Source organism: Hemicordylus capensis, chromosome 2, assembly GCF_027244095.1.
Source record: "Hemicordylus capensis ecotype Gifberg chromosome 2, rHemCap1.1.pri, whole genome shotgun sequence".
NCBI lineage: Eukaryota > Metazoa > Chordata > Lepidosauria > Squamata > Cordylidae > Hemicordylus > Hemicordylus capensis.
Genome location: NC_069658.1, coordinates 299,687,048 through 299,759,136, shown reverse-complemented (window position 1 = coordinate 299,759,136; position 72,089 = coordinate 299,687,048). Strand labels below are relative to the sequence as shown.

General features: G+C 45.5%; 1 protein-coding gene across 1 annotated transcript; it reads left to right on the top strand.

Annotated features, from left to right (window-relative positions):
- The first annotated feature begins 15,879 nt into the window (after nucleotides 1-15,879).
- LOC128342435 (uncharacterized) lies at nucleotides 15,880-69,748 on the top strand. The gene is made up of 4 exons (XM_053289716.1): nucleotides 15,880-15,910; nucleotides 32,906-33,029; nucleotides 64,148-64,281; nucleotides 66,708-69,748. The coding sequence occupies exon 4, from the start codon at nucleotides 66,767-66,769 to the stop codon at nucleotides 67,673-67,675; it is 909 nt and encodes a 302-aa protein (XP_053145691.1). The 5' UTR covers nucleotides 15,880-15,910; nucleotides 32,906-33,029; nucleotides 64,148-64,281; nucleotides 66,708-66,766; the 3' UTR covers nucleotides 67,676-69,748.
- Nucleotides 69,749-72,089: the final 2,341 nt, after the last annotated feature.

Sequence of the window (72,089 nt, the reverse complement as noted above, 5' to 3'; positions counted from 1 at the left end):
AAAAAGAAAATAAAAGAAAGAAAACTGGGGATCCATGGGTTCCTAGGGTTAGGATAGGGCAGCTACAAATCCTATGGCAGCAATATACAAAATAAAAAAAACTAAAATAAATCATTAAGTATCAACCAAGTGCACCACTGCCTTGAAATTTGGGTGGTAGGTGGCACCCATGGGGACCTACACACCATCCAAATTTGGTGCCCCTAGGACTGTTATAAGTTGTCTGAATAGATCTGAATCAAAATCTGAATTGAATCAAATCTGAATCAAATCTGAGGTGGTTCGGAGGGATAGATTCGGACACAAAACAGATCAGGGGTGATTTGATTTATGCACAAATCAAAATTTTAAAAAAATTGATTCATGCACATCCCTACACCTGGAACCTGCTTTGCTATCTTTTAGGCACCAGGCAAAGTTTGCTTGTTTCTCTTGAGTTTTTACTGGCATTTAACTGTTTTTCTGTTCTTCTAGGAACTGGAACTGAATTTTGGCCAACATCCAGACTAACATCATGCTGGTGAAAAGGTTAGGTCATTTGTACAACCAGGCAGGTGGGTTGGTGGGCAGGGAGGCTGGTTGAACTCATCTCCCCCCCAAGACAAGCTCTGATGTGTTGCATGGGAACATGCCACAGCACAGAGCTCTGGAGATCGGGATGATGTGTCCAGATGTGTCCTCCAGATATCCTGGAATGCATTTTGTGACATGCACAATGCACTGGGGGATTCCCCCAGGAGACAGGTGCTTTAGGCGCCCAGCTCTGTGTCCACTAGGGCTGAACATAGCCCCAGCAAACAAACAATCCTAGAGCCTAGGTTAAGGGCTTCAGCCCTTAACCCTTGCTAAGAGCCGGGTTTAAAAGCAGGGCTAGATGGCACTGACCCACTGAGATCAGGCCTGATACTGACAGTTCTCGTGCACAGCCTAACCCTGCCCCTCTTCAGCTCTCTGTGCCTCCCAGAAACATGTCCCTGATGGTTGTTTTCATATATTTTGCTATGTAAATATTTTGATTTTTTTTTTTGGTTGAAAAGCAGCATATAACTTTTCTTAACAACTATTTTTTCCTTGAAGTGCCTTAGACATTTGTCACAGCAGACACCTGGCCACGCCTGGCACAAGACTTTCACCATTTATACTCTAGCCATCCTTCTCCTTATTTAATCACTCCTCAAAAGATCGAGGAGATGGATGGGCTGTAGTGAGCAGGAGTGGTTATCTGGGTGCAATTGGGCCATCAGCCTGGGATGCCTCCATATTCTGGAGAGCCACGAGGGTGCTGACAGAACCATAAACTGTATCAGTCAAAAAAATTCCCTAGACAAACCAGGAAACCATCTGGAACCATCAGCCCTCCAGGATGTGGACCAGAGTCAGCATCAGGGATCAGCCAATGCGGTCCTGGCCAAGGGGCCATCGGAAGGACCCGTGACAGATTCCTGAGACCCTGGTGGAAAAAAGATGGTTGCTATCCGTGCTGCTTCTAAGGAGGCCTGTGGCAGCTTGGAGTAGTCTTCGGCAGCTGCACTGGTGCCTGCCATCCTCTTTGGCATATAATGCAATGCTCCTCTTGCTTTATCCAATAACCAAACATTAATTGGATCGTGTGTCCAGTAACACAAGATTTACATATACCACTGTATATGTAAAAAGAAATGCTATATGCCAGTGCAACGATGCTCTCTCTCTGCTACTCTCATCTGCCTCACCTTCTGCTTCTAAGGGGGCTTACAGCAGCACTTAGCTGAGGCTCCCCCATGAACCTGGGGATTACCTTAACAGATCCTTCACCCCTGTAGGGGTTAGAGGTGATCCTCTGCATTGCTGGATTTATTGTTTTATTGTTAATTTTTATACCTTTTAAGCAGTTCTGGGACTTTTTGTGAAGGTGTGGGATATAAATATTTTAAACTAGCAAACAACAATGACCAGGTAGTGATCTGTCCATGGCAAGAGAACTGTTTCTGGTTCCCTAAATAAACACTTTTCCAGCAGGCTGAATGTTGTGTACTCACAAAGCCATTACAAAGGTGCCCCCCACCCCTATCACAGAAAGATTCCTGAAGCATCAAACCCCATCCAAACACCACTTGGCTTATCTGTGTTTTTAAACCACAGTTTCACTCCTTTAGAACATCCTTTGAGCACTATGATGTGTGCCATTTATATTTTATATGTAAAAAATTATTTTTGTAACTTACCTTTCTGTTGAGAGATATATATACAAATAATACATTTTAAAAGATGTTGTGAGCTCCCCCTGGTGGACCAGAGTGTGAAAGTCACAATAATATTTTGATGGGAACTAGGTGAGCAAACCAATGAAGAGATGCTAAACAAGAGATGAAAAACCAGGGTTGTGTCTTAGTGGCTAGGGATGTGTGAATCGATTTGGGTACAAATTGATTTGTACACAAATCTAGCTGATTTGGGTGATTTGGAAACAGAACAAATCACCTCTGTGGTCCATTGTCAAGATTCAGGTACAAATCGAATCACACCAGATTCAATTCAAATCGATTCAAGATTCGGATTACTCCTGTTAATTCCCCCAAATTCCCAGCTTGCTTGCTTTCTTTCTTTCTTTCTTTCTTTCTTTCTTTCTTTCTTTCTTTCTTTCTTTCTTTTTTAAAAAAGCTAAGCTCTAGCCCTTGTAGAAGTGGGGTTATGGAGCAAAATGTGTGGTCACAATTTTTCAAGTGTTTGGATTCTTTGGTGTATAATAACTTTCCTCAATGAATCCCTATGAAGATTCATTACACACCTTCATTTCTTCTATTCATTTTGACTGTCTATGGACAGTGCCAACTGTCAATTGCCATGTGCCAACTACACCCCCCTCCCACCCACAAGGGTACTACTCAGTTTATGTTGTAGGAATTTCTTCAAGTGTTTAGACTGTTTGGTGTCTAATGACCTTTCCTCATAATGAATCTCTATGAGGATTCATTACACACCAAAGAGTCTAAAAACTTCAACAATCCCTAAAAGATAAACTGAGTACCCAGTGGCTTGCGGGTTGGGGGGTAGTTGGCACATGGGATGCCACTAATTCCCCAACAAGCAGTGGGGTCAAAATGAGCAGAAGAAATGAAGGTGTGTAATGAAGACACCAAAGAATCTAAGCACTTCAAAAACTCCTTAAAATAGTCTGTGGGGCGGGGTGGGGGTGTATCTAGTAGACACACGGCAGTTTACAGTTGTCCCTGTCCAATGGCAGTCATAATGAACAGAAGAAATGAAGACGTATAATGATTCCTCATAGGGATTCATTATGAGGAAAGGTTATTAGACACCAAAGAATAGAAACACTTCAATATTCCTAAAAAATATTCAATATTCCTAAAAAATAAGGCAGAGTACCCCACTGCCTTGCAGGTGTGTGTGTGTGAGTGGGGTGTAGTTGGCACATGGCAGTTGACAGTTACCACTGTCCAAAGACAGTCAAAATGAACACAAGAAATGAAGGTGTGCAATGAATCCTCATAGGGATTCATTATGAGGAAACACCAAAGAATCTTGAAAAATAGTGACCACACATTTTGCTCCATACTCTACTTCTACAAGGGCTAGAGCTTAGGGTTTGTTTGTTTTTTGTTTGTTTTTTGTTTTTTTAAAAATAAAGCTGTGGATCCATGTTAGGGTTAGGATAGGGCAACTCCGAATCCTCTTTATTTCCTATGATGGAAATATACAAAATCAGTAAAAACAAAAGAAAATCATTAAAAAATCAGCCGTGCCCCATATAAGTGACCTGAATCGATCCAAATCCAAATCAAGTAAAATCAAATTCAAATCGAATCTGAGGTGATTTGGGGGGACAAATTTGGACACAAAACAAAGGGTGATTTGATTTGGGCACAAAACAAATTTTAAAAAATGATTTGTGCACATCCCTATTGGTGACTAATTCATTTTAAAAAACCAACCAACCCAGGTGCTGTGTTATCATAGAAATGAAATGGACTACAGTCCATCTAGTCCAAGTTCTACCTAAGTGCTGACACATCTGTGTCAATTCCCCATATGTAAGATGGGAATAATAGTGGTGTACTAGGTTGTTATAATGTACATACAGATGACTTTGCAAAGTGGCACTAATTTGATTTAGGGCAAGTCTTTGCTTTTTGTAGGGAAGCAAGAAGACTCCCCCCCAACTTCTTCTCTGAAGTCCTAAGAAAGGTGCAGAATATCTTGGGGAATTTAGTCTTTTCAGGTTCTGTTGCCTTGGAAAAGACTGCAATTCCCAGGATAACCTGTTCGTTCTTCAGGACTGAAGAGAGAGAAGCGGGGAGGAATCCCAGATGTCATTTTAAAAGTTCAAGCCATGAAAGACATTGTTCTCTTCCTGCTGGGAGGGAAAATCCAGCCCTGTATTTCTGCCCATGCCCAGCAAGTAGTTACAAGGGTTGGATAGCAAGGCAAGGGGAGGGACTAAATACTTTTGAAGTGCTTTGACTCAATTCAACCATTTGCTTTGATTCAGACTGATCAGGCAGTCTGCTTCTTTGGATCCTAATTAAAGCTGTGGTAGTTGAATTGGGCTCAACTTCTGCCAGAATAAGTTGACCTTTGACACTTCACATAGTCCTAATAAGAATGGCAGAGAAGCAGGTTAAAATTGGTGGCAATGCTAACATTTAGGAAGTGATAATGATCTACCAGGGATCATCAGGTAGAATGGCCTACAGTGGCTTCTTGTTGCCATCTAATCACAATTCAAGTTGATGAATCTAAAAAATAGGGCTGTTATCATGAGCTAGTGTGGAGTGCCAGGATCCGTGCAGATTCCAGCATTCCCACCCAGCCTGACCCGACTCCAAAGCCTGGCTGTTAGTCAAAGTTAAGGGTACAAGTGTGCTCTGGGTGCTTGCAGCCCCCACCACACACATAGACGGGTGCATCCCTCAATGCACTGTGCTCATCATGAGGTGCATTGTAGGATACATGGAGGCCAGGACGCAGCCTCTGGAGATCCGCGCTTGTGCAACAATGCTGATTGTGTGGGAGTGCAGTCCTTGCTTCCCACCAGCTGCAGGGATCATGTAGGGGGAAGGTAAGGTTTGCACAGCCTCCCCCACCCCACCTGCCTGCCCCACCTCCAGTCATGAGAATAGCCTCAATCTGTGGTTCACAATAGCACAACCACTCCTATCTGTAGTTAGATCAAGCTGAGCTCATCCCGGGCCTCTTCTCTTCCTTTTGCTGTTGCATGTAGCATAAGCATTATCTCCTAAAATAAAGAATGATTTGTTTCATTATTGTTCATTTTAAAATGTTATTCCCTGTCTCTCCTCATTGTACCCACGATGGCTTCGATATACAAAGAAGCACTCTGACTCCACGTCATGATGGGACTGGAAGTGAATATATGAATTAAGAGCATAAGAGCAGCCTTGCTGGATAAGGCCCAAGGCTTATCTAGACCAGCATCCTGTTTCCCACTGTGGCCCACCAGATGTTTTTGGGAAGTTCAGAAGCAAAAGATCAATTATTGTATACCGTTTTTTAAAAAAAACACAAACAAACCACAACTCATCTTGTTTTGTATAGATATGAACAGAGGGAGAGAAAAACCCAGAAAAGGGTTGCTCGACTTCCATCAGTGCATGTAAAACCTTTTACTATTATCCTCACCTTCTTCTTCTTTAAAACATGTTGAGGCTATTCACAGGAGCAGCCATACCCAGGCTTGCACAGCCCTACCCGAGTAGGGCTGCTTGTGTGGAGTGCCGGGATCAGGCCTGATCCTGGTGCTGCCCTGTCAGGAAGCCTGGGTATTTTACCCGGGCTGTTACCAAGGTAGAAGGGTGTGCATGCACCCTTCTGACCCAGGACCCAGTTGTGTGGCTGCTTGGGCTGCCTGCAGTCTGAGCAGCAGCAGAGCCGGGCGGCTAGAGCACCCAGCAGCAGCGAAGTCCCCCAATGTACTGCACTCCTCATGAAGTACATTACGGGGTTTCTAGAGGCTGGGCTCCATTTCCCCAGCAACCAGATGGCCACATGGCTTCTGGCAGCACAACTCATGTGGGCATGTAAATCTCATGGCCAAAAGAAAGAACGGGATCATTTGGGGGTTTTATTGTCTTCATAAAAACAATGAAGAGCTCTTGAACACCTTACAGACCAACACGTTATGAGCGATAGCCCACTTTGTCAAGTGCATAGATTGTGCATTTCCATGAGCTTAGGGTGAGGGAGAGAAAATGCTTTAGGGGTTTCTCTGTACTCCTGTGTTAACAGGGAGGCTCCAGTTCACAAAACGTTATCCAGTTCATGCATTTCATGAGGCTCCAGTTCACAAAACGTTATCCATGATACAGCGGATAGTTGTCTAGGAGGCGAGTTTCACGGTTGTTGGGACTCACCAAAATGAGGTTTGAGGGGAGAGCAGGCTCAGCCCTTCTGCAGCCCTGGGCGGCTGGATCGGCCACCCACACAACTGCCGGCTCCGTCACATAGCCGGTGGGAACTGCGGGGATCGGGGGCCGCATGGCCCCCGGAAGTTCTAGGATGCCCTGCACAAGCACGCTGGGCATGCTGGAGAGACCCCCACGCCCCGGAGTCTGCTTGCAGCCTCCTGGCCGAAGGTCTCTTTGTGTGTTGCTGCGGCATGGAGCTGCGCCGCAGCAATACACGATCACAAAAGCTGGGTTATCGGAGCACTCACTCCACTAACCTGGGCTAAGGGGAGGAGTAGGTAAGCGGGTGACGCCTGCGAGCCTGGTGATTCCCACGATCCATGGACAGCAGGCTAAGCTCCCTTAGCACGCTTTCCACTGATTGTGAGAATCACCTCTAGGTGTTATAAGACTATTTTACTACTTCTTTTTTCTTTAGACCCATGTATGGACATATGAAGTTGACTTCTATTGAGTCAGACCATTGGGCCTTCTAGGTCAGTACTGCCTGTGTTGACTAGCAGTGGCTCTTCAGGGTTTCAGAGAAGAATTTTCCCCAGCCCTACCTGGACATGCCAAGCCTTGAACCTGGGACCCTCTGTGTACGAAGCATGTGCTCTACCCCTGAATTACAGCCCCTTCTCAATATACAAGCCAACTGAGGCTCACACGTCATGCATCTGATGAAGTTGACTCTTGTCCATGAAAGCACATGCTGCAAGATGCCAACTCACAACTATCCTTCCGGAAGTCTCTTTGTTGTTTTTCCTACAACAGACTAATACCACTTCCCTTCTGGGATTCTTTATTTGATAAGTAAATGTAATCCAGCATTGATGTTACTAGCCACAGGGGAAGAGGGGGAAGAAGCATATAATAAAACTTCAAATTCATCTCAGAGGGAGAGACAGATTTGCTGCTGTTTTCTGCATCCGTTGTTGTTGACAACATTATGACACCTGAACCTCCTTATTCCTCTGTGCTGCATGACAAGTCTAATATGATGATTCAAACAGTCCTCACTGTTTCCTCATCAGTGTTAAGTACCCTGAAGGTAATGGGCAACAGAGCCCCCTGACGCAAGCTACCAAAGGTCAAATCGTGCTGCAGTTTGGGTCTGAATATTTTCAGCCTGCTCTCCCATTCCCTTCTCTGTTTCCTGAGGCTGCTAAGATGAGGAGGTTCAGAAACCACCCCTCCCCTCCTCCGCTTTCTTTCTCTCTTCCCACTGCTCTCATTAATTTCAATTTGCTATGCTTTCAGCAATAAGGGGGAAAGGAAGAAGGCATGATTGTGTCTGCAACATTAAAAAAACCCACCAACTCTGTAGTCCATAAACTTGTTAAACTGCCATAAGATTTAAACCCATGGACCTCTTTTGACTTCCACTGAACGAATAGCCCAATCCTCCACAGAGTTAGGCATTCCTGAATCCCTTGAATCTAATGGGCTCAGGTGCATCTGCATATGATCAGACTGTAAATCAACTGAAAAAAATCAATATGCTGTGGTTGAACTGGTTTATGGACTGGATTGCTAAAGTGGACAGGCAGATGGGAAGAAGGGTGGAAAGGGGCTGTTTTAGGGTACCTTTCAGGGATGAGCAACCTGCAGGCCACCTATGGCTTCTGAAGGATGGATTCTGCAGTTGATTGAGTCTCTTGCTAGAAGCCTATGATTCAAAGCTGTTTTTAAAAGGTAAAATAGGTTCCTAGCCTTCAGGATTTAGGGGCAAATTTGAAAACACAATGGCAATACATATCAAAGTTTCAGAAACAATGAGACAAAAGAGCAGCAGATATTCTAAGCCTGTGCCAGGATTTCTGTAGGGTTGTAGCATAATACATGCAGCACAATCCCAGGATAGGCATGCCACAAAATAAACAGAAGAAGATGTCTGCCAGCATTTGGAATTCATCCTGAATATGTAAAGTATATGCAAATGCTTTATTTGCTCATTTCAGTTTTGCTCTTGAGCATGCTATTTAGTAATAAATGGAGCTGATCCAAAAAATATCCTTGAGAATTTGAAGATCAACGTGGGTTGAACTTGAACAGGTGCCTGAAGCTTTGCACAGTCCTAGTAGGTAGCATCATCCCACCTGGATAGTAACTCAAAGGAGAGTTGCACAGAGAGTTGACAGGGCTAAGTCCCTTTACCAGAAGAGGGCAGAACCTTTGTTGCCATTCTTAGATCCTTGTTGGTTGCAAGACCAGGCTCTTAGCCCACACCCCCAGAGGCAGGCAATAAAGGCATGAGGGTTCCCTAAAATTGAGCAAACATGTCTGCATCTGCAAGGATGACATGAGCAGACACCAGAGGTACTGAACTCCCAGCAGAGACAGAAGATCCCCAATGGGGAAGGGCCAGCAATCTGTCAAACAAATGGTCAATATCAGAGTAATCACCCTGAATAGGCCTGTGGAGAGTCAGCCAGAGCTAGGCAAACCAGTGTGAAGGCAAGGGCACATGCAAACAAAGAAAGAAACAAACTCATCATAGCATGACATGAAATGCAGACAATTTATTATAGATCATATCTAAATATTTAACAACACAATGCAGGACTCTAAAGCATAAGCACAAGAACCCAAGGAACGGCAATGCTCTGTCCTTGCCCAAGACAAACTTGCTCAGAGAGAGAACAGAGAGGAAATTCTTTCACGGAGGAAGCTGCAAGTTCCCAGTACTGAAAGCAGGATATTAAAGACGAGACTTGTCCATACAATTATCTGAATCTAAGTTTAATGTGAGTTACCAGCATTAAAGTGATTGTGTGACCCCATGCCAAGGTGACACCTGCTAACCTGAAAGGACAAAGAGGCAACTTTTTATGTGGTGATTCTCTTTATTTAGCAGAGGGAGAGTAACTGCCCTATCCATCCCCAGCACAGTACCTCCAGCGACTGTTGCTGGTGTCTATCTTATGTTTCTTTTTAGATTGTGAGCCCTTTGGGGACAGGGATCCATCTTATTTATTTATTATTTCTCTATGTATACTGCTTTGGAAACTTTTGTTCTGCTGTGGTTGTTATGACCTGAGATTTCCACCTTGGCATGGATTCAAACCATCACTACAATGTTGGTAGTTCACATTAAACCTAGATTTGAATGAGTGTGTGAACAAGGGCACCTGCTGCTGGGAAGGAGCTGGGAAGGTTCTCAAACCAGCTCACAGGTTAGATTGGAATGTAAACAGGTCTAGACTGGGATGTAAACATCAGCAGGGGGAGCCAGCTAGTGGGGTCTATTAGAAGTGCAATGCCAGTTCTATTTGGTTATGGAATGTGAATGATCAGTAAAGCGAGGGAGGGGAGACATGGAATAGACAACTGGGGAAAGCCAGGTGAATAGTTAGAGCACTGTGCAGTATGGAGCTTAGTTCTGAGTAAGTCTGCCCAGGATTTCTGCATTCTTTTCTTCCCCTTTCCCCATCCTCTCTTATATGTCAGGCAGAAATGCTATGCACACAAGTAGCCCACCAAGGTTAGGGAAGCCCTACCTAGGTAGGGCTGCTTGTGTGCAGCACTGGGATTGAGCCAGATCTCAGCACTGCTTCCCCTGCAAGCCAGGGTTTTGTACCCAGGCTTTTTCTGGGTTAAAGGGTGCGAGTGCACCCTTTTACCCCAGGTACGGGGGTCATGTGTATGCTTTGGCTGCACGCAGTCAGAGCATACACATATTCGGGCACCTAGAGCGCATGACTCCTGGAGGAATCCACCAATGAACCACACTATTAGCACAGTGCATTGTGGGATTCCTGGAGGCTGGCACAATGAGTCCTGGCCTCCAGAGATCCATACTGCTCCATGCAGCATGGATTGTGTGGGTGTGTGGTGGCATGCTAATGGAAACTGCAAGGATCATCAGGGGGAAGGTAGGTCCATCCCTGCCTTTCGCCTGCTTGCCTGCCTGTCCAGTCATGAGAATAGCTTTAGAGAGCAACACCCTCACACTTCATCAGCATTATCTCACACTTCTCTCAGTTGATCAATTCCAGTTGCCCATCTCCCATGTATCCCGTAATGCCCTTCACAATGAGCGCAGTACATTGGGGCATATCCCTGTGAGATGGGCGCTTTTGGCACCCATCTCTGTGTGAGCTAGGTCTGCAAGCAGCCTGAGCACATATACCATCCCTTCGCCAGGGCTAAGGGTGCACTGGTGCCTTTAACCTCAGCTAAAGGCCAGGCTTCAAAGTGGGGTTGGGTGGGTGGGTGGGTGGGCAGCACCGGGATCCACATGGATCTGGGCTGCCCTAACCTGGGTTAGGCTGATCATAACCACAGCTTTATTGTTTCAGTTATTTGCATGGGGCATGCTTCTCTATGATTCATAGAGACAAGTCTCACGATCAATGAGACTCGCCAGGAGAGGGTTTGCGGGAGAGGGTTTGCTTAGCCCACTCTCCCCACAGATGATGGCCAGACAGCCCTGGGCGGCCGGATCGGCTGCCCACACGACTGCTGGCTTTGTCACGGAGCCAGCGAGCGCTGCCGAGATCAGGGGCTGCGCGGCCCCCGGAAGTCCCAGGATGCCCCACACTAGCACGCGGGGCATCCTGCAGGAGACCACGAACCCAGGAGGCTGCTTGCAGCCTCCTAGTCGGGGATCTCCTTGTGTGTTGCAGTGGTGCACAGTCACACTGCGGCAATACACAATCAAAATGCTGAGGTAAACGGAGCACTCATTCTGTTAACCTCAGTTAAGGGGAGGGAGAATTAGTGCGGGTTGCTGCCGGGAGCCATGTGGTTCCTGTTGCAGCACACAACCTCCAAAAAGCAGGCTAGGCTCCCTTAGCCCGCTTTTTGGAGATCGTGAGAATTGCTTCATAGTGTTTGTTTGCTCCTTAGTTGTTGCCTTGAATTCAAACTGAGTGGTTCTCTCTCTCTCTCTGCATAAGAAACTGTTAATCAGTTTATTGCGGTTTTTTAAAGCCTATGTTTTAGTTAGTAATAAATATCAAACTCTTGTTCTCAGTTAAAGTTGCTTCCTGTTCAATTATGTACTCATAGAGGACAAGTGATTTCTCTGCTACACATTGAATGGTGACAGAGGGGAAAGCAACACTGGAACACATAAAGCTACCTCGTATTGATTCAAAACACTGGTATGTCAAGCCCATTTTAGTCTTCACTGTCTGGCAACAGCCCTCTGGATTTTCAGAGGCCTTTCTCTGAGACCTACTATTGGAGATTTGTTTGGGAAGACATCACAAAGATCGAAGTTGGGAACTTCTGCATACAAAGCATGTGGCTCTGCTATTGGCTCTTCAGAAAAAGGATGCCTGGACATGTGCACAGAATGGATACACACAATATGGAGCCATTCAAGTATTTGTGCGCTTTGCAGTTTTTGGTTGAAATCACTCAGTCAGTAGATGATCATCTCAAATATTAGCACTTCAGCTGCATTGTGCATCTGATTAAGCTGACTATTAGCACCCCACTTTCACAGCACTTGATGCATAAAATACATTAAGAGGTGGCTAAAAAATAGGTAGCTGAGACTGCATTTCCAGGACAAGTGTTGTGCTGTATGGCCAATTACTTCCACCGCCCCCAAATGTTTTAATTATTTATTTGCTATTTATCTGTCTTTATATTTGTGAACTACCTACAGCCATCTGGGTGAGATGGTATAAAATTCTAATAAACTAGCTGAACCCGCACAGAGCATCTGTGTGCTAGGACTTTGTTGCTCTCCTCCCCCCCACCCCCACCGCAGCCCCTGCTTTATTGCTCAGTGTCAGCTACCCACTCTGAATTGCCCACTCCCCGCCACTTTCTCACTCACTTGCCCTCTCCTTGTCTCTTGTTCACTCACTCGCCCCCTCCCCGCTGCTCACTCTCACTCACTTACCCCTCTCTGCCGCTTGCTCATCCACTCCCTGGTTGCTCACTCACCCCCTTCCCACCTCTCATTCTCTCACTCCCTGCTCATTCTCTCACTCACCACTCCCTGCCACTTGCTCGTTCACTCACCCCCTCCTTGCCGCATGCTTGCTCACTACTCCCTTCCGTGCTGTCCGCTCGCTCACTCTCCTCCTCCCCGCCTCTCACTTGTTCACCCCCTCCCCACCGCTTGTTCTCTCACTCCCTGATCACTTGCTCACTTGCCCACTGCCAGCTGCTTGCTCACTCACCTGCTCCCCACCGGCTGCTCACTCACTCACCCCCCTCCCCACCGCTCACTCACTCACCTCCTCCCTGCTGCTCACTTGTCCCCTCCCTGCTGTTCACTCACTCACTCGCCTGCTCCCAGCCTCTCACTCACTCACCCACCCGCTCCCCACTGGTCGCTCACTCACTCACCTCCTCCCTGCCGCATGCTCATTTCCCCCTCCCTGCTGCTTGCTTGCTCACTTGCCCACTCCCAGCCGCTCGCTCACTCACCTGCTCCCCACTGGTCACTCGCTCACTCCCTGCTCACTCTCACCCCTACGTGCCCATTCACTCACTCTCCCCCTCCCTGCTGCTTGCTCACACACTCACCTCTCCCTGCTGCTCACTCACTCATTCATCCCCTACCCATTCTTCTTCCCCATTTGCATATGGAATTCCCACTGCCCAATCACCACGGTGCTTCTGTGAATTACCTCTGATTGGTAAAGTGCTGTGTGGGCAGGGCTTGCCACATACAACCTTAGCTTATTATATATATAGAAGATAAAATAAATAAATGAAAGTACTGAGGACCCAATTTGGGAAAAGCTTGTCAGACCTCAACTGAGTGAAGTCAAAGAGTAAGCATTTAAAGATTATTTTGCCCCACTATTCCCAACTAAACTGTCACTTAACTATGCAAGCTTATTGTTAGCACTCCAGTTCACAACTGGCACATTAGAAATATATGAAGAAATAGTTAAGTAGGTAGGTCAGATTGAATTAGATGCTTCTATTTGTGTGAGCTGCTCTGACTGATAATAATGAGAAGGACACTTCAGAATGTAGGTTAATGGCCTGGACTGCAGCAGGTTGGCATTGTGTCATTACAGTGCTCTGGGCCATGACTGCAGAATGCTAAACTTTTTTTTTTTTTTAAGAACACTTGTCCTTGTTAAAAGGAAGTCAAGAAAGAGAATCCAGTTGCTATGGATTCATGTCCCTGAGTTCCATTTCCATGGGAATTCAATGAACAATCCATCCAATCAGCCAACTAATCACTAAGCAGGAGCTCTCAGAGAGTGATGTTTAACATATCTTGAGCTTGGGGCAAATTTGTTGTAGCCCTGAAATATCCTAAGCAGCAACAAACATGACGGAGACTGAAATACTATCAGTGACAGTTGCAACAAGAGTGAGGAGTTGACACTGGCCTCTTTCTACACTATGGCTGTATTCCATTGGCTGTTTTTCCAATGGACCCGCAGTTCTGCTCCCCATCCTCACCCCCACTCTCTTGTTCAAATTCAGACATAACGGAGAGCAGGGAACCTGCAGTCAACGAGACTGCAGAGAGGAAGGGGAACTGGTTGTGCAGGCTTACTTCTTTCATGAAGGTCAGCCTGCACAGCCAGAGAAAAAGAGGAGCTTCCTCCCTCAACTCCAATTTCAAGGAACACAGCCTGTAGTTCAGCATTCACATGTCATGCAGGCTTCCTTCAACCTCAGGCTGGGTTGGTGAAACTTATTGCAACCCAAGGGTTCAAATTCGAGAGTGGAACCTTGGGTTGCTTTCAGCACAAAACTGGAGTTTGGAAGCGGTGTCCTACATTCGGATGTACAGGTTTGGCAATCTCTGGCCCCATTAACTCTGGTTTTGTCTTACGTGCGAATTTGGCCTCTAAATGTAAACTAATTTTAAGGATTGTAATTACTGTAATGTCACTGAAGTCCACTGAGAAAGGCAGACCTATACTGAAAATTCACAGGTCGGCGTGGGGAGGGGGCACCTGAGCTACCTCACAGCACCTGAATTCCCAGAATTCCTTGGGGGAAACTCTGGCAGCTTAATAAATTAAAGTATGTTGTCCTGACATACTGAGATTTTTGCTGTTTGGTTAAGCTAGTTAATGAGTAAGGGGCAGCATTCCCAGCCATGAATGACTGTGAATCAGATAACCCCTTAAAGTTATGGTAGAAGTTAGTTGGCTATGTAAAAGGATTAGGGAGAGATCTCATAGAGCTAACTTCATTACTCTGAACCTAGAATGATAAGACTATGGGCTGGTTCACATGAGCAGCACCTGCAATGTTGTGAGCAGGACGGGGTCATGCCTGCCCTGAAGCCACTTCAGGACACCACAACATGCTGTAAGAATGTCCTTTAACTGCATAAGGTGGGCATCAATCTGAATCACCCATATACACATGATCCAAAACCCGCTTTAGACAGGATTTGGGAGCATATGTAGAGGGACAATTCAGATGACCCCGTTCTGCTCTCTTCTTCCGGCTGGCATTCATCTGTACTGACTCTTCGTTAGTCATAAAGAAGAGTTTTGCAATACTACCACCCCTGGCCAAATTACAAAGATGCTGAACACTGGAAAGAGAGGGCTGGTGTGTTACAACGGACAGACTCCGAGGCTTTTCACAGGAGCATGCAAAATGCTTAGGGAGCCCAGCCCGGTTTTGCACGCTTGTGTGAAGTGCCAGGATTGGGTGGCTACACGGTGGCAAACCCACCTGTGAAGCCTCCCTCTTAAATGAGGTTAAGGGAGTGAGTGCTTCCTTGACCTCATTTTATCAATCGTGTGTCAGCCACAGCTGCTTCCAGCTGCAGCTGGCACACTCGGAGAGGGGATTCCAATAATGCACTGTGCACTTGTGCAGTGCATTATTGGAACTCCAGGGGGTGGGCGATACGCGGTGGTGCGTCTCGGCACCCCAACTACTGGAGCTGCAGGGGAAGCCGCAGCTTATCTGGGCAGGCGATTTGCCCACACAGGGAAGAACAGGAGATGGTCTGCGGGGAAAGTAGGCTAAATCCACCTTCCCTGCAGACCACCCCGGAGCTCTTCTCACCAATCATTAGGGATGTGCAAACAGGCTCGAGTTTGAACTGGTTTGGTTTGAAGGTTCGAATTAAAACCAAACTGGGCATTACATTGGTAACGCCAGTCTGAATTCAAACCAATCGAGTCTGGTTCAGTTTGAACCAGTTCAAACTGGTTTGACGTCTGACTCTCTGGTAGGCTCTGCAGTGGTGCCACTCCTTGAGAACTGGCACCCTATTGGCCAGGGGGGAGGGCAAAAAGGAAGAGAGTTTCAAGTTTTATTTAAAGGCAAGCCTCTGGCCCTGCAACATCACTCTTGCTGCAATCTCTGGCTTGCTGAGTGCTGGCTGCTGCTTCTGCTGGTGAGAGTCTGCCTGCAGACTTGTGCTGTGTTCCCTTCAGTCCCCCTCTTCTGTTTTTCTGCTTCCTCCTCCAGCTTTTTATTTTATTTTATTCAGTGGTTATTTTAATTGCTTTGTTTTGGTGGGCAGGGAGATGGAAGGCTGCTCATTCTGCCCCCATCCCTCCTCGGCTGTGCCCGCCTGCCCACCTGCCACTGGTCAGGTAAGATTTTTTCTGGGACTGTAAAAATGTAAATTTGTAAAAATTTCAAATGTAAAGGTGTAAATATGTGCTTGTGCAGAAGTGCTGTGTGCATGTGTGGAGGTGTGTGGAGGTGTGGACACTCTAGTGAATGTCACTAGAAGTTTCTTTCTTTTGTGTAGATAGCGTTTTTGAAGCTTTGGCTTATGTAGGTAGTTGGTGTGTAAATAGCTGTATAGATGGATTTGTATATACTTGTATTTGTGAAATGTGTTTATTTAGGACCCCCTTTCTTTTCCCTCTCCAGTTTAGTTCTGACACGCATGCACTGGCAATGAGGAGTATGTGGTCTGCTGCCACTCCACTTCATGTGTGGCCTCCACTGGACCCACCTCTGAGCCGGACTTTCCTCTCCTTTTAATTTATTTAGGGGCCCCTCTCTTTCCCCTCTTCAATCTAGCATACACACGCACACACCAAATACACATGCATGTCAATGATGACATCAACCAACGGCTTGTCTGGTGGCTACTTGGGGAGGGGCCTTCTCCGTTGCTGCCCCAAGGCTTTGGAACACACTTACTGCTGAAATAAGAGCCTCCTCATCTCTTACAACATTTGAAAAGGCAGTCAAGACACATTTGTTCACCCAGGCTTTTAATTAGATATTGTTTTAATTGAGTTTTTAATAGTTTCAATGTTTAAAATTTTAACCCCTGTGCTAACTTGGCAAAGAGGCACCTTTTTAACATGGTGATTCTCTTTATTTAGCAGGGGGAGAGAAACTGGCCCTATCCACCCCCAGAACAGGACCTCCAGTGACTGTTGCTGGTGTCTATCTTATGTTTCTTTTTAGATTGTGAGCCCTTTGGAGACAGGGATCAATCTTATTTATTTGTTATTTCTCTGTGTAAACCACCTTGAGCCATTTTTGGAAGGGTGGTATAGAAATCGAATAAATAAATACATAAATAAATAGTTGTAATGTTTTAAAGTTTTTATCTGTTTTGTTTTGTTTTTTGTATTGTTTTATTGTAAACTGCCCAGAGACTTGCGTTTTGGGCAGTATACAAATGTGTTAGATAGATAGATAGATAGATAGATAGATAGATAGATAGATAGATAGATAGATTAATTATGTGGTCTGGTGCTACCACACACTTTTTGGGGCCTGTGTGGCCTCCAGCAAAGGTCTGGTGGACCTGCCACTCTGAGGCGCTTCCCCCCCGCCAGGCAAAATGCACGCACGAAGAGAAGAGTCTGCAAGCAAAGGTGCAACACTTTAAGTTATCCTTCAATGTGGTGTGTTTTTGCCTTGCCCCTCTTTCTTTGCAGTTTGCATGCTGTGTTGGTTTTACTGCCTTACTCTGTCTTGCTTGTTTGTGGCTGTTGTAGTCTGTAGTGTTTGGTTTGGTTTCCTTGGTTTTGCAGTTGTGTGGGTACAGTAGCAGGTCTGTCTCTGTGGTGTTTTTTTTGTTTTTCAGCTTGGTGTCTTTTTAGTTGTGTCACTGCCTGTTGGTATTGTGGCCTTCTAGGGGCACAAAACCAGGGTGAGTGGTAGCCACCCATGGTTGCCAGCTGCCACCCAAGCCCAAAGCAATCAGACACTCCTGTGGTTTTAGCTAATTTTAAAATAAGATATTTTGCATTTTTTGCATTTCTCCCATAGGGTACAACAATGGGGATTTGAGGCAGCCCAGTCAGCCCGTTCTCCCTTTTGGGGGTGCCTGGGCACCCCAAAGTAGGTTTGGGGGCACGGCAGGTTGTGCCACAATTCCCACCAGGGAGCCGCAAGCTGGTGGAGTTTATGTCCCCTGCCCCACCCCACCCCCAAGGAATTTTTTAGTTTCTGGCCTCTTAGTCTATCAGAGTGGATTCTTTGGTGTGAGTGTGTGTGTGTAAAGTTCTTCATATTAGGGATTCACTGAGAGAACTCATACAGCAGCAAGTCCAAATACAAATTGGATTATTGGTTGCTCTATGAGCATTATCTTTCTACACACACACCCCCTCAGAATCCACTCTGATAGACTGTTAGTGAGTTAAAGAGGCCAGATACTAAAACATTCCTGGAAAAAAACCATAAACCCCCATGGGCTTGGGGATCCTTGGGAAGAGTTGTGGCACAAACTGCCATGCCCCCAAACCTACTAGTGGAGTAATGGGGCTGCTTCAAATCCCCATTGTTCCCTATGGGAGAAATGCAAAAATTGGAAAAAAATCTTCAAAAAAATAATTAAAAGTCACAGGAGTGCTATGGGGTTCAGGTGGTATGTGGCACCTCTGGGCGTCTACCACCCATCCTGGATATTGATTGATTGGTTGATTGATTGATTGATTGATTGATTGTTGAATTTATATACTGCCTTTCATTAAAAACAACCCCAAGGCGGTTTACAAAAGTTAAAACATACAATAAAATGACAGTAAAACATTAAGCTAAAAATATAAAACAAATCTAATTTAAAAACTGTAAAATACATGCATAAAAACTATAAATGGATAAAAACACATAGAAGCAGCAATAGAAACAGTCATGTAAAAGCCTGTATAAAAAGCCAAGATTTAAGAAGCTTTCTAAAAACTGTGATGGAGTCTGAGGAGCGAATGGCCACTGGGAGAGCATTCCAAAGTCTGGGGGCAGCAACAGAGAAGGCCCTGTCCTGAGTGCACAACAGCCGAGCCTCCTTCATTGTCGGCACCCAGAGCAGAGCCCCCTCAGATGACCTTGTCAAGCGGGCAGCAACCCTTGGGAGCAGGCGGTCCCTCAAGTACCCCGGGCCTAAACTGTTAAGGGCTTTAAAGGTCAAAACCAGCACCTTGAATTGGACCCGGAAATGAATTGGCAGCCAGTGCAGCTCTTTCAGGATGGGTGTGATGTGCTCCCACTGGGCAGCTCAAGATAAAACCCTAGCTGCCGTGTTTTGCACTAGCTGCAGTTTCCGGATATTCATCAAGGGCAGCCCCACGTAGAGTTCATTACAGTAATCCAGCCGCGACGTGACTAAGGCATGGGTAGCCGTGGCCAGATCTGCCTTCTCAAGAAAGGGACGCAGCTGGCGCACCAGCCAAAGCCGTGCAAAGGCACCCCTGGCCACCGCCTCCACCTGAGCTTCCAAAAGCAGAGCTGGGTCTAGTAGTACCCCCAAGCTGCGTACTTGCTCCTTCAAGGGGAGTTCAACCCCAACCAGAACCGGCAAAATCTCCTCATCCTGATTGGCTCTCCTACTGACCAACAGTACCTCCGTCTTGTCCGGATTCAATTTCAGTTTATTAGCCCACATCCAACCCATCACGGCCTCCAGCCCCCGATTCAGGACATCCACCGCCTCCCTAGGATCAGATGACAAGGAGAGATGGAGCTGAGTGTCATCCGCATATTGCTGACAACTCAGTCCAAGTCCCCGGATTACCTCTCCCAGCGGTTTCATGTAGATGTTAAACAGCATGGGGGACAGGACCGAACCCTGCGGGACCCCAAAGGCCAACGGCCACGGGGCTGAGCAGTAGTCCCCCAGCACCACCTTCTGGACCCTCCCTCCAAGAAAGGACCGGAACCACTGCAACACAGTACCTCTGATTCCCATACTCGAGAGGCAGCCCAGAAGGATACCATGGTCGATGGTATTGAACGCCACCGAGAGGTCCAGCAGAACCAACAGAGACACACTCCCCCTGTCTAGCTCCCGGCGTAGGTCATCCACTAGAGCGACCAGTCCCATACCCGGGGCGGAAGCCAGATTGAAAAGGGTCCAGATAATCCGTATCATCCAAGACCCTCTTGGGGTCTGGATTTGTGCCCCTAGGTGCTCTGCACAGGGAATAATGGGCCAGTTCGAGTCCCCATCATACCCTATGTAGAGCCTTTTAGAACCAGTTCAAAGCTGCTTCAAATTTGAACCAAATAGGCCAAGCCAGTTTTGTGCACATCCCTACTGATCATGAGAAGAACTCCTTAGTCTGAGACCAGGGAGACCTGCATTCAAATTCCTGCTCAGCCATGGATTTCATCAGGTGACTCTGAGCCAGCTTTATGCTCTCAGTCTGTTCATGCTCTCATCACTTACTTAGAGGGATGTTGTACACTGTTCTGAATGCCTTGGAAGAAGGGTGGGATACAAATGTGATGGATGGACTGAAAGAAAAGGTAGGTCTGTGCAATATGATCAGGAGATGCCCCTGCTTGATAAGGATGGTTTTATGCCATACCTACACATTAATGCTTGATAAAATGTTCAAACACATCAAGGCATTCTAGAAGCAAGATTTATGCTGAGGTCGGAATGCTAAATAAGGCATTTTTGTCTCTGTGGGTGCCAGGCTAGTCGGCTTTGTGCTAAGTAGCACTGTTTGTCATTGATGGAAAGCTGTTGGATACAGTTACCTCTTTCAATTCATTTAGATTTCCAGAGCCTCACTTATGTTGCCCAGGTTAATTTGCAGTAATTTAAAGTGAGGGTTAAGTGAGGGTCGCAGGCTACTCTAAATTAGAGGGAAGCTTTTTCAACAATTGCTATGCTGTGACCTTTTCAGTATTTTCTGAGTTTTGCTGGCTAGCCAGGCTCTTTATAGCATTGTTAACCTCTGCAAAATACATAGAGTGGCTGTACCCAGTGGTAGTGCAAAGAATTTTAAAAGGTTAAAGCCATTTTAGGGTAATACTGACATGAAACAGCCGTGGAGTCCCACAGAGCCATTCTTTTTCTGATCAGTTTGCCAAGGTTTATGCTGCAAATTTGGGGAAAAATGCAAAGCATGCCAGTAAGTAACATGCCAGGACAGTCACAGAAGTCCTGCTACGAGCAAGTTACTTCTGACTTTACCACGGGCACATTCTTTGTCAGGGCTTTGAGCAACCCACCCCTTAACAGCAGCAAAGTAAGAATACCCTCTTCATCGGGAATGCAATTCTTCCTGCATTGGAACTAAATATTGGTCGGGAAATGAAATCTTTCATCCTACAAAATCAGCCATGCAAAATCAGATGCACTATGTATGCAACATGCATTTCACCAGGGAGCACAGCTGGTATTTGGACAGAACAGACAATGCTACTAACTTTCAGGGGCATTTTCATACATCAGCATATAATTCATTCCCAGCAGCAGACTGATGTGAGAATGCTGTAAGAGGAGGATAGAGGACATCTCCAAGAAGCCGTCTTGCGATAACCCTGGGCTGGATGTAGGGTTGTCAACCTGTGATTAAAAAACAGCAACACTTAGCCAGAGGAGAGAGACGGGGATGGATTTTCACTTCTGACCAGACAATGTGATAGTCTGGTAGGTCAGGTTCTGGTAGGTCAGGAAGTAGGATCTGTCAGCCTTTATCAAACCAAGGGTGTGGCGTGTGTTGAACTGTGAGGTCAGTTGGACAATTTCTTTAAGTTGCTCAGCCAAAAATATCTTATTCAATTAAATAACTGATATGGATATGGAGGCCAAAAATAGAAAAGGAGCATAATACCTGATGGCTATGAATCCTGTGAGGCATGGATTCTTATTCATGCAAACACCTGCTACCACACCATTCTACAGATGTACTCGGGTAGCTTATAGTAACTCAAATGAAATAATAATAACACAACCTTCTTATCTGTGAATTGTTCATGTTTTCTAGTCCACTTTTGCCTCCAATGATCCCACAAGCTGACTTAGAGCAATAATAAATACCAATTAAGGCTGAGATTCTAAGCACACGATCTTGCACTTAATGGAACTCAATTTTCTGAAAACATGCTTAGGATAGCATTGTAAAACTATGACAGCCATTAATAAACACATAAAATATCAAAACAAAAGATATTAAAGATACTGCCATATTTGGTCAAATGCTGAGACAGCACAGTCAGCAGTGCAAAGAAGAAGAAATGATATGACACTTCAAAGGCTTGGCAAATATTAGCCAGTGGCTTACAGAAGCTGAAAATAACCAAAACCAACCATTTTTAGAAAAGCTGGGAAGAAAACAAATATCTTTAACTGCCTCTGAAAAGAAATATCTTCACCTGCCTCTGAAAAGACAAGATATGAGCACTTGTGGGCTTCTCTGGGGGATTTTCGGTATGATTGCATGGCTAATTGCATAATCCTATGTACATTTATTCTAGGCTTGTGCATTTCAATTCGGCCACAAAACCCTTTTTGTCTGAAAATGGCATTTTCAAACATTTTGTACACAAATTGAAATGAGAAAATTAAAAACGAAAATTTTTGTAATCGAATAAAAATGACCCTATTTTGGAACTGAATGTTTTGTTCTTTGGAAAAATTTTGGATGTCCATTTCAGCATTGCATGAAATTTCCTTTTGGTTTCTACTCCAGCAACCAGCCTACATGAGGCACTGAGTGTTTGTCAAAAGGATTAGCAGAAGAGAAGATATGCAAAAAGTGGGCACAGCTTCCCTGAGGCCAGACATTTCCTTGGGCACTAATGATTTCGTTAAGAACGTGTTGTATTGTAATGCAATTGTGTATTAAGAAATTCTGATTAACCTGAAGAGTAGCCATTGCCAACTCTAACAATACCCTGAGCTTCCACTCTGGGCTGCTTGCTTTGAGAATGTTGAAGAAGTGGCAAGGCTGGCGGGGGGGAGTTCAAGGAGGGGGTTTGGTTCAATTCATTCAACAAGTTAGTTACTCAGTCACCATTCTGCCTTCCTGCCTCATTCAAGAGAGAGAGAAAGAACTAGTTTGCATTGCATGTCTCAACTCAAGTTTCCATGATGCCATGCCTGCCTTGTTGCCAGGTTGCCAGGCTGAGCCCAGCCTTCCAGCCTGCTATGGCTGGCTATGCCAGCCTGGGAATGGATTTATCTTCCACATTGCTTTTTTTTTTTGTTCCTGAGAAGAAATTTTTTCCACCCCCTTGAGAGAATCACTGCCTGCCTGTGCCTGCTGCTGTGTCTGTTAATAAGGAAAGGTACAGAACAACATTCTGCTGGTTGAACAGTGAGGTTCCCCCCCCCACTACACAAGTAAGAGAGTGATGCTGATGATGATGGCACACAATTTTTGGCACATCTCATTTACATTTCTGCAACAGATGCCTGTGGCACCAGCAGCACAACCTATTGAGCTGATGCATGCAAATTGCAATCCAGTTGCCCACTCAAAGCCTCTAGGTTGCTGGGCAGAGAATACTAATTTTAAAGAAGAAGAAAAAAAAATCTTTGGAATGGGAAAAAAGACAGACTTGTTTTTTAAAACCATGAGGCTACACTAACCACCTAATAGTACTAGCTAATGGGGATCCCTCCCACAGAACCTCTATTTAAACTTCTTCTAAACCAGCGTTTCTCAATGTTTTGGACTCATGGACTGGTACATTCTTTGTGAGCAGTTTCCCGGACCAGCAGTTAGTAAAGGGGTCGCCCCCCCTTCACCCCCATTCCCAAGCACCCCCAAAACAATTTCAAGCTGGGGGGGTGCCACTCCTGGGAGCTCTCCAGAGCTCATTTCTAGGTAGGCAGCCCTAGGCAGCTGGGATAACACTCATTTAGCTTCCTCAAAATGAACGTTATCCCAGCAGTGAGGGCTGCCTGCCTAGAAATGAGCTCCGGAGAGCTCCGAGAAGCAGTGGCCCCCACCAGCTCAAAATCGCTTGGTGGGGAGATTAATTCCTCATGGACCAGCATGGACTGGCACTCAACTCCTCACAGACTGGTGGTTGAGAAACACTGTTCTAAACTGAACAACACACAACTTTGTAAATTCAATTAACCCAAGAATCCAGAATTCCAGCAGGATTGTGTGTGTGTGTGTGTGTGTGTGTGTGTCTTTCAATGACAAACCATGAATCACTCTCATATGCTACCAGAGAATCTACACTCAAAACACCTCAGAAACAACAGAACCCAGTACCCCATGGGTTAGCAACCCATGGGGGTGGTTGGCACCCTATGTGTACTACACCACCACTCGCTCTGGGCCACCCTGGTGCCCCTCAAGTGCAATTATGGGGCTGCTGGAACCTCCATTATTCTCTATGGGGAAAGATCCTAAAGACGCGTAAACTTCATTGATCCCTAAAAAAGCAGCCCTTTGCCCAATTCCTTTGAAATAATTGTGGTAGCCTCCTTGCCCCCATGGGACACTACCACCCACCACACTCCACTCTGGGCCACCCCTTTCCCCCTGATGTGAAGCTATACTTCTGCTGAAACCTCCATTATTCCCTATGGGGAAAATCTGAAAGATGTACAAACTTTAAAAATTCACCAAAAATCAGCCCTTTGCCCCATTCCTTTGAAATTCAGTTAGTAGCTTCCACCCATTGGGCACTACAGCTCCAACCCACTCTTTTGGCCCCAGGACCCTTTTTTCTAATCTGAATTAATTCAGATTTGGATTCGGATTAATTCGGATCTGAATAGAAAATGCAGTGTTTCAGAAGGCTTAATTTTGGAGAAAATCCAAATTGGGGGTGTTTCAGATTCAGTCCGAATTGAAACTTAAAAAATACAAAATGTGCACCCCTCATTTATTCGGAAATGTCCCATTGAGTTTAGGTTTCCAGTGTCAGGCTACAATCCTATGCACACTTTTCTGGGAGTAAGCACCATTGTATGCAGTGGGGCTTACTTCCAAGGAGATATGTGCAGGATTCCACTGCACATTTCCTCTTAAAACATCATGAGCAAATAGGGTTGCCAGACCTAATCTTGAAGGATGTGCATGTGTCTTTAATAATGCGTGCGTGTGAGGGAGAGAAAGAGAGAGGCACAATAAATACAAGCAGAAGGAAAGGATGGCAGCATCCATTTTTTTAAAAAAAAATAATTAACACAAAAGCCTCCAGTGGATGCTCAGAAATCTACTTTTATTGTGGTTCAATGTATCTTGACTAGTTGTCTTCTCCCAAGTTAAGCACACCTTACAGCATCATATTCCACTTTCTTACTGAAGCATTTCATTTCAAGATGGATGCAGGATGCACCACATTCAGCCTTTTCAGTTCTCTCTGATATTGAAAGTATGGAGCCAGAAGCCAGCAACTCCAGAAGCAAGTTCAAGCACTACCCTGAAATTGCTTTTCCAGCATTATATCAAGGCATCCATATTGGCTGGACTTGGATCATTAGTAAGCTGAGTTCTACAGTGATTTATATAAGGAATCACATGTTGAGTTAGAGCACTAAAGGTCATTTGCATGTAAGCTTTAATAATGTGCATATTGCCGGATGGATCTGAAATACTAAACATTCATTCATTTTTATATAACGCCTTTCTTCCTAAAACTGCAGGGTGGTTACCAAGATAAAAACAATTGAATAAAAGCATAAAAAGAGAACAAATGCAGCTAAAATTTTAAAAAGAGCAGCTAATTGGCCAAAAGCCTCAATAAGAAGGGCTGTCTTCACTTTATTCCTAAAGTTCATGTGGAATTTCTGTGGAGTGTGAGTTCTGTAGGAGAAGAATGGCAGTTCAGTCCCCAAATAGCAGAGCAAAACCAGTTTGGTGAGAAAGCAGCAAAGCAAAAGGTCTTGAGACAATTTTTTTAGTACTGAAGAACTACAAGGATTTATTTAAAGAAAAGGTTACAAACGAATGTGAAAAAGCCTGCAGCTTAATTTCGGCTGTAGCTCATGGCTGAAGAGAGACCAAAACAACCAGACATCTCTGGAGAGACAAAATGGGGACTAACACTGGAAGAACAAAAAGGAGAGGAGTCCAGCACTTCTATCCATGACCCTAATCCCTGCCCCCCAGTGGTCACTGGAGACATTGAAACTGAGAGCTGATGCTGCCAGGGTCCTAGCTCCAACAAGTTCCACAGCCTGGGGGCAGTAACTGAGAACAATAATTTAGGGGAACCCTTGAGAAAAAATCTGAGGACTATTTGTTTATGGAAATAACTACTGTCCAGTAGCTCAAGGGACAATTCCAGCAATAGAGATGAACATAAGAATAGTGTTGATTTAAAAGGGGGAGAGGCTTTTCACAAACATTTCCATGTGCTGAAAAAGCACTCCCTTTCACTGATTTGATGGGGCTTGAAGGGGGAAAAACTATGGCTGAATTCAGACCATAGGTCCATTGGACCTGCAGTTCAGCATTCTTTCTGAACTTGGCCAGTTTATAGTACCATTCAGGCAGAATTCATGGTCTCCTCTTCCCAACACCCTTGAGGTCTCGGGGCTTTCTTATTCAGAGTGAGGGCAATGTGATGAAGGAAGCATTTTACTTACTCAGAATTGGCTTTGTTTGCTCTTAGTGACGTAGTAAAATCTGATCAGTTATGTATCAGTTGCTGCCGTCATACTCTCTATGTGATTTGCTGGGATACAGTGGTAGCACAGGGGGGAAATATAGAGAGGCATAGAAGGGGTGAAGTTCATTTGGGAGGACGAACTTTGCTCTGCATGCTAGATTTCAGAGTATTTCATATTAATGCTTCAGTTGAGCATGTACACATAGGTTCACATGTGTGACAGCATGTGTGATCAGAAAAACCAGCTCTTGAAGACTGAAAGTAAAAGCACACGATCAAGTTCCCTCTTTTGTCTTCTCCATTCTGCCAGTCTAGCCTCAATCACTGATCCACATTAAGCCCCATCACTCTTTTCTCTGTCTCACTCCAGTCTCCCCCCACCTCCACTGCCCAGGAAATACTATGGTATTTTCCCTTGCTCCAACATCTCTAAGTTCCCTAGCCTTTTCAGTGAACAACATAGTTGCTTCCTAACAATCTAGTTCTGTTCCACAAAACTCTATGGTTTGAAATGTACAATTGTGTTGCCTGATTTATTAATTGACTGATCATTGCTGATTCCCTGTTGATTCATTTTATTGCTAAATCCTTTTTTCTTTCTGTGAACATTTATCAATACATGGTTGAAGTCTGCCTCAGATCCCTTTGTGGTATCACCCCACTCCAACACAGAAGTTAGCTCTTGATTCAAAGATCCCTTAATGCATCAACAAACACACTCCATAACAAATCCTAAACATGAATGGAAGTAAGCCCACAGAGGACTTCTACTTACACAGACATACAGACAAACACACACTAGTAAAAGCATGCAGTTTGAAAGCATATTAAGGTCATATGTTGCTGTGACTTTAGTCTTTTCCTAGCTCTGTGAGGTTTCATGACGCATGCTGTTCAATGAGAAAGTATTCCCGCATTTTGTAGGGCATTAATGCATTTTTCTGGGGTTTTGGATTTTTTTCATTGTTTGGGTAAGGTCTGCAACCTACCTGCAAAACAACATCTTTCTCCCTTTCATGGTTTGGTCTGGGAGCTTCATGGCAGTAGGTTAGTGAATCAGTGAAGGCTTGGAGTTTGAATCTTTATGACTTGTCTTATGTTGCCATGACTCTAGTCTTTTCCTAGCTCGAGGAGATCTCATTTCCCATGCTTCCTAATGGGAGAGGTTTTCCAGATTTTCTGAGAAAGTAATGGATTTTTCTGGGGGGTTGGATATTTTGGGGGGTCTGGGCAAAGTCTGGAATCTACTTGCAAAAATGGCATGTTTCTAGCTGTGGTTTGGTCTGGGAGTTTCATGTCAGTCAGCGAGTGAGTGAATCAGTAAGGCCCAGGCCTTATAAAGCACTACTTTCACCGTAATCATATTCAGAGGTGAACAGACTGTGCAGCCCTAGAAATGAATTGCTTTGCTGAATCAGACCAGGGGGTCCCTGTTTCCACCTCTGACTAATCCAGCAAAGCAGTTTATATGTAGGGCTTCCAAAAGTGGCCAGCAGTTAATTCTGGGTAGCTCAGATTGGGGGAAAGGGGTTTACTATGAAAGTGAGCCTGAAAATGGAGCAAGGCACACATTCATAGGAATTTCCTGTCACTTATTTTAACAACCTGCAGTTTAGAAGAGGGCGGCTTTCTAGTGGCAGCTAGGAATGTATCTATGTTTGCTGAAACTGTGCTGTGTTATAAAGCTGCAGGGAAAAACATGAAGCCAGTATTCCTTGGAAGGCTACTTTGTAGGCTGCATATTTGTCCCTGTTGTCACCCTTGTAAACATAGATGAAATAACTGACATTACACATGGTGAAAGTGATGACATGCAGCCCCTACAGTCAGAGGTGCCACAGTTAGATGCTGCCTGAGCATGGCTTAGGCCTACCCTCTTTTCCCATTAACTGAATGTAAGCCCTTTGGTATGTCTCCAATTTTGATCTCCTTTCAATTGAGCTGAAAGGCTATTAAGAGGAAAGAGACCACAGGAGCACAATACTAGCACTAATCTGTGGCAAGCTGAAAGAATGGTATACAAGAAGCTATGTATATGTGATGGAAACTGATTTTATTTATTTTTGAATAAATTGATCAAACAGTACACCCCCAAAGAGTGCTTATTATTGTGCCGAACACGATTGATGGGCAGGTTGTGAAATATTATGGAGAAATGCATGTTAAAAAAGCTCATTTGTGCTAAAAAGCACACACTGTATCTATAGCAAGCAACAGCCATATACTTAAACTGCAGGATACAGCAATTTCCTTTAAGTAAATGCATGGTATTGCTTTCATCATGCAATGAAATTGTGCAATATTAATATGAATCAAAGTACAGATATCCTGGAATCATCCACTGAGATACCAGCAATATTCGAGCAGATTAAAAAGGAAACAACAACAAAAAGGTGAGAAGATAATTATTTCAGTACCAATTTGCACCTGCAGCAATTTCTGTTTGAATTAGCTGTGACTTTTAGGTGGAATAATTCTATCACTGCGAAAGAAGAAAAATATCAGTATTAAAATGTATCTGAGTTAAATTTTATTATTATTTTTTTAAGCAATGTACCACTCAGTGCTAGAATACCAATTGATAATTTATTAAGGAATATGAAATGACAGATAGAGCCATTGCCTATTTCCCCCTTCTTCCCTCTTTGGAGAGGGTATTGGTGTAGCCTTTACAAGATCAATTTCCTTTCAAGACGAGAACACCGAGGGCTAAGAGCAAAACATGGTAAAACTTCAGCTTCGCCCTGCTGCCTCCCACATTTTGCTCACACTCCCTTTCAAATTCTGCAGGCACACCACTCATACTCAAAATGAATTGCCCAAGACACTGTTCAAAGCTTGCAGGGGTCAGATGGGGTGTTCCCAATCCAACCCTGTAGCCATTAAAGGGGGCGGGGCAAGGAGAATGGGCTGCCAACACCCTCCTCACCTCTGCTGTTGCAGCCACAGGTTGGCTGCAAACTCCCCCTCCTTCTGGCAGGAGTTACGGTAGATGGAATGTGGAAACAGAGGAGCCTCTGCAGCAGCTGGCAAGCTCCACCTGTCGAGTGCAGCCAGGATGGGGGAGGGAAAGGAGGGATGAGGTAGCGGTGGGGCAGGCTGGTAGGAGGTGAGGTGGTAGCACCTGCTGTCTGAGGTGACCACTTTGCTGTGCCAAATGAGAGGGCCAACCCTGCTGCAGATGTACCCCCTCTTTTTTGCTAAGCTTTTTTTCTGCAGAATGTCCCAGGTTCAACCTCTGGCATTCCTCAAGGCTGGGAAATACCCCTCTCTAAAACAGTGGAGAACTACTGCCAGTCAATCTAGACAATATTAAGCTAGGTGCATCAATGTTCAGACTTAGCCAGGGCGACCCAAGTTCAAATCCCTTTTCAACCATGAAACTCACTGGGTGACTCTGGGCCAATGTTCCCTCTAACTGGGATTCCCAGACGTTGTTAACCGCAACTCCCAGAATGCCCAGCTGCAATTGCTTTTGCTTGGGGATTATGGGAGTTGTAGTCAAAAACATCTGGGAATCCCTGTTAGAGGGAACACTGCTCTAGACCAATCACTTATCTCTCAGCCTAACCTAACTCACAGGGGTTTTGTGAGGATAAACACCACTCTAGGCTTCTTGGAGAACGAGTGGGATTCAAATGTAATAATAAAATTTATATAATAAAAATCCCTGCATGTAGGAAATTTGGGCTAGGATCCACCTCCTCCCATTTGTGGACTTCACCTTCCCTAGAATTCCATTTACAGCCCATCCCACACCAGCTTTCCCTCCTGAACAGCTGATTTATACAATTTCAGTCTATTTGACAGGGCTACGTGTTTTCATGTTCAGCTCCTTAGCTGAATTGGGATATATATCACTCTTTGATTTCAGCCTTCAACTCATCATTTGTATTATCCTTGTTGAACAGTAGATGCATGCATATGCTGTGTAGTACCATAACACAAATTGGATGCATCAAGAATTAGTGTGGTGTAGTGAACTAGGACCATGAATACCTGAGTTTAAAGATCTACACAGCTATGATGTTCACTAGGGATGTGTAGGACGTTCTGAGCTTCGAACATTTTGAGCTTGGAATGAGCTGTTTCAAATGTTCTGAGCTTGGAACAGGACATCCTTCAAATGAAGGGCCTGTTCCAAGATTGGAACAGAACAGCACTATTGCATGTCGGAATGTCCCAAATGTTCTGAGCACTATTTTAGACTCTGGCATCTGCGCATGCATGGCAGCCATTTGCATGGTCAGCATCACCACACAAATGGCTGCTGCACATGCGCAGGAGTCAGAAGAGCACCATTTTGAAGTCCAAAATGGCACTCAGAACATTTTGAGTTCGTTCCGTTGGAACAACTGGTTCTATCGGTTGTTTCAACAGAATGTTTTGGGCATTTGTGTTCTATTCTGAGCTCAGAACGGAATGCAAATGTCATTCCATGCACATTCCTAATGTTCACTGAGGTAACAAATACGTCAAATTTAAAAAATAGTATTTTAATTGGATATTTTAATATGTTTTAAATTGTAGACACTTCTGTAGTGGGCGGTACATATGTTAAATAAATAACTTTGGGCCAGCCATTCTCTCCCAGCCTACTCTATCTCACAGGGTCATTGTGTGGGTAAAAGTGGGTACCCCATGTATATGCTGCCCTGAGCACCTTGGAGGAAAGGTGGGAGAGAAAGATGAGTAATAATTTATTACTGTAAAACCTAGCCATTGTGTTGTGAACTGTTAAACTGTGTCACTCAGCAGAAAGCATTTTGGCCTAATTATACACCATCTCATTCCATATAATTTTCACAACGTAAACTTGTGTCAGTTTTGCATATGCCAAACCTATTTTACATACACATGTTCACTATATTTGGACACATCTAAGAGAAGCATCTGCTTCCTTTCAATTGAGGATGGCATTATGTTATTAAAATTGAAAGTTGCAGGGTATGAGATCCAATGACAACATATGCTTAAAAATGAAAGATAATGCCTTCCTTCTGACTACCAGTAAAACCCCAAGCTTTTTACTCCAAGAATAATTACCATGAGACCTGAACAGCTTAATTCACTAGGTAATTACATGGTTTTGGGGTGGGCTTTTTTTTTTTTTTGTTCTTTAAAAGGTAAAGAGGTAACATTTAATTTACAGGGTACTCGATAATCCTCTAATTACTCAGTAATTTCCATGTCATCAGACAATAAAAGCAAGGGCCTTTCCATGGCCCAGTTATGACATGATGAAAATCTAACTCTATCAAACATTGTCAGAAAAAAACCAAGGGATGGATTTATCTTCCTCCTCCTGACATGGAGTTTTAGGGAAAGTGGTTTTTGCAGGTTGCAAGTTTTCTGCGAATGCTGTTGGTCATCAAGGTTTGCCAAAGAATAACTAAAACCATGACCTCCGTATGTCAGGAAATGATTGAAACAAACAAACACCAGACTCCCATATTTATGAATATGTTGAGTTCTCAAAATATTAGGTGATTTCTTCATTATCAGGTATTTGGGATGGGTGACACGGAGTGCTGCATTCCTATCTTCCTCCAAATGTGTTGGACTTCACTCTTCATCTCGTGTTTTTGTTTTCTACATTGCACCGTCAGGATTTAAGTAGGAGGGCAGCTGATGTGAGATGAAATCTATAGAAATGCCCAGGAGATTCTTTAAGGATTAAATAGGGCATGGTAGTTTTCCAGCCGATGTTCGACTCAACATCCACTCAAATTGCCTTTGATGCAATAGCTCATTGTTTAAGCACATAAATGATCCATGTGAGGCAATATCTGTAATTGCCCATGGTCAAGTCCACTAATAAGATCCACAGTGTCAATAATGGTAACACAGAAAATTAAATTTTAGAAGGCTGTTTATATCTATGTGAGCTCCTAAATCATGATTGCTGCTATGCAAACCCTGATTTTGCCCCTCCTTGGACAATTCTCCAGCTGGTGCCCAGTGGGGTGGATGGCTGGAGGGTTAGGGTAGCGCTCCATTATTACCTAGCAAATAACATTTTATTTTATTTTTTGAAAAACCTTTTATTGAAAAAATCAAATCTTGGACACTGCATGCATTCTGGTATTACAACAAGTACTGTATCAAAATTTGTATGAATAACTTTTCAAACGGCATAACCAAAGACATGGAGATTCCAGAGGAGGAAGGAATCACACTTATTCCCACACATACACGTGACTCCACCCCAATCATGACCCTTGAAGGACTCTAGTAGATCAGATAACTGGTTTTGATTTAGCATTCTGGTGATTGGTCAGAATAGATGCCTGTCAGCCATTCTGACTCCTGATTGATTGGTGGCAGAGCTAGCTTCCTCTACCACCACCAACTGAGAGTGGGGGAGAGATAAAAAGGCACATCCGTGTAAGCCCAGTTGTGCCTTTAAACACGCTACTTGGGTGTTACTAAGGATGGTAATTACTTAAGCTGGAAGTGCTGGAGCTCATTGTTAGACCTCACCAAATACCCTGGGGGGGGGTAATGTATTTAGAAAGAAGGCAATAAGCCAAGGGCATGGAAGTGCTTGCCCACAGATGAGAGAGAGTAGAGATGGTGTATTAAGGAGGAGAAGGGGGTTCTGGCAAGAAGAAAGGGAATGCTCCCCATCCCAAATGAGAATCTTTTGCATTCTGCATCTTTTCCCTAGTGTGTACCACATATTACAGAGAGCTAAGCCAACATGATTTACCTGCTCTGTGTTAATTTTCTTGCACTCCAATGTGTTTTGATGATTTTGTGTAACATGTGCTTATTTAAATATTTACCTCCCCACCTTTCAGACTTCAAAGGACATGTGAGATGGCTCACCCTGCAAATAAAATACAAATATCAGCTTCAGCAGAGGGAAGAGGAGAGAGGAAGGGAGCGTTCCACCTGCCCTGTGTCATCCTGCCCTGGAAGGTGGTGAGTAAAGCTTGTGGTAAGTGCCAGCAGCTGACCCTCTGCTTTTATGAGGCCTTCTCTCTTTGGGAGCAATCAGAGGTGCACTTAGGTAATTTTGGAGCCTGGGCCTAAAGACCTTTGGAGGCCTCCCTGCTGCAAGTTAAGTATTATTTTTAAACACATTATTTTTAACACATTCACCATGAGTTTGAATCTATGGCTGTTGCGGGATCATTGGGAGAGGTGCCCAGAGTAAAACCTGGCCTAGTTTTTGCAGGAGGCGTTTCAATTATTGGTCCCTGAGGATGTGGACAAGGTGTTTAGTTGGGTTTGGCTGACCACATACATGCTTGACCCTTGCTCTTCATGGCTTATTAAATCTAGTAAGGAGGGAATTTTTAGCTGGATCCAGCGGGTTCTAAACTCCTCATTGAGAGAGTGTTGTGAACCAAGCCTGATTTGTATACTAGATATGCTCTGGAGCTAGCATATGAAATTAGTCTGGCTTCACCAGTGTCACAAAGTGACCAGTTCTTTTATATGGTGACCATGTATAGTCTGGGCACAAAGGCAGAAAGAAGATAAAAAATATTTTTTATCCTAAATATTTTTGAATCCTAAATGATTCAATGGGCAATGAAAGTTGCTCATCTGGATAAAATTCAAAACAGGTCATCTAAGTTAAACATGTCTCTGATTCAGTGTGTCTAGCTATCATATGTGTGTGCAATCAATAATTGCAGCTGTCTAATAAATCCTAATAAAGCATTTAGAGAGAAACAGAGAGAGAAGGAGGAGGAAGAGAGGGCTTAGGAAGGGAATAGCAGTGATTAGTAGGGAGGAGGGAAGGGGGAAGCAGGCTGGGCTGTGCGTTGGATGGGCATCTCACCAGGTTCATGAAGAGGGCTTCAAAGGATTTGTTCATTGCTGGAGCTTGAGAGCGATACAGGCTTCAGCTGCAAGAAGGCTGGTGCTGGATTTCTGGAGCTTGGAAGCAATGCAATCTTCAAGCGGTCAAGCAGGCTGGTGGTAGATTGCTCAGAACGAGGTGGAGAGTGAGAGCACCATGGCTGGGGAGTCTTGACTGCTTACTGCGCAGCAGAAGTCAAGACAGATCCTGTCCATGGAAAGAGTTCCCGCTTTTAGCCCCGTGGCTTTAGTAGCAAACTCTAGGATGGCTCTTGAGCACAGATCTGCTGGTTAGGCAAAGCTTGCTAGCTCTCTGTTCAGTGTGTTTCATTCTTTATAGTTGTTTCTTCCTTTGATCTCCGTAGAGTCTATTCAAAATATCCTCATCCTTCCTGGATCCCACAAGGTTACAATTTGCTGTTACCCTCTGGATATTGTCTTTTAATTATTGATATTAGTTCAGGATATTAGCTCAGTCCAGGGAGATCTGAATCCCATATTCTGTTGGCTGCTGTTTTGGGGAGGAGATTGTTCTCTCCCACGCCCCCTAAAGCAAATCTGCATCTCTGAGCTGCAAATGGGCATCTTTTCTTGTCCCCAGATTTCTGGAGCCTGGTCCCAGAAGGTGTTAAAAGGTGTTAATAAAAGAAGAATCAAAGCTATAGATGTTTTCTTTGTGTGCATCTACTGAGAGTGGAATTTCTATAGACAGCAATTGGGTATCCCCTTTGGGCAGAGCAGAGCAATCATTAACAAGGATTAACATAGACTTTTTGCAGGAGGAAATGCAAGCTCAGCTTCTGGCCTCTTCCACAGACATTATCTGATAGTAAGTTAAATTTTAGCATTTGGATAGACCAAGCCTGGCCATAGTATTTCTTTTGAGTGCCCATTTCACAAGCATTGAGAATACAATGCTGGATTGCCTCTTCCTTCACAGAGCAATTACCATTGGTCTCGGAGGCAAGTCATGTACTGGTCAGTTCACCTTGAGTTCAGGCATTAATTAATTCCTTAATAAAATGGAATTCAGACATATGTCTGAATTCCATATAATTCTGGGTTGGTACCTCTGGGTTTAATGTTGGGGTCAGGGTGTCCCCAACAGATGGAGTGGTCCCAGCTTCATTCAAGAAAGCTATTATTTGACCACTCCTAAAGAAATCTAGTCTGGACCTCGAGGATGTAAATAACTATAGGGCTGTGGCCAACATTCCTTTCCTGGGCAACGTGCTGGAGCATGTCATGGCTGACCAGCTCCAGACACTCTTGGAGGAAACAGACGATCTAGATCCTTTTCAATCAGGCTTCAGGCCCAGCTTTGGAACAGAATCTGCTTTGGTCACCATGCAGGATGACCTGTGACAGGGGGGAGACAGAGACAGGGGGTGTACAACCCTGCTAATTCTCTTGGGTCTCTCAGCGGCTTTTAATACCATTGACCATGATATTCTTCTGGATAGGCTTGCCGAGTTGGGTGTAGGAGGCACTGCTTGGAGTTGGTTCCACTTCTACCTCGAGGCCCGTTCCCAAAAGGTGGTGCTGGGGGAGTTGCAGTTATGCTATGGGGTTCTGCAAGGTTCCATTCTTTCCCCTATGCTGTTTAACATCTACATGAAACTGTTGGGAGAGGTCATCAGGAGGTGTCATCAATAGGCAGCTGTATCTCCTTTTTCATTAGATGCAGGTGAAGTGGTGACTGTCCTGAATTGGTGCTTGGATGCAGTAATGGACTGGATGAGGGTGAATAAGCTGAGACTCAATCCAGACAAGACTGAAGTACTGTTGGTCAGTGGTTCCTCTGCCCGGGTGAATGATGTCCAGCTTGTTCTAGATGGGGTTGCACTCCCCCTGAAGGACCAGGTTCACAGTTTGGGGTGCTCATCAATCCAGCATTGTAACTAGAGGCTCAAGTGGCCTCTGTGGCTCGGAGCGCCTTTTATCAGCTTCAGCTGATACACCAACTGTGACCTTACCTGGAAAGAGATAGCTTGGCCACAGTTACTCACGCTCTGGTAACTTCTCGCTTAGATTACTGCAATGCATTGTATGTGGGGCTGCCTTTGAGAACAGTCTGGAAACTGCAGCTGGTACAAAATAGAGCTGCAAGATTATTAACGTTTTGATCATATTACACCAGTGCTTTGTCAGCTGCATTGGCTCCCAGTCCATTTCCGGGCCCAATTCAAAGTGCTGGTTTTAACCTTTAAGGCCCGAAATGGCTTGGGACCAGTTTACTTGAGAGAGCACTCTGCCCCATATGCCCCTACCCATACCTTAATGTCTTCTGCAGAGGCCCTTCTCCGGGTGCTCCTGCCAAATGAGGTGAGGCAGGTGGCTACCAGGGAGAAGGCCTTTTCGGTGGTTGCACCCCATTTATGGAATAGCCTCCCCAGTGAGGTTCGTCTGGCTTCATCACTTTGTTCTTTTAGATGCCAGGTAAGAGTCTTTTTGTTCACACGGGCCTTTTAAATTCAGGTTTTTAAATTCGGGTTTTCAGATTTGTTCTGATTTTTATCTAATATAAAAATGAGTTTTAAGCTATGTTTTAATTTTATTTTGTATTTTCTTTTTACCTTTTTTGGGTCTGTTATGGTTTAATATGTTACGTGTTTTTATTTTATGTTTTAATCCTCCAGTGTGAGCTGCCCAGAGAACAATTTGTTATGGGGCAGCTAACAAATAAAGTTTATTATTACATTATTTATTATTAAATATCAGCCTAGCCAATAACAATAGTATAATACTATAGATACAGTACGAATAACACACAAATACAAACATCACAATATCAAATAATAATAGTAGCAACCAACAAAGAAGAACATGCTGGAAACATCAGCAGTGATGATCAGCAGTGAAAGTCAGCAGTGAATACATATTTATATGTATTAAGTAGAACCACCAGCCAGGTCAAATACTCAGAGACAAGTCTCTGGCCCCAAGATATGCTCAGGGCAGCAGCAGTGGCCTGAGGATGGCTGTGCTCCATTATAGCAGCAAAACAAGCAGGGAGAAGGCCACTGGGGCAATGAGTTTCATAGCCTAGATGCCACTGTCCAAACGGTCCTCTCTCATGTATCTGACCAATGTATTTTGGAAGGTTAAATGTACTTTCATAAGAAGAAAGTAGTAAAGAACTCCATTGAAACAATGCAAATGTTTGGCAAGGTGAGCTTCTTTTTAGATAATTAGTTTAGCTATCAAATATGCTAATTTCAAAGAGAACATCACTACTGACAAATATTAGATGCAGCCCTAATTAAAAATTATATTTCCTCACTGCTCATACAGCTATCATTAGTGACTCCATTTGGGTAAAAGTCACTTTGCATGATTAAAGACCCCACCCTGCCAGGACATATTGCTTCCCTATATTTTCCAGAGCAGGACTATATTTTGTGCAGAAAGAAATCATACTAGCTATTTCATTTCAGAGAAAAACTCATTAACAAACATAGTTGCCAACATCTGGACTAATAAAGTGCTGTTGCAGCAATGCTGGGCACGTGCTATGTGGGGATGGGTGATTTTGTCAGTCTTCCCTTCCCTCTGAAGCCAACTCTTGCCTCTGAGAATATGTCCTTGAGGCAGTACAGCTTCAGGGACATAGGTTGGAAAGCCACAGAGGACTTCAGAGGGAAGGGGAGATTATTGAAAAGCACCCTTTCTCTGTAGCACACATGCAGTACTAGCTGTGACAGACTTGGTTAGTTTGGATTACAACCAATGGAAAGAATCCAGACTAGTTAGTCATGAAGAAGTACCACTGAAATCAGTTACTAATGTAAGGCTGCTGCCCTTTGTAATCTAGACCTCAATCTCAGTTGCACTTTGTCCATAACTGAAGTGGGATTGCACAGCCTTAAAGAGTTAATAAAGGAGAGAGAGAGACTCTGACTATCTGTGCATCTCACCTTCTTCAGAGAAAGAGGAGAGATATTTGTTTGGCTGCCCCATGACACAGGAGTTTAAAAAGAAGGATTGCTTGACCCAGCCAAGCGAAAAATCCTCTGCCTTCTCCAAGAGCATTTTTCATGACTTGTTTAACCTTACTATTAACCCTGGGCCTGGCAGCAGGGACTATTCTCACTGGGAAAGAAGGGGGCAGGGAATACTATTTATTTCATTGTCAGAGACAGAAAGGGCATGCTGCAATGCAAGAAATCTGAACTATCTACCAGGGGTTTGTGGTAAATAGTAGGACAACTGTGAAGGGGTTTGAGTTCACTGGACATTCTCTCTTACTTCTAGAATCTCCTTTCCAAGGATCGTATGTGTTTTGAAAAAGGTCAGAAATTTGGTGACGTGACTAAGATTTTAGGAGGCTAGTAGCAAATGTCATGGGGGGACAGGTGGAATCTGACTTTCATCATGTGGTGTTTTGGGTTAATTATTCCTTGATCTAGGCCAGCTTTTGAATGGGGCTTTAGTTACTTACGTTCCAGTCCTGGAGTAGAGGCGGGGCTAACAAACAGCCAATAGCAAGAACACTGAAAAGCAGTCTGCACTTGCTTCTCTGCAGAGCTGCCCTTAGGGCATGGCAAGAAGGGCGACCAGCCCTGGGGCCCGCTCTTTTAACCCCCATTAGAATTAACTGGAAGGGGCCCCAGCACTTTTCCCTGGGCCCCACCCCCCATCCTCTTTAAGGATGGCTCTGCCTCTCTGTATATAATATCTATTCCATTAAACTGTTACTATTCCCGATTCCTCTCCACTGCCTTGCCCTTGCATACCACAACTCTTTCCCTTAGATTCTACACATTAGTATATCTGAAGTGGGCTGTTTTGGTGTTGTTGTTTTTCAACTTGTAGAATCTTCGGATGCAGGATGATTAGTCATGCTTTTAATCTATCAGTGAAAACCTCTATGATGATCTACCTTGTCCTCCTATGTACCTTTCCTAGTTCTAGTCCTTTTGAAAATAGATTAATCCTCACTGGAAGCAAATACAAATAAACACTTTACAATCCCAATGAAATGGATGGGAGTTTTGAGAACTAGTTCAATACAGAGTGGCTACTGGCATTCGTATGATAGTGTGAACCCACGTCAAAGCAGAAATCTCAGATTCGTCTTGGGTCATAAACCACCTTGATGCAGGTTCACACAATCACACTAATATTGGTATATTAAACCTAGATTTGAATGATTTTATGAACCAGGCCACTGAGAACTAGTTTGATACTTCAGGATTTAGCCTATATGATGGCACTTTTTAGTATTGTAGTGGCTGCCAATCATGAATCTTGAACAGATTGTAGAAGAAATCCAAGCTCAGTATTCTAATACCATTGAGGTCCATTCCATTATTTATTTTTGGGTCAATTTTTGCAATTAATTATGAATGGTGTAATCAAGGGCTTCCTCATTTTATGTATTTTCCAATAGTATAGATCATTGGTCATGTCCCTAGAGGGTCATGTCACCTTGAATATCCCTGACAAGGGTCTCCTTTAATTCCAGTGGGACAAATTAATTACAGGGAATGCTGTAAATATTATGTATTTTCCAATAGTATAGATCATTGGTCATGTCCCTAGAGGGTCATGTCACCTTGAATGTCCTTGACAAGGGTCTCCTTTAATTCCAATGGGACAAATTAATTACAAGGAATGCTGAAACCTCATGATTCTCCTTCATGAGGTTTCATTGCCTTACAATGTTGTAACATCATTGTTATTGTCATAACATAAAAACATAAGGAGAGCGCATCTGGACAAGACCATGGGTTATTGAGTCCAATGTTTTGTTTCTAAAAAGAGTCAGCCAGATGCCTCCAGGATCATCACCATCTTTACGAACACATTTTAAATGTAAGATAAACTACATGAGGATTTTTTTAACTATACATATTTTTAATAATTGGTTAACATTTAAACATCAGCTCTTGCCTGTGGGCTTCCCAGAAGCATCTGGTGGGCCACTGTGTGAAACAGGATGCTAGACGATAGGCCTTGGGCCTGATCCAACAGGGCTTTTCTTATGTTCATAGGTAAAGCATTTAGGATTTGCCAGATACTTTTTGTTGAGCTGTAATATCTGCAAGGTTATAAATGCTCTGTAAAGTGTGCTCTAGTTCTGAGAAATTCATATATTGTGGGTGGTATCCAGCACATACTGTTGTGACAATATCTTTATTCATTTTACTTCATTGAAGAAGATAACCATAGCAGCAGTCCACAGTGGTACACTGAATTTTCTTTGGAAAATTGACTTTTTTTTTAGACCAAGAATTTTTGCCACACATGTATATAAGATTAAGAGGTTGTTCACATAAGCCTCTGTGCTGGGGCTGCAAAGGGCTGGGGGGAAGGCAGGAACAGCCTTCCTTCTAGGAATGTGCAAAATGGTTTGAGGTTGAGCCATTCCACTATCTAACCAGGCTGGTTCAATGGCTCCCCCTCGAGCCAAACCAGCTCCAGTTAAGTTCGGCTCAATGTCGGGAACCACTGGAGACACACACACACACCCCGGCTGTGGCAGCACCTCCAAGAGGCAGTAAGTTTTCTTTTGCTTTCTTTTTCTTTTCTTTTTTAACAAAAAATACTTTTTTAGTTGTAGAGCTCACAAGCTGGTTCAGGGGGTTCAGCTCAAGGTTGTGACCTGGGCACACAAATGGCCAGTGCACACACTCAAAGCGTTCAAAACGGCCACCACAAGTAGGGAGAGGGCCGAAAAGGCCCCAAACAGGCTGAAACAGCCCTAAGACCAGGGGAGGACAGTGGGGGAGCAGGAACCATTGGAGACCCCCCACAGCTCTGGCACCACCCCCAGAGTTTTCTTTAAAAAAATTAGTTGTAGAACCCACCCCCCTCCTCGCCACCTGCTTGAGCCAGGCACAAACTAGTTCGGCCTCAAGCCAAACTGGGGCCTGGCTTGACAATCATGGAACTGAATCAGGCCCGGTTTAGTTTGAATCTGGTATGATTTGAACTGAACCGGGCTTCCTAGTTCCATGCACACCCCTACTTCCTTCCTCCCGCATATGATCAGCAGCTCCACCACCCGCATACCCAGATGAGTGGTGCCGCAGTGGTTAGCGCAGCGAGTAGGAGGTGGGGAGAAGGAAGCCCGGCAACCAGGCATTCCACAATGCACTGCACAAGCAATGCAGTACATTGTGAAAGTTCCTGTTGCTGGATCGCTCCTTCCTCTGACCTCTGTGCTTTTAAGGGTAACTGGAAGCCACATGACTGGGCAGTGAGGTAGGAGGCACATGCATGTCCTCCTATCTCACTTTTTGTTTCTCATGACAAGCCCTACCCAGGCTAGTGCTGCCCTACCCAGGTAGGGCTGGTTATGTGAATGAACAACCAACTGAATGAACAACCAAACCTCTTTACGTTTGCTAATCCTGCACATCTGTGAATTTCAATAGTTTGAACCCTCAGCTGTCCAAGCATCTCAGAGCATGTTCAATGGCATTAGACCCAGGAATGAAAACAGTGGACTAGGTAACTTTGACGGGGTGCAGTTAGTGGCCTGATTAAACTCAGCTGAAGCCCCTGTCATCTCTGCATACAATACTACCAACTACATCCCTAACAGGTAATCAGTACTTCGCAAGCACTACTCTTAGTGTTTAAGGCTGTCAGGAAGCAGAGAGACAAATGACCCCAGGCAAAGCCCCTCTGCCTCCTTTTCTTGTAGAAGGGCACACAAACCAGCTGAAGTCACTGGAAATCGTGGAGTCTCTGCCCCCACAAAAGGACTTGCAGTGGCTGTGGAGCCTATGATGTCTCCCCCTCAGTTGTAACTGCAGTATGCTCGAACGTGTGAAACTGTGGTTATGGTGCAAAAGTTAACTCCATTAACTCGAGTTGGGTGGGGCAAAATGTATTTATTATTATTATTATTTTAAAAAACTATTTTGGCAGCAAAACCACAGTTGGTGTTGAAGCTTAAAGAAAACGTTCACCACCAACTGCAGTTTTGGCACCAAAGTGGGTTTTTTTTCTGGTTTTTTATTTTGTTTTGTAAAATGTTTATAACCTGTCCCTCCAGTACATTACTGCTTGGGGCAGCTCACAACATTTATAAAATAATTACAATATAAAATCAGACTAATAAAATTAACTAAATTAAACAAGCTAAAACTACAATCAGAATTAGCTTTTAAAATTTCAAATTAAATTCTTTAAAAAGCTAAAAACAAAGAATTATAAAAAGTAAAGACTAAAGAAGGGCTGTCCTTAGGGCATGGCAAGCAGGGTGACTGCCCCGGGCCCCGCTCTTTTAACCCCCATTAGAATTAACTGGAAGGGAGCCCCACACTGGCCGATTTGCCCTGGGCCCCACCCCCCACCAAGGCTCTCTATGGACAGCCCTAGACTAAAGAACCTACCAGATATAAGCAACAGGTGAAACATCAAAAAGCCTCTCTAAAAAGATGTTTTAGTTGTTTTTTTTTAAAAAAAACACACACTGAGAGAGGGAGCATGGTGAAGCTCTTCTTGGAGGGTGTTCCAAAGCCAAGGGGCCACAACCGTAAAGGCCCTGTCTCTAGTCCCTGACAACCGAATCTCTGTTAGTGAACAGGGCCTGAGATGATGAGCAGAGGGCCCTGGCAAGTTCATATGGGCGAATGGGTCCAGAAGCACCCCCAAGCTGCAGACTTTGTCTTTCAGAGGGAGTGTGACCCTGACCAAAACCAGATTTACCTCACTGCTTAGCTAATCAGTTTTACCAACCTAGAGTACTTCCATCTTATCTGGATTAAGTTTCAGTTTGTTTGCCCTAATCCAGTCCAGAACAGCCTCCAAGCCATGGTTCAGAGCATCCACTGACTCCCTGGTGTCTGCTGACTTAAAAGATAGGTAGAGCTGGGTGTCATCAGCATACTGATGGCACTACAGTCCACACCTCTGGATGGCCTCTCATCCATAGGTGTGGGCTGGTTTCTACATGAAACCATAGACGTTTCATGTAGATGTTAAATGGCATTGAGGACAGAATAGATCCCTGTGGCACTTCATAGGCCAAAGGCCAGGAGCTGAAGCAAGCATCCCCCAGCGCCACCTGCTGAGTACCACCTTCAAGGTAGGAGCAGAGCCACTGTATATCCATGCCCCCACGTCCCAGCCCAGAGAGTCGTCCCAGAAGGATACCATGGTCGATAGTACTGAAAGTGGCAGAAAGGTCCAGGATAATCAACAGAGTCACACTCCCTCTATCTCCCAGATTAGGTCATCCACCAGGGCAACCAAGGCAGTTTACATTAGGGATGTGCACAAAACCAGTTGGCCCAGTTTGGTTTGAGTTCAAACTGAACTTGAACCGAACCGGGTCAATTAGGTTTTGGCCCCCTTCGACCCTCCCTGGTTCGGTCCGAGTGGGGTTTGAAGTTTGTTTGTTTATTTAAACATACCCCCTTCGGGTGCTTCTCCAAGATGGCGGGTGTGTGTGTGTGTTCCGCAGAGGTTCCCCCTCCCCCACCAGCCTCCTGGGTAGTTAAAACTTGCCTGGTTTGGGTGTCTTCAGCCCTTTTCAGGCCTTTTCCCTGGTGCAGTGGCCATTTTGGAGGCTGTTGCACCTGTGCAGTTGGACCCTGCATGGCCAGATCATGATGCCTGAATCAGGCAAGTTTTAACTACCCAGGAGGCCAGCGGGGGTGGGGGTGAAGGGGGAACCTCCACAGACCCCACCACCACCTAGGAGAAGCCTGCAGAGGGGGTAAGTTTAATAAAATAAACGTTAAAAAATTAACTTATCTTATCGAACCCCCAAACTAGGGTGTGTGTGTGTTTTGGTTCGGGGTCGAGCTGAATGGGTGGGGGGAGGGTCAGCTTGACCCCAAACCTTCAAACCAAACTGGTTCAACATCAAACTGGTTTGGTTTTGAACCTGTTTACACACCCCTAGTTTACATCCCATATCCAGCTCAAAAGCCAGACTGAAAAGGATCTAAGTGTTCAGATTCACCCAGGGCAGCCTGGAGCTGAGATGCCGCCATGCTCTCCAACACTTTGCCCAAGAAGGGGAAGTTAGAAACTGGTCGAAAGCTATTCAGGTCATCTGGGTTCAATGAGGGCTTTTTAAGGAGGGGTCTGATAACTGCCACCTTCAGCTGAGGGGGCACCACCTCCTGCCTTAGAGAAGCATTCACCACCCTGCCACCCATGGACCCAGTCCCTCCCTAGAAGCCTTCACCAACAAAGAAGGGCAAGGGTCGAGCATGCACATGGTAGGCCTCAGCCTTCCAAGCAGCCTGTCCTCCTCCATCCAATATAACAAGAACAGACGGTACATTGGCAACATCCATTTCTGTCAATGCAAAAATCTTAGCATCCAAGTCAGAATGGATGCAAGCAATTTTATCCATGAAATGTAACGCAAATTGGTCACAACGGCTTTCCGAGGGTTGTTTGATGGTCTTTGGGCTCCTCACTTGAAAAAGCTCAGCTGGATGACATTGAGCAGAAGCGATGGTGGCGGATAAGTAGGATTTCTTCGCCATCACCGCCATAGAGTAGGCCATAATATGGGCTCTAACCTGTGTTCGGTCACATTCATTCTGAGTTTTCCCTCAAACAATGCTCAAGCCTTCTACCAGCCTGCTTCATGGTCCGCAACTCACCTGTATACTTGGGCTCAGAGAGTCAGGAGAGGTCACCTAGGTGCAACCATGTCATTTGCCTGCCCCATCTCCTCATCAACAGGATCGTCCACTTTCTCAGCAGGAAACTCCACCAGAGCCATCAGGAATCCATTAGGATCCATAGCCTCCAAGGGCAGACCATCCCAACTGGTCTCCCAGCTCTGCAGAGGTGTTTAGGGTCCACCCTCAGTCCAGTCTTTACCAGATAGTGATCTGTCCATGATAATGGTATTGAAGCCTCCTGGACTAGCAATGGAGCATCACTGTCCACCACTGACCCAAAGACCAAGTCAAGGGTATGGTATTATTTTATTATTATTATTTCAATTTCTATCCCGCCCTTCCAAAAATAGCTCAGGGTGGTTTACAAAAAGAAACAATAAATAAATAAGATGGCTCCCTGTCCCCAAAGGGCTCACATTCTAAAATGAAACATAAGATAGACACCAGCAACAATCACTAGAAGTACTGTGCTGGGGGTGGATAGGTCTAGTTACTCTCCCCCTGCTAAATAAAGAGAATCGCCACGGTAAAAGGTGCCCCTTTGCCCAGTTAGTAGGGGTTTTCCAAGTTAGCAGGGGTTGGTAGGGCTGGTCTGGTTCAGTTCAAGTCCAAACTGGATCTGAACCAGACCAGGCCAGTTTGGTCTGCCACCCCCTCAACCCCCCCCCCCAACTTGGTTTGGTGGTGGTTCACAAACATTAAAATTTTTTTTTTAAAAAAAAAATAATTTAAAATTAGGGGGGGGGGCTGAGGTGACAGGGGGTGGTCTTTGGGGGTTGCCCACGGCCTCAGATAACCCACCTGGAAGGGCTATGTTTTTTTTACATTTTTTTGTTTATGTCCACGAACCCCCAAACTGGCCGGGGGGTGGGGGTTGGTCAAGGGTCAAGCCAAACTGGGGGTGGCTCGGCTCGACCCTGAGCCTTTGAACTGAACTGGTTCCACTTCAAATCATTTCGGTTTTGAACCCATTTGCACATCCCTAGTGTATAGCCTGCCACATGTGTGGGACCAGAAATTAGTTGAGACAAGCCCATGGTCATCATGGAAGACATGATGTCCTCAGCTACACCAGACAAGGCAGCCTCAACATGAACATTAACATCTCTCAGGACTAACAGCCGTTGGGTCCTCAATGCCACATCCAAGACCACTTCAAGCAGCTCAGGCAGGGAGACTGTTATTTTATGTATGTATTTGATTGATTGATTGATTGATTGATTGTTATACCTCCCTTCCTTCCAAAAATGGCTCAGCACACTTTACACAGAGAAATAATAAATAAATAAGATAAGATGGATCCTTGTCCCCCAAAGGACTCACAATCTAAAAAGAAACATAAGATAGACACCAGCAACAGTCACTGGAGGTACTATGCTGGGGGTGGATAGAGCCAGTTACTCTCCCCCTGCTAAATAAAGAGAATCACCATGTTAAAAGGTGCCTCTTTGCCAAGTTAGCACCTGCTGTTAGACAGCAGGTGGGCAGTATACCACGAGAATCCCAACTTTGTCTTGGGATCCCATCATAGCATGCACACACTCAAACTGGTTAGAACAGTGGACAGTGCATCTGGTGAGGGGGATGGTCTTCCAAAGAACCAGGGCAACCCCACCTCCCCGCCCACCCTGCCTTAACTGATGGAAACCTGGTGGGCACAGCTGGGAGAGATTTACATCCCCCCGCTCATCCAACTACATTTCCATAATGGACACCAGGTCTGCCTGCTCAGCCAGGATTACCTCCTGGATGTCTGTGGTCTTTGTATTTATGGACCTGGCATTTAATAGTATCAGCTTCAGGCAAGAAGATACAATAAATAAATGTAATAAATAAATAATAAATAAGATGGGCTGCTGTGAGAGTTATTGGGGTCTCTTTTGGTGGGAGAAGGACTGGAGGGCGTGATGACTTTAATATAGCCAACATGCCTTCTCCTCACCTGGCATGCCCTACCCTCACCACCATATCACCCTCTGCCAAGGACCACCTCAATTGGAAGGGCCTCTTCCAAAATAACATGCCCCCCAGACACACTTACCCCTGCTAACTGGATAAAGAGGCACCTTTTACCGTGGTGATTCTCTTTATTTAGCAGGGGGAGAGTAACTGGCCCTATCCACCCCCAGCACAGTAGCTCCAGTGACTGTTGCTGGTGTCTATCATGTTTCTTTTTAGAATGTGAGCCCTTTGGGGACCGGGAGCCATCTTATTTGCTTTATTTCTCTTTGAAAACCGCCCTGAGCCATTTTTGGAAGGGCGGTATAGAAATTGAATTAATAATAATAATAAGAAGAAGAAGAAGAGCAACACCTTAATAATAACAATAAAAACTCCCTCCTATTAAAACAGAGGCAATACTCTAATCTGGTAGGCTCTGGGTAGCTGCTGAAACCCCCCAGGCAGGTGGGGGGAGAGCTATTGTCATCAGTGCTCCTGCTCTTTAATCCACCCAGTACTTGTGCATCTCTCTAATTGCCGCGGTCCACCGGCTGTTCCCCACTTGACCGAGAGGGCTCACACCTCTGGCCCAAGTTGGTCTCTTTATGGAGGAGCTGGAGGTACCTGCAGGGGGGTGGAATAGATGGAGACACGCAGCAATCAAGCCAGAGAAGCCTCCACCCAGCAGCAGGACAGGGGTGCCAACTTCCCCCTCCTCAAGCCCCTGGCCCAAGTTGGTCTCTTTTATGCCTGACTGCAGACTCAGCTATAACTGTGGTTTTGCACCCATTTCCAAACCCCAACCATAGAAGCGGCAGCACAGACCCACCCCAGGGATGTGGCTGCTCCGTGATTTCAGGACTTCTCCTTGGCAGCCTCTCAGAAAACCTGCCATGTCCCTCCTGTCAGCCATGCAGCTATGGATTTGACAGGCTACAGGGATGTCGCCACACCCCATCCCGGACTGGCCAACCTATCAAGCCTCACAGCTGCTTGGGGGCACCCCCCCCTTCCCACTCTGTCCCTTGCTCCCCCCACCCAGAAAGTGGTAGGGCGAGGGCACGGGACAACAGGATGGGCACTCAGTGCTTTGCTCCCTGAGAAGGGAGCAACTGCCATGTATGTTCACAAGCACAAACAGTCCAAGTGGCAGCACAAGCAGGGCACCCCATCTCAGTGCCAGAAGGGGGTCAAATGGCTGGGTGCAGATACAAAAGGCAGACATGAGCAGGGAAGCTGGAGCAGCCAAGTTCTATTCTTTTCACAGAAAGTTTGGGGAAGGGGGCCCAGCCCCTTCTACTTTTGGGGGTTCATGCCCCCCAAAGCTTGCTCATGATGATGGCCGATCATCAGGGTCAGTCTTGGGTCAACTGATATACTTTTTCAAGGATCCAGTCACCCTACCCAGGGCTCAGTGTCCAGGCATGTGAGTGAAAGGCCACAGAGGCACCCCCAGACAGCTCATGAGATGGACTATCAGAGGAGAGAGGAGAGAATTGTCTGGACAAATCTGCAATGATGCTAGATGGCAAAACACCCCCTTCCCACGCTAATGCCTCCCTCATAAGAGAATCAGGCCATGGGTGCTCTGAACAGAGCAAGGACGTTTTCTGGATGGCAGCTGTGTGGGGTGCTACCCTGGAGACCGATTTCTTTGTCTCAGGGACGGCACAGACAAGCTGCTGCAAAATTGTGAAACCCACCAGCTCATGTGTACATGTGTACCCTTGCCATCACCCCAGAACAGCCAACCTACTGTCCAGCAGTGGCCAAAGAATGGGGACTCCCCTCTCCCCAAGCTGGCAGATCTGCATATGGTGTGAGGTTGGACTGGGACCCAGGAGTTTTGAATGGGGGGAAAGGTCCATGCTGGTGTCTACCCCTACCTCCCTACCATGCACGCACCCAGGCAAGGACAAAGGGAGCATCTAGATGGCCTTTGGGCATGCCAAAGTCTGCATAGGGGAAGAGATGGGGAGGTTTCGGGAGATCTGTTCTAATTTTTACAAAGAACGGGTGGAGAAGTGGGGCACAGCCACTTCCCTGGGGGTGGGGGTGGTTTACAACCCCTGGTTACTCATGAGCAAGGTATGATGTTGAGTGTGGCTACAAAATGTCCACACAGACTATGCCCACCCATGAGAGTGTCAGGGCATTGGTGCTCCAATTAAAACTTTGTTGCTGTGTGTTGGGAAGTGGTCAGTGGGAATATCCCAGAGACTGCTTACCTGGTTCCGGGGATGGCAGACAAAGTGCCTCAGAAACAACCCCCCTGCCTGGCCATTCACACCTATGCACAGGTCTGCCATTGCCCGCAGCATCTGCAGTCGAACCAGCTAACCCAGGGTTGTGGGTGGTGGTGGCATGACTGGCAGAAGCATCATTGGCATTACAGGGCATCTAAAGGGCTTTCAATGCCCTTCCCTTGCCGAGGGCCGCAGAGCATTCTGAAAATGCATGACCACACTCTGCACACTTCCTTGGAGATCGTAGCCAATCGTGGCTGAGCCACTGATGTGGTGACGCTTTGCCCACAGTCTGGCCACAGAGTTGGCTGGGATTGGGTTTGGAGGCCTAGCAAACGTGGGGCATTGATGTCAGTGACTTGGAAATCATTTGAGTGGAAGCAGCTCACGGAGACCTGCTGGCAAAGTAGTCTCCTTATAGGCTCTGCCTGTCACCTTCCACCCACTGGGAATTATCATGTGTCTACCCCCCCCCCCGCACTTATTCTACTCTGTTTCTCTGCTAAAGCCCATTTAAAGCTGAGGTCTTTAAATGTTGACAGTTGAAGCTTCTCCACACATTCTAAAATAACCAAAGTGGCACTCACTTTGCACTTAATTTCAAATGAAAGGTGTGATCGCACATTTAGTATTGACTCCAAGCAAGGCATAAGGGTCAAATCCAACCTCTGTAACAGCTCAATTTGCATTTAGATCAGGGTTGTGGGGTGTTTTTGTTTTGGGGTTTGTTTTTTTTTGGCATTTGGATCTATCTTTTTACTCCGGAGATGTGGTAAAAGACTGGGAACCTTATGTCTGGATCTGTGCTTCCTAAAAATCACACCAGTGGCATTTCCCCCCGCCCCTGGTCTTTTTTTAATTTTAGCTCCAGTGACAGCAGCGCTGATTTCTACAAGCAGAAGAAAGAGAGCAGATCTTCTAATCTGAGGCTTCATTTCACATTGTTTTATATCTCAGTCTCTGTTTGTTATTTAAACTCATTCAGGTTGCCAAGAAAGAAGACCAGTAACCCAATTCACCGGAGAACTAGATAATAGAAGTAATGCAATCCCATTTTCCCTAAACTGCTCTTACAAGGCAGAAGCATCCATTCACTGGTCATCAAAGATCAATGAATGCCACCCTGATTTTAATGTGTCACAAGCAGAAAGAAGCAACATGCAGTCAAGGAGGGCACTTTCAGAGCAAACATAACATGAGGAGTTCTGTATACAAGCCAAGCCACATGTTGCAAAGAAAGGCAAAAAACAACCCCAGCATGACCAGTCTGATGTGTGGACCAATCCCTTCCCAGTTCCAACTAAGGTATACAAATTGACGTATGAACAAATCCTATCCACCTTCCTAGTCATTCAAAGAGGGGGGGAAACACCTGTGATTAGATTCATCTCCATGCATCCCAACAGCCTGCCTTTGATGTGGCTGATTCTGATGTACCTCCGGAAGAAGAAGGGTGGGTCTGGGGGGATGGACCGAGTTCATATATATGTGTGATTGTAAGGAGGGAATGGCAGTTATCAGAAACGTGTCTTATTTTTCCTCAACCTAGGTGGTCACAACCAAGCCGTTAGAAAACAAATTGTAAGCATCCATTAATACATGTTATCCAACTCTAAAATAATCAGTCCACCCAGTTTTTACCATATAGTCCAGAACTTTTAGATACTTTCATACTCTCAAAAGCAGCCACAAACTGACCCTACTCAAGTTACTTTGGAACCAGTTTTGTGTTGCACATTATTGACGAATCATGAAGCCAACATGAGTCGCAAGAAGCTGGGAAGTGGTCTTGAATGGGCAATCATATTGGATGTTTGCAGTACGATCATCCCATACATCACTATTACCTTTTCACTATTTGATCCTGGTTTTGCTTTACTCTTACTGAATACAGTTAAAAGTTGTGCCATCGAGTCGGTGTCAACTTCTGGCAACCACAGAGCCATGTGGTTGTCTTTGGTAGAATACAAGAGGGGTTTACCATTGCCATCTCATTGTGCAGTATGAGATGATGCCTTTCAGCATCTTCCTATATAGCTGCTGCCTGATATAGGTGTTTCCCATAGTCCAGGAAACATACCAGAGGGGATTTGAACCAGCAACCTCTTGCTCCCTAGGCAAGTTACTTCTCCACTGCACCATTAGGTGGCATCTGTTACTGAATATACAAGGCATAATATTGGTCCCATAAGCATAGTACAAGCCACTTAATGGCACAGGGGGAAAATGACTTGACTTAGCATGCCAGAGGTTGCTGGTATGCTTCCCAGACTATGGGAAACACCTATATCGGGCAGCAGTGATATAGGAAAGATGCTGAAAGGCATCATCTCATACTGCGTGGAGGAGGAAATGGTAAACCTCTCCTGTATTCTACCAAAGACAACCACAGGGCTCTGTGGGCACCAGAAGTCAACACTGATTCAACAGCACACTTAACATTTTACTTTAGGCAGAGTACAGTACATAGGAAGCTATGATATTAGGTATTGTCCTTGGTGCTGGAATTGGAAATTACTCAGTAAATTAATTCTAGGCAGTTGCAGGATTACTTAGTGAGTAGGAGCAAAATATAAAATTTCCTAATGTTTTATTTTATTCAAACAAGCTTGGCTTTCATGATACCTTTTCATGTCTGAAGTATGAATATTCTTGTGAAGTGAATCTCATTACATGTATTGTTGCTGCCTATTTCCCCATTTCCTCCCTCGGGCTTCCTTTTATTCCCGAAGAAAGCAAGGCCCAGTAGTATTTTTATTCAGACTCTGGAAAAACCACCACTCGTCCGTTCTTTAATGCAGTCCAGATGGGATCATAAATCAAGTGAAGCCTCCTTTTCTGTTCAGTTGGGCAAGTATCTACAGCACCTGTATAGCTGTCCAGCAGCGCTGCTTTTCAGATGATTTTATCCACATTTCTCACATCTCATTGCATACAGGGCCCCTATAGGTACCCCCACAGGCTCAGTCGGTACGTAGTCCGTGCCTGAACCTGCAAATGAATTGGGTGATTGTGCACCTCCACTCCCATTAAAATGCATTAGCTGCAACAGCAACTGAGAGGCCCCACATAAGGCTTGTACAAAGAATTTCTGATCAGGGAGAGGAGCATGTCTGATTATCAAAGTGCAAGGCTATGCAGACAAGGCCAGTCAATGCAAAATTTCATTTAAAATAATAATAATAACAACAACAACCCCCAGTGAGGCACTACCTTGGCGTGGTTGTGGGGCTTGCATGCTCTGAGGAAGGTGAGAGCTATGCCAGAGGTCCAGCCATACTGGTCAGGTCTCACCAGAGGAGCCAGACAAAGAGTGCCTCTGCCATCAACAATATGGTGAGACGTAACTTTAATAAATCTATATCGGATCGGTCATCTCCCGGGTCAACAAGGACCGCGCCAGGTGCTATAGTCCCTGGACATCTGGTGGCAAGTGGGCAACAGGACTCAGGATCTTGAGTTGAGCAACCAGGGCTGAAGACAGCAAAGTTACTGGAAGAAAAGTCGCTTAACCGAAAAAAATATACGGAAAATGTCAACAAGGAAATAATGATCTGCTATTACAAGTCTAGTCCAAGTAGAAGAGGTTATTTAAAAAGAATGTACCAAATTTGGAAAGAGAAGCATCGAGATACAGAAATAACAGAACAAAGGCTAGCAGACCAGAGAAGGTACATAATAAGAAATAAAGTATTCACAGGAGTTGAGCTGGAAGAACTGGAAAGAGCAACACAGGCTCAAGATATGGAAGAAGAATTACCACCAATAGAAGAAATTGCTCAGGCGCAGGTGGAGGAGGTGTTGGGAATCAAGGATGCCACTGTTGCTGAACTGTTTCAAAATCAAAACCAGACAACCACCCCTTTGCCTTCACCTCAAAAACCCAAATGCCGTTTAACAGAAAAGCAACAAGAACTAAAGCAAAAAATAACTGAGCACATGAACCAAACAACCACCAGGGTTAGATTTCAAGCTCTAAAAACAGTTGCCAAAAAACAACTTGCTCAGGCATTAAAAGATGTCAATGCTGCACTTGCAGAGATAACAACCAAGAATTTGCAAGAAACAAACCAACTAATGTACAGTGCAGCAACAATAACAACACAAGAGCTCGGATAGAAGATCAGTGGACCTGTCAAAAAAGAAAGCAGTACATCACCTAAATGGAAGATGAGATTAGAAAATAAAATCTCCAGGCTTAGATCAGATGCTAGTAAATTGAAAGAGATGAAAGACAAGAAGCTGAAGAATGAAAACACCAAACAGTATCTGATCCAAAAATACCACCTAGATTCAAGGAAAATTAGAGAAGTCCTGGAAATAATAAAGCAGCAAATAACAGCAGTGTCAAAGAAGATTAGCAGGTATGAAGCCAGAATTACACAACACAGGCAGAATCTCCAATTCCAGTCGAATCAGATACGTTTCTACCAAAGCATTGAAGGAGAAACTGCAAGAAACGTAGAAACACCAAATAAAGAAGAAACAGTGCAATTCTGGGGGAAATTATGGGACAATCCAATTGATTATAATAAAAAAGCAGGCTGGATGAAAGAGGTCAAAAAATGTAACCAACAAATGCAAGATCTAATAATAACACCAGAATTAATAAGTGAAAGGGCAAAGAAAATTAAAAATTTGACTGCTCCAGGCGACGATGAACTGCATGGCTTTTGGGTTAAGCACCTAACAAGCCTTCATAAACAACTATCAAAACAGTTCAATCACATTTTGCAAGGAAGTGATATTGAACAATGGCTAACAACTGGGAAAACTCACCTCATCATGAAAGACCCAGCAAAAGGTGCAGTTCCAAGTAATTATAGACCGATGACCTGCCTTCCAACCATGTTCAAATTATTAACTGGAATAATAGCTGATGAAGTCATGCAACACTTATTAACTAACAAACAGCTTCCAGTTGAACAGAAAAGAAATTGCCCAAACACCAGAGGCACAAAAGACCAGCTGCTGATTGACAAAATGATTTTAGAAAACTGCAAGAGAAGAAAAACCAATCTAAGTGTTGCATGGATTGACTACAAGAAAGCCTTCGACTCATTGCCTCACACATGGATACTAAAATGTTTAGAAATAACTGTTGCACCCAGACCCAAGGAGTCACGGACACAAGATTATTTGGTGAAATGGGCCACATTTATTGAAACATAGTTCTTTACAAGCCAACATGGCGCTCAGCTGGGATTGGCGCTCAACCCAGCACAGTGCGGTTCCTAGAAGGCTGGCCGTGAGAGTGGCCGCCTTGACCTAGATGCTAATGGCGTTAGCACCTTGGCTCCATGCGGCACCGTAAGCAGGCGCCGCCCTTCCTAGCCACCCTAAGGTCAGATCTCTGTTACTAACGACGCCCCTCCGATTCTGCCAAGCCATACGGAAGGCTGTCGCTTTTCAGAGAAGAGGCGCTGTGCGGCAACCCTGATCTGCCAAGCCTCAAGGGATCCGCTCCTCCTCCTAGAAGCCAAACGCTTACCTAAGGTGCCTCACCGATTATAAGCTGTTGCTTCCCTCCGCACTGTACCTGCCATAGCGGGCGTTAGCCTAGCTTAACGCCCCGCAGCCCTATTGCCAATCCCAGCCATAAGTCCTCCATCCGTGGCCCACTGGTAGACAAGAACCCCTGAGGAGTGGCATCCCATGTGAATGCAATCCCTGCTAGCTAACTAAGGCATTCCATCCCAGGTGTAAACACCAGCAAGTTCCACACGGAGGTAGGGATGGTTTGATGGAGGAGGTTTGATGCCTCGTAAATGGGACCCCATCCCAGGTCAGCTTGCGCTCTAATGGGGGGGGGGAGAGAGAAGAGTGAGAAGGCCGCTTAACAGTGAAGGGGAGAGAAGAGCATACCACTCCCGGGTGCTGCACGGCACGCTGCAGCGCCTTGAGCCCCATGTCCCAGGCCCTAGAGGCCTCCCCCTGCAAGGGGGAGAGCACACTAGGGATGTGCGTTTCGTTTTGGATACAAAACGTTTTGTGCACAAAACAGGCCATTTCGGCTGTTTTGTAGACAAAACAAAACACCCAATGCTCAAAACAGAACATTTTGTAGCCAAAACAAAACATCCCTGTTTCGGATACAAAACATTTTGTTGTTTCGGCTGTTTCAGAACTCCATTTTGAAATTGCTCGTTATTCCTTTTAAGGAAATTTAAGGGTAAAATTCAACCTCATTGGCCAGTGGGGCAGTGTGCACAATGCATGGGACAGTGTGCATTTCACTGTTGTTGTTTCACACTGTTGTGTGTAGATCAATTGCATTTCTGCGGGGGGGGTGTGTGTGGATTATATGACCCTTGGAAATCTGCCTGGTTCTTTGCAAAACTCTGCTGTTGTTGATGATGCTGATGTTATTTGGGGTGGATTCAGGGAAGAAAGGGGGCTGTGGGGCAGAAGAGTGGGTCAGGTGGTAGCGCCCCAATGGGTGCCTGCTGCCACCCAGATTCCAAAGGAATTGGAAGGTGCCACTATTTCTGCAAGGTCTACGGAGGAGGTGTCCAGCAATCCTTCTTGCAGTATTAGATTGGATTAGTTTCAATCTGTGACTCCTGAGGATGTGGACAAGCTGCTTGGGGTGGTGCAGCCTACCACCTGTTCTCTGGATCCTTGCCCGACTTGGCTGCTTCTATCTAGCAGGGAGATTGTTGGAGATGGCCTAATTAATATCATAAATGCATCGCTGAGGGAGGGTAGGGTGCCCCCCTGCCTGAAAGAGGCAATGATTAGACCACTTCGACCACTTAATAGCAGATGAAGTCATGCAACACTTATTAACTAACCAACAGCTTCCAGTTGAACAGAAAGGAAATTGCCCGAACACCAGAGGCACAAAAGACCAGCTGCTCGTTGACAAAATGATTTTAGAAAACTGCAAGAGCAGAAAAACCAATCTAAGTGTTGCATGGATTGACTACAAGAAAGCCTTCGATTCATTGCCTCACACATGGATACTAAAATGTTTAGAAACAACTGGTGTCAGCAAAAACATTCAGATATTTATATAAAAAAGCAATGAGCATGTGGAGTACACAGTTAACAATCAATGGCAAGACACTTGGACAGGTTAGCATTAGAAGAGGCATTTTCCAAGGGGACTCACTATCCCCTCTGTTGTTTGTAATTGCCATGACCCCACTTTCACAAATACTAAACAAAACAGGCCTCGGATGCCAAACATCTAAAGCATCCAGTAAAATCAACCATCTGCTGTACATGGACGATCTGAAGTTGTATGGAAAGTCCCAGTCAGAAATCGAATCACTGCTAAACACTGTCCTTATATTCAGTAGCGATATAGCAATGGAGTTTGGACTAGACAAGTGTGCTGCATTAATAATGAACAGAGGGAAAATAAGAAAAACAGAAGGAATAGAACTGCCCAATGGAAGCAAGATCAAGAACCTGGAAGAGAAAGAACATTACAAATACTTGGGCATTCTCCAGGCTGATAACATCACACACATTGAAGTTAAAAGAAAAATTGGAAGTGAATACATCAGGAGAGTTAGAAAAATCCTCAAATCCAAACTCAATGGCGGGAACACCATACAAGCCATGAACACCTGGGCTATACCTGTTATCAGATACACTGCAGGAATAATAGACTGGACCCAGGCAGAGCTAGAGACGCTAGATCGTAAGACCAGGAAAATCATGACCATCAATCATGCTCTGCACCCCCGCAGTGATGTCGATAGGCTCTACCTCCCTCGCAGCTCAGGTGGAAGAGGAATGCTGCAAGTCCATCAAAAAGTAGAGGAGGAGAAAAGAGGCCTTGAAGAATATATCAAGGACAGTGAAGAAGATGCACTTCAAATGGTCAATAATGCGAAACTATTCAACACCAATGAAAGAAAGCAGGCCTACAAGAAAGAACAAGTCAAGAACCGAGCAGAAAAATGGAAAAAGAAGCCACTGCATGGTCAATATTTGCACAATATAAGTGGAAAATCAGACATCACCAAGACCTGGCAGTGGCTTAAGAATGGCAACTTGAAGAAAGAAACAGAGGGTTTAATACTGGCTGCACAAGAACAGGCACTAAGAACAAATGCAATAAGAGCAAAAGTCAAAAAATCAACAACAAACAGCAAGTGCCGCCTTTGTAAAGAAGCAGATGAAACAGTGGACCACCTAATCAGCTGTTGTAAAAAGATCGCACAGACTGACTACAAACAAAGGCATGACAAAATATAAGGGATGATACACTGGAACATCTGCAAAGAATACAAGCTACCTGTAGCCAAAAATTGGTGGGACCATAAAATTGAAAAAGTGGTAGAAAATGAAGATGTAAAAATATTATGGGACTTCCGACTACAAACAGACAAACATCTGCCGCACAATACACCAGATATAACTGTAGTCGAGAAGAAAGAAAAACAAGTCAAAATAATCGACATAGCAATACCAGGGGATAGCAGAATAGAAGAAAAAGAAATAGAAAAAATCACCAAATACAAAGATCTACAAATTGAAATTAAAAGGCTGTGGCAGAAGAAGACCAAAATAATCCCAGTGGTAATTGGCGCCCTGGGTGCAGTTCCAAAAGACCTTGAAGAGCACCTCAACACCACAGGGGCCACAGAAATCATCATCAGCCAATTACAAAAAGCAGCTTTACTGGGAACAGCCTATATTCTGCGACAATATCTATAACAACAGCAACAACATTGACAATAAAATTCTGGCATCCCAGTTCCTTGGGAAGGACTCGTTGTCTGGATAAAACAAACCAGTCATTAACACCTGTCTGACTGTGTAAAATAATAATAATAAATAAATAAATAAATAATTCCAAACGTCAGAGTTCCTTACATGAAAAATGCAATAACATGCTCCTTGTCGATAAGTCCAGCACATGATTCAACAGGAAAAGTCAATATTTCAGCACTATAGGATCAACACACACTGATTTTGAAATTCCAGGTTTTGGTTTGAAAACTCCACGCCAGCTATGTTGCAGCTTAATGAGAAATGGCACAGATTGGATCCTCAGGAGCAGCATTAGCTTCAGCAGTCACCAGATCAATTTTATAGCATTGCTCAGGGAAAAAAGAAAAATGAAACCAACAGGACTGGAATCTGGTATGGCACTTTAGAAGGTATGGGGGAAATGTTTCTCAGTGTAGGAACTGTGTCAGGCACAGAGTAGCGTAGGTCACTATACAGGCATGCCATAAACTCTACGCCTGAGTGTGGTACAAACTTAGCACTTATTTTTGTAGTCAGGCCTACTTCACATTGTACAGTATATCTTGCACATGGCGGCCATCATGAACGGCTTCCACATGGTAGTGCTCAAGTGGCACATATATAAGGCTCTTTCCTAAACACTATTCCTGCAGGAACCAGTTGTCAAACTATTTTGACTTGACCTGGTCTTATTCTTCTGAATTCAGAAAAGGCGGGGGGAGTGACAACCATCATCAGAGCTAACACTTTCTTTGGGCTCAGGCTAGGCTGTAGCTTGCCGGAGTAGCACTGGCCTGATCAATGGCTGCAACATCAATTAATAAAGACATAAGAAGAGCCCTGATGAATCTATATCCCATTGTCTAATTATACTCAGAAGTTCCACTACCTCTGAACAGAGAAGCCAGGTCTTGAGGACAAGATGGGCAACTCCTGAGATACAACTCAGTGGAGAAACGGCCACAGCGATATAATACACTTATGCCCATTACATTGCAAAGTCGATTTTTCTTTTTGGACACTACTGAGACCCTTGTGCTAAATTGCTCTAGCTCAAAAAGCTGAAAGGCAACTGAGCAATCTGGGATGCCATTTATCTGATTGCTCATCAATATGAGAAAAAAGCAGTTAAATGGGACCGTGTCCAAGACTACTTACAATGCGGTCCTTTTTAGCAGCTGGAGAACACAGAGGAAACAGTTTGCAAGGAGGGGAGAAGAGGTCACCCAGAAGGATGGAAAGATCAGGATCTCTCCTTCCTGGAATCTCTCTGAGAAGAAACAGGCAAAACAGAAAGAGGCAAAACAGCCATGCCACATTCACCAGTGTTCTCCTCCCTTAATTGCACTCCTAGTCCCTAGCCTACCCCAACTTTCTACCTATGTCCCAAGAGGTTGTTTGCATCTTTCCTTGTTGAGCTGCATCATTTTGCATGTGAGTAGTGCTACCAGGGCCAGATTAACATAGTAGCAAATGTAGAATTTGCTACGGGCCCCACGTTTTCTAGGGCCCCGCATGCCTGGCTTGAATGTCTGCCCCTTCTTTCTGCTCTCTATTTGGTGCTCTCTGCTGACTCTCCTCATTGCCTGCTGCTGCCCATTTTCATCCCCGGCATCACTCGCCTTGCTCAAGGGTGTTTAAGCAAGGTCTTCCTGGCACCATGGTGTTGATTGGGTTATCTATTATGTTAAGCAGCACAGGAGGGGAGTAGTAAGAACAACAGTAGGAACAGATAGCTTGCAAAGGGGTCTCAAAGATAACTTAATCGCCAGGGAGTTGGTCCTTATTTGTTTAAACTGTAAAAGTTTTTAAAAACATACACACAGAGAGTAAAAGAAATAAAAGCAGTTTAGATTAAAAAACAACTAACTATTAATGCCGGGCAGAAGAAAGGAAGCTAAAGAAGATGCTAGTTGAATGTTGCCAGCGTTTTCCGACTGACTGGGAGAGGGTAAAGATAAACAATGAGAATGTGTACCTTTAAGACGGAAAAGAAAGCCAGAAGTAACTCAGATGCACGGCAAGAGGAGTCTCAAAGTTTAGTGGATCAATTGAGGGGAGCTTATATCACGGTCTTGTTGGGTAAGGTCACTTATATCCTCCTTTAGTATCTAGTGCTGTTGGGAGGGAATTTGTGATCATTGCTTTTCAAGGAACTGCCAAATTTAAGGTGAGCTCCTTTCCTCTCCTCTAGAACTGAAATAACTACTGCTGTGTTGCCAACTTCATTAGCTTTACATTGGGATGCCCGTTGAAATTGTCCAAAGATAAATGGAGGCTGCAAACCTAAACACACTTACTAGAGAGTAGGCTCATTGAGTTCAGTGAGACTTACTTCTGAATAAACATGCTTAGGGTTGCACTGAATGATTTGTGCATTTCCTCCTTTTAATAGTAAGCAGGTTAGTGCAATTTAGATTGAAAGAGGCTGTGCCTCCTGCCAAAAGATTGTCTTTTGGATACTTCTGTTTTCATGGAAGTTGCTAATGCACCTCATCATAATCACATTCATTTGCAATGCATCAACTATTTTAAATATACATCTGCTTTCCTGTCAGGCTTGCACAAGAGGTTAAACATATATTCTTAATATTGTCAAATGGCCCTTTTAATGTGATGGCTGCTGGGATCCAATATGTTCTGCACACATTGGAATCAAACATCCACTGTTGTGTGCCAAAATTGCTAATAGGTTCAGATTTCTCAAAGTACAGAATTCCTGAGAACCTTTTAATTTAAACATTCAGAGTTTTGTTCCCCACCCCCTTTCTCTTTGTGAAAATAACTCCAAAGGAGAACCCACGGTCAGGAGTCACAAAAGTGTGTGTGGGTGTGTTTTGCAAAGTTTGTTGACTGGCTGGCTCAGCTGAGTGGAGGCATGGGGCGGTTGGTGGGGGTGCACTAGGCAAATGAAATAATTGAATTACTTTACTATGCAAGTAAATAATTTATGTTTCAATATTTATGTGCATTTTAAAAATTTGGGGCCCATTCATAACATATGCTACAGGCCCCACACTAGCTTAATCCGGCCCTGAGTGCTACCACTGAAGTGAGAGGTCACTTGGGAATGTAATATGGGTCACTAGCTGGATCGCCAACTCAGTAGGAACATAGATACCATGAGGAAGACTAGGGCACTAATTATTGTTGGTAAAGTCATAGACAAAATAAAATAAAGGGCCTTGACAGAGATGCTAGAATTCTCTACAGCATGCCAAACTGTCAGCCAACATTACTGTCAGTTTCCTGTCTTCTCCTTACCTTTGCTTTCAGAAAATATAGGCTCTAAGGAGCTTGCAGTGCAAGCATGAACACACACACACAGAGAGAGAGAGAGAGAGAGAGAGCAAACTAGGAGAGAATCACTTTATGCTGGAGTATTCCAACATCAAACCTTCTGTCCTCATTAAGAAGCGCTGTGTGTGCAATTGTGACATCTTTATTCACACACCCCAAGACTTCAAAGCCTTCAGGAGATTTCCTTGGTGGATTTAACATTAAAAATATATATATCCGGAGATGAAACAGAGCAAAAGGCAGCCCAATACAGCCTTGCTTTAATTAGAACTTGGGTGAAAGGAAACGGAATGAAGCAAGAGTCAATGACACAAGCATTTGTTTGGATACAACATACAAAAACCTCTGCTTCACATGAATATATCCTTAGCTCTGACATGTGCATGTGTATTTTTTTCCATTCCCACACACACCCAGTTGTAAAATGTGGAGATCTTGAATCCAATGACATGGATTTTTAAAATGAATTCCTAACATTCCTAACATGCCAGTCTTGCATATGAAAAACCCCAACAAGTGAAATACATATTAATGTTATGCCTTAAATGTCATGGGTTTGTTTGGGTTTTTTTGTTCATATATAAAAAGGAGAAGAGGATATAAAGAGTAAATGAGGTATCAGTAAAACAATACTGGAATGAAATTTGATAGCAGAAAATAGAACTAGTTAGATACGTTTGTAGTAAACCACTTATTGGGATGAATTTAACCTCCTTTTATTGCTGCTTGTTTTTCATCCCAAGTTCACAACATGTGTGTATTTAAGCAATGCTTATTCATTAGTCCAAATCATTTTCCTGTTAATTTATGTAAATGTACTTGGTCTGTAGCTTTTTTTATCACATGCTGCTGCATTTAAATTAAGTGCATTTGAAATGTGCAGTTTGAGGAATCTTGACTGGGCACGCAGGTCACACTGTATGCCCTCAACTTCTGATGTGGTAGTAAAGATCACTGGAAGCTTACCTAAGTGTAATCCCACTGAGTTGAGTAGGAATACATTAATGTATGTGGATAGGCGGCTGCTGGCTGCTATTCTAGACACATCTCACTTGAAATGCAAAAGAGAAATTATAGGCAACTGTTACATCTCAATGGTCATGTTAACATTTTACATTTATATAAAGCACAGGTCACCACCATTCCATTTATTTTCAGTGATGTTTGGTGATAGCCTCACAAAAGATTGCATGATGTGCTCTTCTTTCCAGCACACAATCTGTATCTTTATTTTAATTCATCATTATTGAGTTGTATGTATCAAATTGTATTTCCATTTCATGTCAATACTTTATCTACCAGTAGCCCATAGGCCATGATCCTCAAACCATGCAAAAATGGTTTGCTACTAGTAACCCCTGCTAACTTGTCAAAGAGGCACCTTTTAACATGGTGATTCTCTTTTATTTAGCAGGGGGAGAGTAATTGGCCCTATCCACCCCCAGCACAGTACCTCCAGTGACTGTTGCTGGTGCATATCTTATGTTTCTTTTAGATTGTGAGCCCTCTTTGGGGACAGGGATCTATCTTATTTATTTATTATTTTTCTGTGTAAACCACCCTGAGCCATTTTTGGAATGGTAGTATAGAAATTGAATGAATGAATAATAGTACAACTACTATTGTGAAGTACCAGTAATGAGCTAGGTATTGCACAGAACACAGAAACTGCAATAAGGTCCATATAGGTTTAATGAGCAAGCAAATTCACCACATCAAAGATAGCCTAGATACCTAGGATCCTCACAGTACTTTTATTTCTGTAAAACAGTATGCTCAGTAGGAATGTGCGAGGTGGCTTGCTTTGAGCCAGCCCGGTTTGGGCAGTCTGAATTCAAACCAGGCCAGCCCCTGGTTTGGAGAACTGGTTCATGGGCTGGATTGGGTATAATTGTAAAGGGGGATCCTTGAGGATTGCCCTTTACAAGTAAAGGGCAACCCTAATTCTCATGCTAAAGGTGGCATGGGTGGGTGCGGGTAGCTTAAAAAAACAGCCTCTGTTGGCCTCTATACCTTTAGAGGCGGTGGCGGAGGGAGTGGAGAAGCAGCAGAGAAGCCACAGAGGTGGTCACACAAATGGCCTCTGCGCATGTGTGGAGGTCACCAAAATGGCCTGCATGAGTGCGCAGAGGCCTGAATCAGGCAGAAGAAGGCCCGAACTGGGCTGCTGCTGCCCCAGTTTACTCTGGGGGAGGCTGGCGGTGGTGGAAGGGAGCCGCCACCACTGCCCCCCACATGGCCACTGCTGCAACTTGTAATTAGTAACTCCTCTCCCACCCTCCAGGTTTAAGGAAGCCCCCCTGCACCTTTACTGGTAAAGGGGATGCCTCACGGGGTTCCACTTTACCAGTCGAGCTTTGAACTGGCTCAGTTCGAACTGGGCCCACTCTGGTCGAGTCTGGCTCGAATTGAGCCGGCTCACACATCCCCAGAGGAAAGCAAGATTGGTTTGGCCCAGTTACATTGTGTTCTGGGTACTACCAGTACTTACGCTGTTTGCCGCTTGACTAAGCGGCACAGCGCTCTTGCCTGGCCCCCTCTAGAAGCACGAGGATTCTTTTGACCTGATTGGTCAAAGGGCCCGTGCAGGGGGCGGGGCTACAGCTCCGCGTCCTGCTCCGAGGCCAAGAGAGCTCAGTTCGCTCTCAACAGGCATCGGAGCAGGACGCCTCTTCAGGCTCCTGCATTTCGTCCCGGCGCGAGATTGGGAGCGGGTTTCCACCTCCGAGGTGGTGGCGGTCATCTGGGGGGTGGCTTTTTAAGGCCCCCCCCCCGAGGTTTGGAGCGGCTTTCGGCCGATTTTTTGGGGTTGCCCCCTGCATAGCCCGGGTCCTGGCCGGGTTTCTCTGGACGGTGGGCCCCCCCTTTTCCCTCTGGGCAGCAGCGGCGGGTGGAAACTCTCCCCCCCCGCCTGTGGCGAGCATTCTCCCCCCCCTCTTGAGTAGGAGATTGCTGTGGGTTGGGGAAGGCTACACGGTGGGGCATTGGTGGGCCTGTTCCTAGCTCCCAAGCCAGGCCTGTTCCCAGTGAAATTGTTGTGGGTGCTGGGGCATTGCCTCACAGAGGGATTCTCTCCTTTGGGCCCGGGGGATTGGTTTGGGTCGTATTTGTGGGAATTTCGCGTACTTTGCTAGAATTAAAAACAGGTGCTTCTGTTTATTGCAATGGGCCCAAAGAAGGCCAAGGCTAAGATGGGTGGGAAGCGGGTTCGTCCCCCCCCACGCCCTGCGCCGGTTTCGGACTCATCAGATGATGATGGGGACTTGGGTACTGTGCGGGCCCTTATAGCGCGGTTGGAAGCGCTTGAAAAGGAGAAGCAGGGCTTGGCAGCAGCGGCTGATAGGGGTGGTCCTTCTGGCCTTCCCTCTGGTTCTCGAAGGGTTACCAGGGGGGTTAAACGTGCCAAGCTAATCGAGTCTCTATCGTCCAGGATTGATGCATTGGAGTCCCAACAGCCACGCCCTGTTCTGCCTGCGGTGGATCTAACTTTGGAGAAAGATAGTGTACAGAGCGTTCCTGAGTCTGGAGGAAGAGATGCGCGTTCTTCAGATCAGCATGGCCCGGGTGAGTCCTTACACCACACCTGGCCCTGGGGGCTGTCCCCCTGGGCGCAGCCATTTAGCATGTATGGTTGGCATCCGGCCCCAGTTGTCCACCCATCCCCTTATGGGACCTGCACGCAGGTGTGGCAGGGGACTGCGCCTACTCTTGGTAATACAATCCCTGCAGCCGCAGGTGCCACTTTGGATTCTTCGGGGTCACAGGTTCTTTATCCGCCATGCGATACCTCCCTGCCGCTGGGTGACCACCTGTTGCCCGCGGTTAAGGAACGCATTTGGCGTGGGGAATTTGTGGATATCTTCCACTTGCTCTTTCGGGAGCCGGAACCTGCCCTGAAAGATGGGGAACAAAAGAAAGAGGAGACGAAACCTAAACGCAAGCCAGTGGAGCATAACTGGGCCAACTGGTTGTCGGGCTACACAGTCTATATGGGAGTCATGCTACAGGTACACACCTCTAGAGGGCCTGCCCTTGTAAAGTACATGGATATCATTCATAGGGGATACATGGACTTCATGGGCAATGCCTGGGAGCGTTATGATCGCTCCTTTCGATTACGGGCCTCTCTCAACCCGGTTATTCCCTGGGATAGGCAGCACCAGGAACTCTGGCTCCTCATTATGACTCCGTCGAGGCCCATTGCGGGAGAACGGGCTGACAGCGGTCATTTGATATCTAGAACTCCAGCAGCGCAGTCCTCAGGGCCTGCAGCTGCGCAGGGTGTTCAAAGTACCCTGCCATGCTGGGCATTTAATACTAGCGGTAGCTGCAACAGGACCCCTTGCTGATTTAAGCATGAGTGCGGATTCTGCGGGGGCAAACATGCCAGCATTCATTGCCAGTGCGTCAAGGGCTCCCGGGTGGGTTCAAGGGATCCGCCGGCGGGAAGCAGGAAGGGTGGTGGTGCCCCGCAGGGTGCCACTGTTGGAAAAGGGCCCTAGCCCAGTTAGGCTTCCGGTCTTAGAATGCCTTTTGCGTGACTACCCACTGAGAGCACAAGCGCAGTATCTGAGACAGGGTTTTACGTTTGGTTTTCGCATTCCTTACGTTGGTTTAAGAGTTCATGTTATGTCCTCTAATCTTAAGTCCGTGGAGGGGATGGAAGCGGTGGTGCTTCGCAAAATTAACAAGGAAATAGCCTTGGGGCGGGTTCTGGGTCCGTTCAGGGAGCTGCCCATGCCAGACTTGCGTATCTCGCCTCTTGGAGTAGTACCCAAGAAGGCGCCAGGCGAATACCGCCTTATTCACCACCTCTCCTTCCCCCACGGTTCCTCGGTTAACGACGGAATCCCCGACAGCCTGTGTTCTGTTCGGTACACGTCCTTCGACCAGGCAGTCAAAGTTGTCCGTTCATGTGGGCAGGGTGCTCTGCTGGCAAAATGCGACATCGAATCCGCATTCCGCCTCCTCCCTGTTCACCCAGAGGATTTTAATCTCCTAGGCTTCGCCTTTCAGGGGCATTTCTACATTGACAGGGCGCTCCCCATGGGCTGCTCAGTTTCTTGTGCGGCTTTTGAAGCGTTTAGCTCCATGCTGGAGTGGGCCCTGCGGCGGGAGGCGGGGCTTGTGTCCACGGCTCATTTCCTGGATGATTTTCTCCTGGTGGCCCGGCCCAGAACCAATCAATGCAGGTACCTTTTAGAGGTCTTTCAAAAGCTATGCGCGGACTTGGGTGTCCCGCTGGCGCAGGAGAAGACCGAGGGACCCACCTCGGTGTTGACCTTCTCGAACTGGACACTGTGGCCTGTTGTTCCAGGCTCCCTCAAACGAAGCTGGCCACCTTGCGGTCCTTGTTGGCCTCCTGTGTGCGGGCGCGCAAGGTCACCCTTAAACAGCTTCAACAGCTCATCGGGCATCTAAATTTTGCTTGCCGGGTTGTTGGGCCTGGTCGGCCTTTCCTGCGTCGCCTTTGTGATGCTATTAAAGGTCTTAGCCGCGGTCACCATAGGGTGAGAGTCACTGCCCCCATGCGGGCTGATCTCCGCCTGTGGACCTCCTTTTTGGACTCCTACAACGGAGCTTCTTTTTGGCGGGAGTCGCTCCTCTTGGAAGCGGAGTTTCAGGTTCACTCTGACGCCGCCGGCGGCTTAGGCTTTGGCGTCTATTTCCGCGGCCGCTGGTGCGCTGAACGGTGGCCGGATGCCTGGGTCGCTAATGGGCTCACCAGGGACTTGACGTTCCTGGAATTTTTCCCCATTGTGGTGGCCGTGCATCTTTGGGCGGACCTTTTCAGAGACAAGACGGTCCGTTTTTGGTGCGACAACCAGGCCACCGTGCAAGTGATCAATAGACAGACCTCAAAGTCCCCCAGGGTGATGTCCCTAGTCAGGGCGTTCGTCTTGGCCTACCTGTCTAACAATATTCTTTTTCTGGCTTACCATGTGCCTGGGGTGCAGAATGGCCTGGCAGACGCGCTGTCTCGTTTTCAGGTTCAGCGTTTTCGCCAGTTGGCGCCAGAGGCGGAGCGCCTCCCCGACCAGATGCTGACATGGCTGTGGAGCCTTGGCGCCTAGAAGCGCAGAGGGCGGTTTGGGCCTCTCTGGCCCCCAGCACACGGGCAGCTTACACTAGGCAGTGCAGGACCTTCCAGGATTTTAGGACCCAGGTAGGATTGTGCCAGGACTGGCCTCCCCCCGCGGAACAGTTAATGCAATTTTTAGTCTATCTCAAGGGTAAGAGCTTGTCCACTGGGGCTATGGCGGGTTATTTGGCAGCCCTAGCTTTTCAGTCAAAATCCCAAGGAATGGCTGATACCACTGGGGACTTCAGGGTGAGGAGGATGTTGGAGGGTTGGACTAGGGAACACCCGGTCGCGGTTGACAGCCGCAGGCCCCTGCTTCCCACCGCCATACGGGGTGCGGTGGTGCATTACTCGGGAATTTGCCGGTCATCTTATGAGGCCTCCCTCTTTCGGGCGGCCACGTTAGTTTTGTTCTTTGGGGCCTTTCGAGCAGGTGAATTGCTCCCCAGGAGTCAGCACAGCCCTGTTTTCAAAGTGGTTCAGTTCGGGGACGTTAGTTTGGGGCGGGATGTGGCGCAGCTGCGCCTTCGGTTCTCTAAGACTGACCAACGCGGCAGGGGACAGTTAGTGTCATTACATATGGCTGACGACGCTCTCCTTTGCCCGGTACGGGCTCTGGGCAGCTACATGGCCTTGCGAGGATCTTCCCCCGGATGCCTATTTGTACATGAGGGTGGGCTCCCCCTTTCTCAGTATCAGTTTTGGACGGTGGCGCAGCAGGCGCTTGGAGCAGCTGGGGTTGACACTGCGCAGCTGTCTCTCCACTCTTTTCGCATTGGCGCTGCTTCCACGGCCTCCCGGCTGGGTCTTTCAGGCGAGACCATCCAGCGCATCGGGCGTTGGCGGTCTGCCACCTACAAGAGGTATGTGCGCTAGTGTTGTGACGGCGCTGACGGTTCTTTCTTTTTACAGGCCCTGCACGTCGGGCGGCGAGGGCTCGGGTGCTCATTTTGGGCCATTCCATTGTTTTCTGGGCACACAGGACGGCTCGAGTGGCACGGCCGGGAACACAGCTTGGCCTGGGTCGATGGGCGGACATCACCTGGATTGGTCGCAGGGGGATCGTCATCGCCCAATTGCTACCCATGTTGTGGGAATTTCTGACAGCGCATCCGCCGCCTGACATATTGATTCTTCACATTGGGGAAAATGATTTGGGGTTTAGGTCAGGGTTGTCCATTTTCCATTGCTTGCGTAAAGACTTTCTCCAAATTCTCGAATGGTGCCCTGGCATTGTCATTCTTTGGTCCGCCATGCTACAGCGCAGAGTTTGGAGAGGCGCGAGCAACCCTTATGGGGTGGAAAGGGCCAGGCGGAAGGTCAATGCACAGATTTCGAGCTTCTTAGTGTCCATCGGGGGGGGGACTATTGACCATCCCACTATCTTCTTTTCGGTACCCAGCTTGTTTAGGGGGGATGGTGTCCATCTTTCGCCCAGCGGGACCGGTTTGTTTTTGAGTGATCTGGAGCAGGGATTGGCTGTTTACTTGCGCACTTGGTGGGGTAGCTCGGGTTAAGCTAGGCTAACCCGCGCAGTGGCAGGTGCAGTGCGGTGGGGAAGACAATTCAGGCTGGTGAACACCTTCGGGTAAGCGTTTGGCTATGGGTTGAGAAGGGCAACTCCCTAGAGACTGCACGGCTCAGGGATATCTGCCCTTGTTGACCTACCCTGGCAGGCTAAGCCCTAAGGAATCGCTGAACGGCTACCTTGGGGTGATGTTTGTCAGGGGCCCGGCAGTAGGTCGGCTAGGATAGGCAACCCCGGATTTTGAGTGTTTGGGGTTGCCTGGAGCCAAGGTGTATCGCCCATGTCATAGGTTAGGTATGCCCTGGTGGTGCATGCCTGTAGTACCGCACTGCCAAGTGGGAAGCCATCCCTGCTCTTTAAGTTCTTGCTAAAGTTAAATAAATTGTGGCCCGATTTACAACAAAACCTTGTGTCTCGTGTCTTCTTGGGTGTCAGGCAATCCTCATTATGCTTTCAAGTGATCCTTAAGGCCACCTTGAAAATAACAGGAAAATGCCAACGTATAAGAGACTTCTACCTAGGGTAGTGCCAGGTTGCTTGGGGCTGGGGATAAGTCCTGCAGTTTTCACCCTAAGGAAGGAAGGAAGGAAGGAAGGAAGGAAGTGGTCAAAGAAAAATCCAGGATGTTCAAATCATAATTTGGCTATATTCTGGGCTATGTTTAAGGTAGCTGCATTCTGCAGAGCTCTCCATTTGATATTTACATATTTTGCCTAAGCAATTAAAAATATATCCTGCACCTCTGTGGAAGGCATTATAATCTAGACTAACTTTGGGCACCATTAGATGAACAGCATGTTTGGTCCTGGTCATTTGCAGCCATTCTTCTTGACAATGACAGTGATTAAAGATTATATTAATGGGCTTATTCAGTCTCTTGTGCTTTTTACCTTTCATTAGTGGGTGGAGTAAGACCTTTTGTTCTCACAGATTTCTATCCTCTGATTGCACCCTCTACAGTGAGCAATTGAAAGAAGGCTTTGATTTGCTCTTAGCAAATCATGGTTGGATGGGTTGGACTGGAGGAAGAGGAAATGTTGCTCTCCCACAGTTAGCAAACTCGCTGGGAGGGATACCAAAAAGAGAGAAGCTCTATTCCACTTGCAGAGAAGAGGATTTAAACTCAGGAAATGGGTGGATAGTTATTCAGGAACAGACTCAGCTTAAGAATATAGCCACTTGGTAACTAATAGGAATTTAATTGGATTCACGTGTGCATCTCCAACATATCCTGTGGCTTCAGGCCAATATAAGTGTGTGTGTATTGACTTGATTATCCTATTTGTCCACCCAGATTTGATATTTTCAGTTGTTTTTCCCTGATCAAATGAAGTGTTTTCCACTGATTAATTAATTTTAATTTGTTTTCACTTCAAGCACAAGATTTGCTTTTCATTGATAGCAAGTATCCATACTTGTGATATGCGGCAATTAACTTATTCTCCCCTGCCATTAAAACCTAGAGTACTCCTGCTTCAATAAAATAATTTATGCCCATTGACCTATTGACTTGAATCTTTCTTATTAAGCCAAAGGTTTGGCTTAGAAAACAAAAATACTGTGTTAGCGTCATATCCCTAAGTTATATACCATTCTTTAGCTTCTCATTAAGAAACCCCTTGCCATATGCTTACTTGTAGTCTCTACAAGGAACATTTTCCAGAATCAACTTCTAAAACAATAAAAGAAAGTGTAGCTTCCCCAAATATTCCCTGGAGTCCTACAACTGTGAATAATTGGTTCCCACAGCTATGAATAATTGGTTCCTACTTATGGAGAACCACTTTGGTCGGCTGCATCCAAATAGAGATATATTGCTCTGCAGCTCAGGACAAAAGTCTGCAGCTAATTTGGAAAACAGACTGTCCATTCCCTCTTCAGGAAGAAATCAGCCTGTAGCATTAGTGCACCCCCACAGCTTATTCCGTCTCATATGAGAGTGTCATCAAAACTGTTACCCACTGGGTTTAGAACAACTGTCATCACTCTGGGGATTGATGTAGTTGAGCCCACCACTGCAACCATATTGTACTCTCCTACAGCCTCTCAGAGTGCTGTGGATGTCCTGCCTTTGGCACTCACTCACTCACTCACTCACTCACTCACTGACTCACTCACTCCCCTGCATTGCTCATAGTTATAGTGTTCAACTGAAGAGGAAAAGTCTGTAAGCATGATGGCAGGCGCTTCCATGATCGGCAGGTTTGGACACCTGAACCTGCCAATCATGGAAGTGCCCACCATCACGCTTACAATGTTTGTGTCTTCAGATGACACTGTAACCATGAGTGACCCATTGGTTGGGGGTGAGTGAGTGACACACCAGGTGCGGCTTCCAGTGTGTTTTCAAAGGCTTTACACGAGTACAGCTTCTTCTTATACATCCGGTATAGGGATAGCCCTCATATCTAATTTAGGGGTGACTTTCAATCCAGGCTGAACCAGTGCCCCCCAACTTTGCCTTCTTGTTTGCGGGTTGCAAATGGGAGCCCTCTTTCAGTAATCCAGTGGCAGGGGGCAGCCTTTGAACAGGGGCAAACTGTTCACTCTTCTTTCTGGCCATGGTGACTGTAGTGCCTACTTCTGGTAGGTGCGTGTTTTGTTTTTAAGATGCCAGACTGAAGGCAAAAAGCATTCCCCTCAGCTCTAATTTGGTTTCTTGATGATGATGATGATGTCAATGAGATTTGGTGATGACATCTGAAGCAAAATCAGAGTGAGGTTAATGCTTGCTTGCCTTGCTGTGGTATCTTGTAGGTTGGAAAAAAACATATTGTATTTTCACACATAGTCTCCACCCACGGCAACTTCCCACAACTGCTAGAGCCTGTACCTCAGAAGGATCCTTGTGAAAAAACAATTTGAAAGCCAGATGCTCTTCATGGGGATTTTTGCCAAGCAGGTGCAAGCTGCAGCAGCAACCCTAGCAGCCTCCAGGGAGGACGTACAGGGCGAGGGTGCTTGGAGCTGGTTGGGGGATGCAGAAACACGCCCCAGAGCAATGGAGGTGGGGTGGGGAGCGAAATGTTTGTTTACTGGAGGAAGAGGGAGAGTGGGGAGCAATGGAGGTGGCAGGGAGAGAAATGTTTATGCTGAAGAAGAAATGGTATTTAAAAATGGTATTACCCACAGATTCTTGGTGTGAAAGTATGGTAGTGCCCAGCAGGAGTTGGGAGCAAGGTTTCTGCTACCACCAAAATTATGAACAGGTGGCAAAGAGTGGGGGCTATCAAGAAACTTACTCTTCCTCCCCCAGCCTCTTTGTTGAGCTGAGGAAGTTGAAATGGAAATGTTCAGCCTGACTTTTAGTGCACAGGAACAGAGCTAAGTTAACCAGCTAGGTTAACACTGGAACATCCTCTCAGGGTAGCTGCCTCCATTTTATCACATATTTACATTCATGGTTTCCATTTTCTGACAGAGAAGATGCTGCCACTGGAACTCAATAAATCTCTCCCCATACTCTCCCACAAATGAGGATCTAATGAATATGAATATAATTGTGTGAATCTGTGTGCATGCACACACACACTGACTTTTTAATCTGCTTTCCCTTCATAATGGATACCACCTACCTTTAAAAAAACCCCAATAATACACACCACTAATTCTAAAACAAACCAAATTATCAACTAAGGAACAACTTAATCTAAAACTGTTAAGATGATTTGCCAAAGCAAACAACAAGAAGAGAGTCACTGTGAGAACAATAAACTATCCACTTCTGAAGGTCTATCATCAGGCCAATGGAAGGGTGGAGAA

Excerpts from the sequence above, each read along its gene's own strand:
- LOC128342435 (XM_053289716.1), top strand. The coding sequence starts at position 66,767 with ATGGCTGTGGAGCCTTGGCGCCTAGAAGCGCAGAGGGCGGTTTGGGCC.